Source organism: Emys orbicularis, chromosome 4 (genome assembly GCF_028017835.1).
Source record: "Emys orbicularis isolate rEmyOrb1 chromosome 4, rEmyOrb1.hap1, whole genome shotgun sequence".
NCBI classification, from domain to species: domain Eukaryota; kingdom Metazoa; phylum Chordata; order Testudines; family Emydidae; genus Emys; species Emys orbicularis.
In genome coordinates this window covers 123,318,277-123,390,161 of record NC_088686.1, presented here as the reverse complement: position 1 = coordinate 123,390,161, position 71,885 = coordinate 123,318,277, and the positions used below count along the sequence as shown (strand labels likewise).

Genomic DNA, 71,885 nt, shown 5'->3' with positions numbered 1-71,885 from the left:
TCGCCAGGGCCTGTGGAGGATCATGTCGAAATTTGGCTGTCCAGACAGATTTATACGAATGGTACGTCAATTTCATCACAGTATGATGGCTCGTGTCCTGGATGACGGTGAAACATCTGAGGCCTTCCCAGTCACCAACGGCGTCAAGCAAGGGTGTGTTTTAGCACCCACTTTGTTCAGCATGATATTCTCTGCCACTCTGACTGATGCCTTTCAACACTGCTCTGAAGGAGTAGGCATGAAGTATAGAACTGACGGGAAACTATTCAATCTGAGGCGACTGCATGCCATCACCAAGGTGAAGGAAACTGTACTTCGAGACTTTCTCTTTGCCGATGATTGTGCTCTGAATGCTAGTACAGAGCCAGAAATGCAAGCCAATACGGACAAGTTTTCAACTGCATGCAACAACTTCGGTCTCACCATTAACATCAAGAAGACTGAGGTCATGCACCAGCCAGCTCCCCACGCTCCGTACTCAGAACTGTCCATCACTGTAAATGGACAGAGACTTCAGACAGTGGACCACTTCATGTACCTGAGCAGTACCCTTTCCCGAGCAGTGTCAATCGATGATGAAGTAAACTGCAGAATTGCTAAAGCCAGCTCTGCATTTGGCCGATTGCGCTCCAACGTTTGGGAACGTCGAGGGATCAGCCTACCAACGAAGCTGAAGGTCTACCGAGCAGTGGTGCTTCCAACTCTGCTGTACGCCTGCGAGACGTGGACTGTCTATCGGAGTCATGCACGAAGGCTCAATCACTTCCACATTTCCTGTCTGCGAAAGCTTCTAAAAATCAGATGGCAGGACAAAGTGCCCGATACTGATGTTCTTACTAGAGCCAGTCTGCCGTCAGTTCACACATTGCTGATGAGAGCCCAGACCAGGTGGGCCGGACATGTCGTGAGAATGTCAGATGAACGCATTCCTAAACAGCTCTTCTACGGAGAACTCACTCAGGGAAAGCGCTCCCATGGAGGACAAAAGAAGCGGTTCAAGGACACGCTGAAGACCTCTTTGAAGTCCTTCGAGATCAACACCGCCACATGGGAAACCTTCGCACTGAACCGTCCAGCATGGCGCAGCCTCATTCACACAGGCAGTAATACCTCTGAGGTGAGGCGTATTGCTGAGGCTGAAAAAAAGCGTGAGCTGAGCAAGTCCAGAGCTGCTTGTACATCATCGACAGTGCCATTACATGTCTGCCCGAGGTGTGACAGGACGTTCCACACCCGAATCGGACTGATCAGTCATCTTCGGACGCACAGAGCCCGGTCATCGAAAGCATGAGTTGTTGAGGTCTTCATCGATAACGATGGACGAACATCACTCACATGCAATCCCCCACCCTGTACATAGCAATCCTCTGTTTCATTCTGATGTTTTTTGATGTACTTTAATGCTTTTATTCATTTTATTGATTAAATAATTGTAATTACAGTAATACATCAAGGTATAAAAGATCTACACATCTTGTCCTGTACACAGAACACAGACCGCTCCAATGGATCCCACAACCCATACAGCGAGAAAGCCGTAGCAAGCGTTAACATCTCCAAAATCATATCAGGGCAGGAAAATGCACCTGCTGTTTGCAACACTTGTACAGTATAGACACAGGGTGAGGGCTAGACAAAGTGACCACGATTAGTCCTGCTCCATCTCTATGTGACGAAGTGGGGGGGTTTCTTGTTTTCTGTGGAGTTTCAATGGTTTGCATGCGGAGGGGGTGGGACTCAGTTTCCCTGGGTGTTACTGGTTTAACGAGGTGAGGGGAGAGGGAGTGTGTTTTGCAGAGGACCGGAGAGAGGACGTGGGGACCCAGCCGATGGCCGGGAGGATGGATACCCCAGTGACCGGTGACCTGGCGACCTGGTGACCCAGAGGCCCAGCTGAGGAGACGCAGCCGGTTCTGGCCAGTGGGAGGACAATGGGCTGCAGAGTGAGGACCCAGTGACCTAACCAGCCGGTTCCAGCCAGAGGACAGAAGCAGGAGAGGAGGCCCCGGTTTACGACCCTGTTTACCTGGAGAGAAGACAATGGACAGAGGTGGGGCCTGGGGCCGGGGATCTCAGATGCCCAGCTGCGAGCAGGGGGGCTCTGGGCTGGAGAGGGGAAGCAGGCAGAGCCCACCTGGATGCAGGGAGACTGGGATGTGCTGTGGTGAGGGAGGCCAGGCCTGAGGGTCAGAGAGTTTCCTGTGCTGTGTTCAACTCTCAATAAACCCTCCTGTTTCATGCTGGCTGAGAGTCACTCCGGTCTAGGGAACAGGGTTGCATCAACCCCTTCGGGGGTGGAGGCCCCGGGGGTCCAGAGCGAGTGGACTCCCTGAGGGGGCCCACGGCAGAGACAGACGTGCTAAGGCTCAGAGAGGTGCGGATCCAGGAGGTGGAGGGGCCTGACCCCGAGAGAGAGTGGACCCCCGAGAAGGGCTGTCTCACTAAAAGGGGCACCCCCCACGGACCGCACGGGGCCAAGAGTGGGCACGATCTGTGAGTCCGTGACACTCTACTGTCTGGGTTTCCATCTACAGCTGTTCACACTGGAAATGCAGGACAGGCTAAGGTTAGCCCATCACCAAAAGAACCTTAATGTAAAGCAGTGCTCCTGCCAGTGCCTGGTGGGGATCATGCAGACAGACTACACCCCAGGCTGGGCATTGTCCCGGGGTAAAGCAGGGCTGTAGTGGAAGGTGGAGGAGCCCCTGGACGAACAGGGTGAAGCATGGGACAATTCAGCTAAGAGTTGCAGGGCTGGGCACCAGAAGAATCGCCGGGTGGAACTTTGGGGTATGGCAGGGAGGGGTGGAATGAGCCCCGCTCTGGGTCAGTCCCAGTGCCATTGGCCCACTGCCTTTGAAGAGGCCACCGATGAAGGCTATTTGTCCTACTCCCCTGGGTCCCGCAACCCAGCTCTCCCCGGAGAGAAACTTTGCCTTGGAATCTTAAAGCAAGTGACTTTGTTGTTAGGGCTGAAGGGGGTGGTGGGATGGGAGACGCTGTCAGCTCAGAGAAAAATCTGACCCTTGTGCTCTTTGGGGGATCGTACCTGAAATGGGGGTCAGCGGGAGGTGGAAGGGCTGAGTGTAAAGGACCAGGAAGGAAACAGGGTCCTGGGAGAGAGTCAGTGCTGGGACACCCCATTGCTCATAAGACTCCACCTTCCAAGTAGTGCGGCCCCAGGTCTGTAACCCTTACGCTGGGGCGCACTGCCAAGCAAAGTCTCCTGCTGCAGGCACACGGCCTGCCCAACATAAGGGCTGCAGAACAGGGCCCTCAGAAGGGGGGTTACTACTCTGTCCTGAGGAGCATGAGGGATGGGACCGCTCAGAACCACAGCCTTCCCCCAAGGCTTTGGGGGCTAAAGGAGTCGGCTTCTGAACTGGACACTGTGCCCTGTCACCAGTGATTAGTGGGAACGGGGCTAGCACTCTGGCTCTACGGTGCTAACAGCTAATTAGGGGTCTGAAAGGGGTGAGCCGTGGGGTGCTAGACTTAGTCAGCCCTGCCCCTGCAGCGCACATGGTAGCAGATGGGGCAGAGTGAGTCCCAACTCCAGGAGGATACCACAGCCAGTGCTGCGAACGGAGCTGCACGGCCCGTACGGCTGGGAAAGGACAAGGGTGGTCGTGGGGGAGAAAAGAGCCTGGCAGAGACAAAGTAGCACGAATTCCGCAGAAACAGGGCTGCAGCAACTGAGCTCAATTGTCTCCAGTGTCCGTTAGGGCCGATTTCCCTGCGCCCAGCCACACAGGAGAGCTCTGCATGAGCAGGGGCTGCACAGACAGCAGGTAAAGGAACAGGGCCCCTGAGTGCCACGCTAGGGGTATATGCAGTGCCCACAGCCATTCCAGGGAGGCAGCTCAGACTTGTAACTTACATCATCATCTCCCCACTGGTTAGTTTCACCATCGTTCTGCAGGAGGCGCCATTGCTGCAAAAGCCCTGAAGGCTACCTGCACTGAACTGTCCCTCCCAATGAAGGCCAGGGCCTGGAGCCGCTCCCTGAATTCAACCCCCTTCTTGTGCAGTGGGTAGGTGAAGGCAGCCAATGGCCTGTCAAGTCTTGGATGGTTTCAGGGCCAGAAAGGGGGATGGAGAGAGAGGAGGTCGGGGAGAGGTTACATCCACCTTGGGCTCCTCTCTGCATTTCTCCCCGAGTTACTAAGCTACAGCCTCCCCCCAGCACTGGTGCCAATGCTGAGGAGACTCTTGGGAGTGAATTGGTCTCCTGTGCCCTCGCTGTCCTGCCCTGTTACCTGCTTCCCACCATAGACAGACACAGTTAAACTCTCCCAGTGTCACAGTTACTGTCACTCACTGCCCCTGCATGGAGGCATTTGTTCCCTGTCTTCCCAACTTATATGGTAACCTCACCCAAAAGAACCTCTTGATTTGTGCTGTCCTTTCGCCTGTGTTGCCCCCTGAAAGCACAATCACATGCAATCACTAGGAGGCAGATTTTGAAGACAAGAAACCAATATGACTCCACATTTCTTCTAAGAGGCTAACGCCCCCAGCTACAAACAATAGCAGGGGTACGCCAGAGGGTGTGCTACGAGTTACTGCCCCGCAGAAGGGGTGCAGCATATATAGTTTAGGGGAATGTGCTTCCCCTTTGATTGTACATTACAAGGCTGCCCCTTATTCCCATGATTAAGCAGCATTGTGCTTTCAGCTGGGGCTGTTCCAGGATTTGCACCTTCGCATAAGGCATGTCGGTGGGGGGTGTGGTCTGGACCGGGTACCTGGAATTCCAGTCTCCAGGGCTGGTGAGCAGCCCAGCACTACGGGTACAGGCCACGAGTCCTGGGGGGCTTGTGGCATTTCTCAGACACTGGGTGGCCTATGCAGATGTGCTCAGCACTGGCCTCCTTCTGCTCCCACTCAGGTCAACAGAACGGTGCCTTCCCTCCCGCCCGCCATGGGAGCAGAGTTAGGCTGCCGCTGAGTGCTCTGGACTACCCCATCCAGAGCGTCCCCTCCTTGCCAGGCCTTTGGTGGGCAGCAAGCCCCTGTAGCTGGCACATACAGGAGAGCGGAAGTACAAAAGGCGGGCTGGAGAACTCAGCTGGGAGGCAGGCGCTGGAGGAGCCAGACGCCTCCTGTGAGCTCCGAGCTTGGAGGCTGCTGCAGACCCCGAGGGAGCCGAGGACTGGCCAGAGCCATTTACAGACCCAAGCAGGGAGGAGCTGCAAGCGCTGACAGAGGCCTTCTTCCCCAACGACAAGGACGACCCTCTCCAGAGCCAGGTACACCCTGAGGGGGACCTGGGAAGTGGCCCAGGGGTAGCCAACCCTTGTCTGGCTGCAACGCTGCCAGCGAGTGAGTCAGCACGTTGCGGTCAGGATCCCTGCTGACCCAGAGGCAGACTGCTCTGCCACTGCTAGGGCCCTGGGCCGGGACACAGTGGAGTGGGTGCGCCTGCGTCCCCCCGCCACCCCAAGCCATGGGTGGCAGCCTCCCCCTCCCTTAGGCAAGACGCCTGAGCTTGTCGGCCCCCCACCAGAGCTAGGAGGCCCGACTGTTTGCTGCCTAGCCTGAGTGCAGGCCTGAGCCAGAGACTCTTTGCTGCCCCACCCCGACCAGGGGCTGGGGCTCCGTAACTGTTTGTTGTTCAGCCCTGATCACAGGCCCGAGCTCACGTCTCCCGTCACCCCGCTTATTCCCCATGTCAGGCGGCCCTCGGAGACGTAGTGGGGCGGATTGGTCGCCCACAGACCCAGAGGGGGAGGAGCCACTCCCCCCAATGGACTGCAGCAAGATAACTCATGTAAGGTTATCACGGAGTCCCCGGGCGATGCTCTGGAACTGCTCCCCACAAAGCCAGTCAGGACTTTGGGGAGCCTCCTCTCCCTTGGAGCAGACTGTCTTCAGGGCAAGAAGCTCACACGGCTTCACCATCCTGTGTCTGACCTTGGAGCATTCAGCATATGCCCCTCCGTGTGCGTCCCACAGCGAGACCCCCCAGGTGGGGTCCTGGGGAAGCCAGAGGGTCCTGCACCCCCACTTTGCAGTCAGACGTGACTCTTAGCCAGCCAGTAAAACAGAGGTTTATTCGATGACAGGAACACGGTCTAAAACAGAGCTTGTAGGTACAGAGAACGGGACTCCTCAGCCAAGTCCATTCTGGGGCCCAGCGAGCCAGACAAACCCATCTGCACTCACTACTCGTCCCCAGCCAGACCCAAACTGAAACCCCCTCCAGCCCCTCCTTTCTGGCCTTTGTCTCTTTCCCGGGCCAGGAGGTCACCTGATCTCTTTGTTCACCTTTAGCTATTCCCTTGCAGGGGGGAAGGGCCCTGGCCATTTGTTGCCAGGATACAGAGTGTCGGCCATTTATGCACACTGGAGACTTAAGAAATGCATAGGGGAAACTGAGGCACCCACACAGTATTCAGAGGAACCATTAAGAACAGTCCCACTTTGTCACAAAGGTTTCATTGGAAAGATTATGTTTTACTGAATATGGTTATCCTATTTGTATGCATATAACAGCCTCGCACCTGAAGTTAAGAATATTAATTATTTATCTGTATTTCAAACTTTGCTACCTTGGGTGACACTCCCTGCTAACACTTCAGGTATAACAATGGAGAAGCCAGCCAGTGCTGATGGCCCATCAACAAGGACAATAGCTGGTGAAAAGGTCTAGCCTTCCTGTGGACTTGCCTGGGCTCAGGGACTCTGTGATGCTATAGGGTTAAGTGGTCTGGTCACCTGATACTGGACTCCATCTTGGAATACCAAACTTTTCCACTGGGAGGTGGGGGGAACCAAACAAAGAGTTCCCACTTTATGTCAACTCTATTTAAGGCGGGGAAGAAAAGCAATCAGGGTCTTCAGTTCTTCCTCCCCTGACTCCAGCACAAAGAGACACTGGAAAACACCTGAGAACAAAAGACTGGACTGAGGGAGGAAACAGCTGCTGATCCAGGCTGGAAAGATCTTTCTGGCCTGTGAAAGAATCTGCCTGGAACAATATTTAGGGTGAGAAATATTAGTTGTAGCCAATTTCTGTAGTGTACTAAGGATAGCAAGCCTGTTTTGTTTATTTACTGAAGTGATTCTGCTTGTTACCACTTATAACCACTTAAAATGTACCTTCTTTTAGTTAATACACTTTTCTTGTTTATGCTATAAGCCAGTTTGTGCAATTAATATCTGGGCAGGGGCAGGGAGCTGTGCACATCTCTCTCCACACTGAGGGAGGGGGCAACTTTCATAAACCCTTTGGGTCTGCACCCCTTAAAGGGGGAGTCCCTGGGTGCTGTGATAAGCCCTAAAGCTGGTCTCTGTCTGTGCAGCTGGGCGTGGCCCTGCCTATGTGCTTGGCTGGGAGAGGCTAGTGAGCCTGACCCAGGAAGATCAGGTAATAGGGAGCCTAGGCTAGCAGAAAGTGGGGGAACTCAGTGATTTCCAGGCACATCAGGTGACTCCCCAAAGGGTGCAGCTCGTCACAGTGGTGACCTTGGGCCCTGAACACAGAGCACCCTGGGGATACCATGTCCCTGGGCACCATGGGCCGCGATCCTGGCCTCAGGTTAGGGGCAGACATCTGGGCTTAGGAGCAGTGTCAGCGGGGCTCAGTGCACCAGCCAGTCACCCCAAGGGCTGCAGCGCTGGGTCCTGCTTTCACCCATCCTTGGGCCTGATCATCTACCCCGGGGACCTGCCCCAGCAGCTGCTGTAGTGCAAAGCCCTAGCGCAGACGGACTAAGCTGCTCGGGGTTTGTGCCAGGGCAGCTGCCCCCGGTGCCAGTCCTGCCTGTGGCCCTTCACCCTGTCTATGCTGGGGGCCACCCTCCTGCTCCCCCTCCACCGGGATTCTGGCTCTGGGGTCCCTCCTAAGAGCCTTGGCGCTGAGGCCAATAGTCCCAGGCCAAATCCATCCCTGCCTCAATAACACAGCTTCCAGCCAGGAGGGAGCAGGCCCCAGCCCAGCACAGAACGGCTGCTCCCTCTGCCTACGCAGCACCCGTCTCCCTCCCCACAAGAGCTGCCCTCACCTGGGGGCCCGAGCTAGCCCCGTCCGGGCCCTGGCGGTGCCGCCACGACCTGTTGAGCTCCCAGATGTAGACGGGGTGAGGGATTGTGCTCCAGTGGCCGGGCCCAGGGAAGATGTCCTGGGCTGGATGGGGTCTGGATCTCAGCTCTCTGGACTGGCGGCATGGCAGGGAAGAGCATTCCAATGCCCTGCTCCAGAGCTGTGCAGGGGCTGGGCCGTGCCAGTTGCACCAGCCGTAGGCTCTTAGAGGCTCACATCGCGTCAACGAACCTGCTGCACTAGGACTTTGGAGACACGCTCCTTCCTGGTGCTTTCAATTAACTCCTTGCGGTGGAGCCTCTCCTGACTTGACTGGGAGCTGGGTGGAGGGGAAAGGATGCAGGAGCTAAAAGCGTTTCCCGGGGAGAGGTAGGGCGCCGGAGCTCAGCCCGCATGCAGGGAAGAAGGGACTACAAGGAGCTCCTTCAGCCTCACACTCTTCCTCCATTCCTAACTAGGACGGGTGTCTTGGGGAGCAGCTTGGAGAGTGCCCCTGGACTGAGCCTTGGGAGGGTTTGTCTCTGTCCCTTTCTGCAGCTTCCCCTTGTCTCCTCTCTGCTGCTTCTGGCTTGTGTGGGGTTATTGTCATGCCTGTCTGCTGCCTAGCTGCAGGGAAGTTGTGCAGCCATGAGGTCTAGTGGTTGAAGCTCAGGAGCAGGGAGCTGAGGTTCTGTTCCTAGCTCTGGTGTTGTGTGACCTGGGGGAGTCCCTGGCCTCCTTTGTTTCCCTGCTAGTTAGTTGGTGATAATGATCCAGACCTGCTTTTGAACTCTGTGGATGAAAGACCTTTTATAGGGATCAATATCACCGGAGCTTCAGCCTCCAGGTGCCTGGGATTTCTTCTCCTTCCTCTTCCTCACACTGTGGTTCCTCAACCCCTGCCAGCTCTATGGCCAGAAAGAGCCCCTGCCCCTCCCCCCCATGCATAGCACCTGCTGCCTCTGCCAAGCTCTCTCACACCATCACTGCCAGCCAGGACTCTGGGGGAGGACAAGGCTGTGGTGCTGGCCAGGGGGATTGGCCATATGGGGTGGACCAGGGCACCCCCTGTGACGTTGCCCTCCATATATTTATGGAAATATGCTTATGAGTGTAAATATAATGTAACTGGAATATGCTTTATGCAAAAGGTCTCTTGTAAGGTATCATTACAAAGCTTATAATCTACTGAATGTGTTCATCCTGTCATTCTTGTATCTGAAGCTAGAAATATGAAGTATTATTCTGAAGTCCTATTGTAACTATGCAAAATGTGGGCTATTAATGGTGGCTTGGAATCTTGATGGCTTCCATTAACTAGGACAATTGGTTGTAAATGGCTCTGTTTACTTGTAAGCCTCCCTGTGTGCCAGCCAGTGGGTAATGAAGTCTCACAGGACATGTGAACATATCACATGATACTGGAATCCATCTTAAACCTGGTGCTTTTCCATTTAGAAGGAAAGGTGGGAACCCAGAGAGAGACAAAGGATTCCTGCCTTGTGCCAAAGCTATAAAAGGGGGTGGAACAGAATAAAGGGGGCTGCAGTCATGAGAAAAGCCCTAGTTACTACCAAAGCTGGAACTAACAAGAACTATACCAAGGGAAAGGATTGGGCCCAGACTAGGAAGGAGTCTAGTCTGTGAAAGATGCTTATTGGAACATCTCTGAGGGTGAGATTTACCTGTATTCAGTTTGTTAAATGTATCAGGCTTAGACATGCGTGTTTTCTTTTCTTTTGCTTGGTAACTTACTTTGTTCTGGCTGTTATTACTTGAAACCACTTAAATCCTGATTTTTATACTTAATAAAATCCCTTTAGTTTATTAATTAACCCAGACTAAGTGATTAATACTTGGGGGAGCAAACAGCTGTGCATATCTCTCTATCCGTGTTATAGAGGGCGGAGAATGTATGAGTTTACCCTGTATAAGCTTTATACAGAGTAAAATGGATTTATTTGGGATTTGGATCCCATTGGGAGCTAAGTGTCTAGGTGCTGGAGACAGGAGCACTTGCTGAGCAGCTTTGGGGACATGGACCAGACCTGGGTCTGTGTTGCAGCAGACTAGCATGTCTGGCTCAACAAGGCAGGGTTCTGGAGTCCCAAGCTGGCAGGGAAAACGGGCTCAGAGGTACTCTTGTATAGCTGAACTCAGGGGCAGTCCAGTGATATACATTTTATGGGAGTCAAAGCTACATTTTTTTCCATGGCTCTGTGAAAAAAGGGTATAAGATTTTAAAATTTTTAAAAGAAGCTTTTTTTTTTTTTTTAAATGGGAGGAAGGCTGCATCTCAGGAACCACTTGAACAAATAACATCAAATTTGCACCACAAAATGATGTTCAAGACCATCTTGCTGTGCACATGGAATTTAGAGCATTTTGAAAATTAAAAGCAGATCCCTCTTGACCAAATGACCCTACATATACATTTCTGTGTACCACAGTTCACACCTCTGCAAATTAGTGTTTTCTCAGAAACAACCTATTGAGTGACACATACCGAATAACATGCTCACTGGTGGCTTAAGGGAGTGGGTCCTGACCCTTGCATCCCAAGAGTGGGCATTCAAATTCTTTCCTCAGGAAATCTAAAAGGTGTGTATGTTTGTGTTCTGCCCAACATCTGGCCACAGTGTAGCCTCTTTTGGAAGTGTGAGAGAGGTGTGCAATTGTGAGGAAGCTCAGCACCTCACAAATGAACCCCCCCGATATCTACCCATCTGCCTAGCTCCTATTCTGAGACAGCCTTATGGGTTGTACTGTGTCTGGGATATGAAGCCCAGAATGGTGGTATGGGGCTGGGCTGACAAGGGAATGACTAGTTACCACATTGAAAATGACGCCAGAGTGGCAAGTTTTCCAGGACAAATCGGTTCTGTTATCGGAGAGGCTCACTAAACTTCTCTTGAGTGGCACTAGGCACAACGAACCAGCTCCATGATGGGAGCTGGGAACAAGCATGCTCAGTGTATGCCACAGGAGATGTCTGGGGAGCAGAGAATAGGCATGACTGATGCATGGCACAGACGTACAATGCTGAAATTGAAATGGGGAGCTGTAACTAATCCCTGGGTCAATACAGCTACACCTAACACAGTGAGGGTCAGAGAGGACTGAAGAGGAATGATGGTATAGAATTGTGTTGGACACAACATAACAAAACCTGCCATTTTCTGTGTTAGGGATAGGGCAGATTTGGTTTGGCCTCTGTGCCTATTGCTAGCTCCAGGGAAGCAGAGTTTAAGGTTGTGTGGAGGTGTAGTGTAGAGACATTACCTTAATTCTGTATTTCCTGGTTTTCAGAAGTTTAAGTTTGCCTTAATTCTGTATTAATGAAGTTTTCTGGCAGTAATATTCAACCTTATATATACAACCCACTGGTCAATATGTATGATATGGCCTCCTCTGTGCTTAATCCACAGAGGATGTCAGACTGTTGCCAGTTCAGTCCGTGGTGTGTTGGCCAAGGTGGCGGCTGTCACATACACACTCATATTTTAAGTATCTACCCTCACACCTCTGAGAATAGAGCCTCTCTGGAAGCAAACAACTTTAAAATTCCATAAAAGAATTCTTTAATAAACACTTATAAATAAACACTTGAGAGCTGTTACGTGAAATGCATGCAAATTGCAAGAGAATAGATAAATGCATAATTTAACCTTTACACTGAAAAAATTCTGAAATAAATACTGTTAATGTAACTTTTATGTTTTAACAAATTAATTGGGCAATAAGAATCTTTCCTAGTGAAGCCTGCTATTTCTGTACCTGACGGTGAATGCTGCTACGTGAAGGAGAATGTGATATATTCCATAACATGCATTGATTGATTTTGCAATGTAGTACATAAACTACAGAACTGCATTGTGTTTTAATATGAGTTACCTTTTGACTTCTTGCTTTTGATGGGCAACAAGAAAAGTCCAGTTTACTACCTTTCTGCACAGAGATCTCTGTGGAAGTGGGGGAAATCTATTCTCCCACAGAGGGAGTCACTGGGACAATCTGCACTTGACAGGCTGTGCCATACCTAGAGGGAATCTGTGATGTTGGAGATATCCAATGGCTGATGGGTTCTTCCTACCTGCTACCACTATGTGGGGAATCACTGTAATGGGGGGGGGGGTGAAAGTAGGGGAGCTCAGTGAGGGTCAATATTGCACCAAGGGAAAAGCATGGCTGATCAGCATTCCCGTCCATTGGCATTGTGGCTCTATGTTGCAGTGTGATGTATAATGTGTACCAGGAGTTCTGGCTGCCACTGAATGAATGAAAAATCTGGTTTTTCATTTTTTGGGAACAAACTTGACTCCCAGATCCCACCCTATATCAATCCCTTAAAGACACACATTTTTGCAGGACTCAAAGCTGGGTTGACCAGGTGCCAGCTCCCTAATCAGCAGCAAGTTCATGGACTTTCTCATCAGTGTTTTATTGATATGGAAAGCTACAAAGGCATCCTGTAAATGCACAAAGGAATAGGGTGAGAAAACAACACACCAAGCATGGGGAAACTCAAACAACATGAAACAGTAAGAAGCAATACTGTTCGGGAAGGCCCCTCTCCTCCTTCTCTATCTATTCAAGATATTGCTGGGATAAAGTTTAATACAACACTGTATGCACTCTATTTTAAGCTTAATTACATTAAAATAAACTGTGGTTGATTGGTATATGTCTGCACACGTCTATATCAAACTACAAACTGCATTTTGTTTTGTGATTGTCATTTGGATTGTAAACTGGACTTTTGCCCCTTAACCTCTATTTTGAGCTAAAACACACTGGAGAAATTCCTGCACCTAGCAAAGGGCTAAAAATAGCAATCCAAATAATCAACCTGATGCTCTTCCAATCAAATGGAAGCACCACAGAACAATGATCTGGCTGCAGTCCAGAGGAACCAGTTCCCCCTGGTGAGTGACTCATCTGGCAGAGGGGACTGAAATTTATAAAAGGGATGATCTCTCAGTGGTTATTTTAGAAGAGACTATAAAGAGATGGGAAGCGTGGATAGGAGAAGAGATCTTTTTATTTTCTAAATGAGTATAAGTAGAGATTCAATCTATTGAAACAGCATCAGCATAAAGATATGTCTGAGTCTAATAAGGTTTTTCAGAAATTATTGGCATTCTAGCGGTAAGAGCTACAAAAAGTGGGAAGGAAAAATTATTCTACTCAGTAGTTTGTGCAATATCAGATAGGTTCAAAAACATCCCACTGCATATCTTGGGCTATAAAAAGCCTTTTAATTTGAATATGCATCAAATAATAGCTTTGTCTCCTTGTGGTTTAAAAAAATTACCTGAATTTGAATATTCAAATTAGGAGGGTAAGGAATGGAAGTTGCACATCCTTTTTCAATTTTTTCTTTCTGCTACTTCATAAACATCCAAAATTAGGATTTGTGTAACTTTAGCCATGACAGAAAATATGATTCTTACTACAGCTGGTTGGGAATTTTCTGATTTTTGTTGTTGTTGTTCTTGGAAAATTCCAATTAATTGAAACTGAAATGTTTCATGGGAATGTACCAGTTTTGATGGGAAAAGTTTCTTGGGTCCAGGCTGGAATGTTGAGAGAGATTCAACCCAGAATAGCCAGGTGGTTAAGGCACTGATTTGTGAAACCAAAGTGCAGAGGATCTTGAACTGGGGTTTCCCCACATCCCAAGTGCAGGCCTTAACGACCAGGCTGTTTGCTCTCACATACAAACACACACACATATTTTTACTTTTGAAAGGTCTCAGGTTCATTTCAGCAGGTAGAAAAATAGTTTCCCACCCACCTCTATTCTTAATCCCTGAAAACTGTGACCCACATGTTCAAGCTGTGCCACAGCTGAAAACATTCATGTTATGTGTAGCGGCAGCCAAAAAGGCTAACAGAATGTTAGGAACCTTAGGAAAGGGATAGATAATAAGACAGCAAATATCATATTGCCTCTATATAAATCCATGGTACACCCATACCTGGAATACTGGGTGCAGTTCTGGTCATCCCATCTCAAAAAAGATATATTAGAGTTGGAAAAAGTAAAGAGAAGGGCAACATAAATGATGAAGGGTTGGGAACACCTTCCATATGAGGAGAGATTAAAAAGACTGGGACTATTCAGCTTGGAAAAGAGATGACTAAGTGGGGATATGATAGAGGTCTATAAAATCATGACTGGTGTGGAGAAAGTGAATAAGGAGTGTTATTTGCTCCTTCATATAACACAAGAACCAGGGTCACCCAATGAAATTAATAGGCAACAGGTTTAAAAGAAACAGAAGGAAGTACTTCTTGACACAACGCACAATCAACCTGTGCAGCTAGTTGCCAGGGGTTGTTGTGAAGGCCAAAAGTATAACTGGGTTAAAAAAAGAATTAGATAAATTCACGGAGGATAGGTTCCTCAATGGCTATTAGTCATGGTGGTTAGGGACACAACCCCATGCCCTGCGTGTCCCTAGCCTCTGATTGCCAGAAGCTGGGAGTGGATGACAGGGAAGGGACCACTCAATAATTGCCCTGTTCATTCCCTTTGAAGCACCTGGCATTGGCCACTGTTGGAAGACAGGATACTGGGCTAAATGGACCATTGGTCTAACCCAGTATGGCTGTTCTTATGTTCTTAGCTCTTTTCAGGGCAGCTTGGGCTGGGGTGGAGGACAAGGGAGCTGTAAGTCCCTGTATTCCCCTGCACACCTGCACTGTTAAGGGCCAGGCCAGTCCCAGACATAATTTAGACCTCCCTTAGGCTGCTCTACATTATGGCTGGCTGCAATAGCCTCAATGAGGTATTCCACAGTGTGACCAGAAGCAATCCTGTATTCACAAACTACCCACTTTGTAATAGTCTTTATACAAAATATGCCTTGTGAGGTATTATTTGAAAACTGCTGGTCAATAATATCATGGTGAAATATATGTAGCGATTATTTATGTAAAGTTATGAAATCCCCCTTATGATGTTATTAGCATATGTTCAAAATCACACAGTCCTGCCTGGGGAAAAGTTGTTAAACAGGTGTGTCCTAAACAAAGGAATGTGTGTGTACCTCAGTTTACATATATGTAGTACACAGAGTCCTCGTGACAGCAAAGTGGGCGGGAGGGGGGGGGGAGGGCAAAGGCAGGAGACCAGGCAAATCTGCATTTCTGCAAACAGAGAAGAGGTGAGAAGAGAGAGCCTGGAGCCACCTTCATCACCAGTGCCTTCTTCACTGTTCGAATAAACTTTGCTTTGAGGGATAATCATCAGAAGAATCCACTTCAAAGAGTGACTGGACTATAAAAGTGATGGGCAAAAACACCCCAAGGCATCTTTCTTTCCATCTCTCTCTCTTTCACAACAAGGGAACCAGCCCTTTGACTTTGGGGGAGAGGGGAGAATCCCGACCCGAGAATTTGGTCAGTCATGTTGCTGGGAACACGTGGTAAGGACTTAACAAGCTAGATTTGGTTCAAAGTAAAGTTTTAGCTATTAGAAAGTGTTTTATCTGTATTTGTCTTGTAATCATTGCTGACTTTAATACCTTATACTTGTACTCACTTAAAATCCTATCTTCTATTGTTAATAAACTTGTTTTATCTTTTAATCTAAACCAATCCAGTGTTGTCTTTAAACCAAACTGTTTGGTAACTCTGGTTAAAGTAGCAAACTGTTGAATATTGACCCACTTACATGGGCAAGGGACCTCTGTTCTCCAAACTACCCAGGAGAGGGCTGGACAGTGCAGAACACAGTTTTGGGAAAATCCAGGACTGGGAGTGTGTTATTGTCACCCTGCAAGTAGTAACCAAGGCTGGTGGGAGCCAGAGTGTGGCTGGAGTGTTGCTGACAGGCTGCTGGACCAGAACTGCTGCTATACACAGACACTTAAGTGTGAGCTGCACAATGACAGGCTATTTGTGAGCCGCCCAGGTTGGGAGCTACAACAGCAAAGCATTGTGAGGCACCCAAGGCTGCAGGACAGGCAATGACACAACCCACCACTGGTCTGGATTGTACCGTGGCATGTGACACACCATTAGGGGTCATTGAAGTCCAGTCAGTACAGCCCTGTCCTATTCCACTTGATTCACTTGCAAATAGCCTCCTATGGCTCTGGGGAAGTGGTGGGGAAGGCATAGAGTTGACCATAACATCTCTGTAGTATTTCCCTTGGATTCATTCATGACACAAGAAATCCCAGCTGGCTTTTTAAGCCAGTTTTCCAGCCCCTTTGATTGGTTGGTCACACCTTGACAAATCTCCTGGGCCTCACCATAGTATCCTGTCCCACATAGTAGCTGACAAGCAACATGATCCTTCCCTTCTTCTCAGTTCTTACCATGGTATCTTGCCCTGCACACTGGTACCTTCTGCTACATGCCTCTCACCCCCCATCCTGGCTCTTACCGGGGCATTCCTGCCCTGCATAGAGACTGATAAGCCGTGCGCCCCCCGGGTGATGCCGGTAGAACTGGCTGATGTCATAGACCTCCTGTTGATCACCAGCCACCGCTCCTGCTGCGGGTGCCCCCAGCCCATGTGGAGCCCGATCTCCTCCCAGGTGAAGAGCTGCAGGGGCCTGCCTCCTCCATTGTATCCCTCATCCGCACTTTAGGAGGACTTGACTCTGAAGCTATCCCCATCTGCCTCAGCACTGAGCAACTTCACTCTTCTCCCTGCTGCCGTTACACTCCTGAGCCGGTACTGAACTAGCTGCCCTCTCTGCATTATCCATATTGAAAGTGACCCCACCCAGTCTTGCCCACCCAAGAGCCAATTGGCTACCGCACTCCTCTCAGTTCCACCTCTCCCAGGGCCCTGAAAACCCACTGGCCCTGCCAAACTTTTCCCTGTTCCACCCCTATTAGAACTCCCTTTGCCATTTACCTCTCTCCCCCGGTAGTTTGCCATTTACCTCTCTCCCCCGGTAGTTTGCCATTTACCTCTCTCCCCTGGTAGTTTGGTAGTTAACTCCAAAAGGGATGATGCAACTGGATAAACACGGATTCTGACTCAGGTTCTGGGAACAGAACATTCTTGGCAGCATGATCCCAGCTGTCAAGTGCCATGCCAGAACAAATTAGATTAAGAAAAAGCCTGACTGCCCATGCTTTGTCAATAAAGCTTTCCACCGGGATGAAAAACAGAACAGCAATGAATTCTACAAGCTTAAGTTTTGGCAGTCCCGCACTACCTGTAAAAACAGAGACGAACAAATTATTAAGCAATAAATCTGTAAGCACCTAGAGGACAATAGGGTTATAAATAATAACTAACATGGATTTGTCAAAACAAATCATGCCAAACCAGCCTAATTTCCTTTCTTTGACAGGGTTACTGGCCTAGCAGATCGGGGGAAGGTGTAGACATGTTGTAGCTTGATTCTAGGAAGGTTTTTGACACAGTCCCATAAGCAAACTAGGGAAATGAGGCCTAGAGGGAGTTACCAAAAGATGGGTGTCCTACTGGTTGAAAGACTGTATTCCAGAGTAGTTATCAATGGCTTGCTGTAAAAGTTGGGGGATACCTGTATTGGAGTCCCCCAGGGGTCTGTCCTGGGTCTGGGTACGATTCAGTATTTTCTTTGGTGACCTGGATCATGGAGTGGAGTCTGCTTATAAAATGTGCAGAGGACACCAAGCTGGGAAGGGTTGCTAGCACTGTGGAGGATAGGATTAGAATTCAAAATGACTTTGACCAGCAACCCCACAAGAGAACCACCTGACTTCTTCGATTCCCCTCCCACACACACTTCTGGCAGTCTATTGGCTTGCACCCTCTCAGGAGCTCTTTGGATGCTGAATACACCAGGTGCTGCCCACGACATGCCCCTTCCCTTACATGTGCTCTGCTCCCTCAAGGCCACTAGTCTCACCATCAATTAGTTATCCTTGGGGGAGCAGGTCCCACGTCCCCAGTCCACTTGGCACTTTAACAGGAAGAGGTTTTTAATTATTATTTTTAAATGGCTCCCACCTCTAGTCACAGGGGAGATGGTTTATTTGTATTCCCTTTGTTTTTAAACTCCATTGATCCTTCCCTAATCTCTACAGCTACCCATTGTCTCACTGACTGTTAGAATGGCAAACAGGGCTCTCCATAACAAAGAGAAGAAATCAATATCCTAGATTACCCCCCAGTCCTAATGCAAGGAAGGGTTACAGAAGGAAAGTGTTATTAGAGCACTGTGAAATACTATTATCAGGGCTTGTCTATACCACACATGCATTGCTGAGCCTCCTGGTAGAAACGTGGCTTAAACCAGCAGGAGTTTTTCTGCAGGCATAGCTAAACCACCTCCCTGGAAGACATTAGCGTTGCCGAGTTGCACCCACACTGGGGGTAATGACAGCATAGCTACATTGGCAAAAAGTGTGACCCCCCCCCCTTTTAGCTGACATAGCTATGCCAGCAAAACTTTGTAGTGTAGACAGTGGGTATATGTACTCTAGAAATGCTGTAGCAGAGACATTTAGGCTGGGTCTACATTAGTGAGCTTACAGCGGCACAGCTGTACCACTGTAAGATTGCTTGTATAGCCGCTCTATGCTGAGCAGAGAGAGCTCTCCCGTTGACATAATAAAACCGCCTCAATGAGTGGCAGTACCTATATCAGTGGGAGAGGCTCTCCCGCCGACATAGTGCTGTGCACACCGGTGAAACTTATATCACTCAGGAGGGGTGTTTTTCTTCACACCCCTGAGTGACATAAGCTTTGCCGGCATAAGTGGTAGTGTAGACATGGCCTTACACAACAACAGAAGGAGTTCTTCCATTGCTGTAGTAAATCCACCCTCAGTTCCTTCTCTGCCATGAAGTTCTATAGCAGAGAACTCCAGAGCAGAGGGGAAGGAGGGAGGGTAGTGGAGCACCCATAAGGACACACATTTCGAAGAACCGCAGATACTGCACAGGGTGAGTAACCTCTTCTTCTTCGAGTAGTGCCACTATGGATGCTCCACTCTGGGTGACCACCAAGCAGTTCTCACTAAGGAGGAGGGAGCTTTGGAGTCGAGTCCAAAACTAAAGATAACACAGCAGAGCCAAACGTAGCATGGGAAGCTGAGATCTGGGTGTGACGGTGTACCCCATAAGGCTTTATGGGGAGGGGGTGCTTATAAATGTATGTATGACATAACTGGAATATGTTTTGTGCTGCCTGTGCCAGGTAACATATCTCCGTAAAGGTTATGGTCTACTATATCTATTCATCCTATTTGTACATATATATATCATTTTCTACTTGAGGTTAAGAATATGGGCTGTATGCCTACTTGGTTTCTAAGTAAGCTTTGGGAGGCATTTGGTCAGCTTCTGTAGGAAGAAATTCGCCAGGTTAAGTACCTGATCAGGAAACACTTGGGGAACAATGCATCTTGGAATGCTCCAATCCACATAAGAAGTCTTCCTGGAGACATGCAAGATACCATGTAGACAATGGCGTCGGCCTGTAAAGACTGAGTCATGCAGGGGCATGTGACTTGCCCAGGTGTCTCCAAAACTCCATCTTGGAGCTGGACTTTGCATAGGAGGTAGGAGGGGGGTCTCCTCCCACAAGAGAGAGCCTATTTATACCTGGGGGAGACCCCTCCATTTTGTCTTCAGCTGGCTAAAGAAGGAGCCTCTCCACCCCCCCAGGATACTTGAACAGAGACTACAGGGGTTGTGAGAGATTGCTGGACCCAGGCTAAAGGGAGAGTAGCCTGTAAAAGGGAGCATTCTGGAACTGGTGAGGAACTTATCTGTATTTAGTTTGATTAGGCATAGATTTGCGCATTTTATTTTATTTTGCTTGTGACTTACTTTGTTCTGTTACTACTTTGAACCACTTAAATCCTACTGTCTGTATTTAATAAAATCACTTTTTATTTAGTAATTTACTCAGAGTATGTATTAATACCTGGGGGAGCAAACAACTGTGCATATCTCTCTATCAGTGTTATAGAGGGCGAACAATTTATGAGTTTGCCCTGCATAAACTTTATGCAGGGTAAAACGGATTTATCTGGGTTTAGACCCCATTGGGAGTTGGGCATCTGAGTGCTAAAGACAAGCACACTCCTGTGAGCTGGTTTCGGGTAAACTTGCAGCTTTGGGACTAGTAATTCAGACCCTGAGTCTTTGTTAGAGCAGACTGGAGTGTCTGGCTCAGCAAGACAGGGTGCTGGAATCCTGAGCTGGCAGGGAAAACAGAAGCAGGGGTAGTCTTTGCACATTGGGTGGCAGCTCCCAAGGGGGTTTCTGTGATCCAACCCGTCACACTGGGTTACTGCACAATGTTCAGAAAAAGGTACGTATAGAGGTCCAAGTCCCGGACCCATACATTTCAGTAACAGGAACATTTTTCAGAAAGGCTATTCAAGTAGAAAGATCTCGTTGAGTGCGTTTGTACACCTGAAGGAAGTTGGAGACCCCAAGATTGATAGTGACAATTAATGCAGTCCTATATCTGCCTAGCATCTCTGCTTGGAGGCGGCTGACCCTTTAGATCTGTCTGCAATAGAGAAACAATTTGAAAGACTTTCTAAAAGATTTAGTCTTCTCAAGTTAAAAGGCCAAAGCCCTCCTATCACCATGCCTCAGTGAGTCACAGCTGAGGATGCCAAATTCAGGATAAACTGCTGAGAAATAGGGCAAGCTCACACCAAACTGGTGGTTATTCTCTCATTAGATTATAGGAAGCCAGTAACAAAAGTAAATTTCTGTCTCGCTACATTGGTTAACAAGAAGTCAAAAAATGTAGTCTCTGGGCATTCCAGCCCTTCCTTCACTGCCCAGACACTGGACTCTATGATGAGTGGTTACTGAAAACAAATTTAATCAAACAAACGGTCCTTCTGATCTCAAGAGATCAGCCATGTAGCCAGAACACAGAGACTGGGGGGGAAGGATTTGCCTGGATTCTTGAGAGAAAAGATGGGGGATGGTCTGGAAGGTGATCAGAGAGCAAACAGCCAGCTGGATGAGGTAAGGGAATGTCTGTCTGTCTTGGCCACATCAGGACTACTAGGATAGCCCTGGCCTTTTCTTTCCTTATCTTGATCAGAACCAGGAGTGGCAGAAGCGCCCTGAAAGTGGGGGAGGGGGGCCACAGGTGCCCAAACCGTGGCCATACCCCGTTGTGCCGCCCAGCCATAGGGTGCCCAACTTTGCTTGGATGTATTCCTGAAGGTTTCATCACATGACAATTTTTAATTACGGATTAATCTTTAATTCCTGGAGACTCCAAGGCAATCCTGGAGGGTTGGCAACCCTACCCCCCCCAAAGTCCCACTCCTGCACCGCCCCTTCTCCCCAACACCCGCCCTCGTGCCGCCCATCCCCCTCTAAGCCTCCACCCCCCCACACCACTTCTTCCCCTGAAGTCCCACTCCTGTGTCACCTCTTCCCCTCAAGATCCCACCCCCCATTCGCTCCTCTCTGCCACCTCCCCCTCGTCGCTCACCCTTATGGCCAGTAAAAAGGCGGGGCATGGTCTCCTGGCCCCCCCGTTCTGGTGCCCCGGATCAGAACTTTGGATATTAAATGCTTTAAATCTTTTAGGAAACTTGCAATTATATAAACCATTGTTTTTGTTATAGATCTAGTGTGGGAGCCGTTCTCTGCCACTTGCAAAGCTTACGTTTCCATTGACATGAATAGTCCTTTTATTTTGCTTTAATTTTGCTGTTTATATAATGTTATATAAATCAATGGTTCACCCTTCCTGGAATACTGTGTTCCATTCTGGCACCCTATCTCAAAAAAGATATAACAGAAATAGGAGTTCAGAAACAGGGGATAAAAATATTTGGAAGAGTGGAGAGATTTCCATATGAGGGGACATGAAAAGATTGGATCCATTTAGTTGAGAGAGGAGTTCAGTAAGAGGAAACATAATAGAGATATGCAAAATAATGTATAGCATATGGACAGTAAAGGGGGTGCTCCTGTTTATCCTTTTCAATAATACAAGAACAAGAGGACTGTCCCAGCTTGCCTGAGCCAGGGGTGTCTTGCAAAGTGAGCTCACCTAGTTTTCAACCGTCCAGCCAACGTCTAACTCGCAGAAAATAAATCTAAAAGGGGTCTCCATGATCTTAAACAAAGTGTGGTCAGTAATAGCCCCTGACTTGACCTGACTTCTTGGATTGTGGTAGAGGGAAGATCCATCCTCCCGCCCCTGGCTTCTATATCTGTAATCACCTCAGAGAACAAGCACTGGTGAATATTTTTTCTATTTTGTGCTGTTTCTGATTTATCCAGGCTGGTTCTGATCTAATTAATACTAATACAAGAAATAGCACGGACTATTCAGAAACAGTCACAGAGGGATGGGGCTGGATAGAGATTGACTAGAAGGCTGTTCTAACCATAAGGGGCAGAGTTAAGAAAGGCACAAAGTTAGGAGTAAGGGAATGTTAGGTGTAGGCATGAGCACTGGGGGCTGAGGGAGACTCGTTGCCTGCAACCCCTAAATTTTTACTCTCTTGTTGATTGAATCTCTTCATATGGCTTTACATCTCATGAATTCTCAAATTGGACTCCCTAAGTATTCTTAGATGGTTGAACCTAGGACCCCAATCTTCCCTTCCTTCCTTTGCCAGGAGAGTAGCTGCAGGAGGTCGGAGCAATGACTTACCAGCAGGAGGAGAGACCATTTTCTCAAACTTGCTGCCCCTGCAATTGCCTTATTACTGACATTTACATGGGACTCACTATCTAGTTAATCTCCTTTTTTGCATTATGCAGCTGGTGATGCAATGTCTTGTGGGCCAGGAAGAGAAGAAACTAAAGAGGGGGTGGGAAGATTAAGCTGGGGACATGGCAGGAAGTTACAGTTGGTCAAAATGGAAAATAAAAGGGGTGGGCTCAAAATAAGTAGGGGAAGGGATCAAATAGAAAAGGTTTCAAACTAAAAATGGAGCAAATAGGTTAAAAAAAAAAATCCCTTTCCCCTGTCCCTAGTCGTTTATCCTTCTCTATGTAGCCCTTCTGCTAGGTGCAGTTGGCAGCAAGAAGGGCTTGGTTCAGTATCTAGGGGTTCCTCTTAGCAATACAATACAGAACCAGCTCAAGCCCCCACTCTGTAATCTGGGAAAACTGACCACCACCTCTGGGCACCTCTAAGAAGGAATACTTCCCCTCTCGCAAGCACTGAGTTCCCATATAGCAAAGAAAACTTTGAATAAAAAAGAGAAAATAACCTGACTTTAATTTGGGAAAACACCACAGCCATGATTCAAAAGCATATGACCATGTGTAAAACACCTACCACAGAGTACATTGGGCAGTGTCCTTTGCCTCAGTTTCTCACCTTGTGGTGTGAAAATCTGACAAACAAATGTTCCTTTAACATGCCACTCCCTGCTCCTCCACCGCACCCCACTCACACTTGCTGTCCTTGGCCAGCGAAGACCCAGAATTCAGAAGTGCATTCATGTGTGTTCATCTGCCATTGAGGAGGTGAAGGAGGGGGAAAGGGGAGCAAGGCATCAAGCAATGCCTCAGATGCCGCAGCCACGCCATTTACTCTGCGTCGCTGCCCGCTGCCGTGCAATCGTTCACTCCGCCGCTGGCCACTGTGCTGTCGTTCACTCCGCTGCCATTGGCTGCTTGTGCCGTCACTTTTTCTGCTGCCACCAGCCTCTCTACTGCAACCTCTGCAATGTCTTGAGGTCCCACCACTTAATGTAGCTCTCAGGGATTTCAGCAATTATTGGGGGAATCTCACTGTTTGTGCAGGCTGAGTAGGCTCTTTCACTGAAAATGCTGTCCCAAAGCAGATCCAAGGGTTAGTACTTAGACCTCGTTATCAGCAATTTCAGTTCTAGGGATCACTGAAAAGGGCAGGACTGTGGAGCCCTTATTTCACTGAGGGACAAATTCAGACTACACTTCCCCATCTGTATAAATTCTCTGTTTCACCCTAATCGCGCTTTCAGCCCTGAGGCTTTGGAGGCTATTTTTTGTAGTTTTTGTTGCACAATGATTTTATGGCTAAAGTACAGATTTATTTCATTGCTAAACTTATTCACCATGAGGCTGGTTACACAACTGTAACCTCTCACTGCCCAGTGAAGTTGAGCTTTTGCCAACAACTCCACCCACTCATACTGCACCGGCCATGCAGGTTTTCATTATTGGTGGCTGGGTAACAGTTTCTGTTTGTCTGGCATTTATTTCATTGCCTCGAGTTTGAGGTTGTATCAGAAGTGAAAGAATTAAGTTTAAAGTACCATGCATACCTTAATCTGGAATTTAGCCATTTAGGTGAGCGGTCAAGGCTTGAATGGTGGCTTGGTCTGAATTAAGAACAGGAATAAAAACTTCTAGTGGTCCATCATTGTTTTCCATGGAGAGGTGTTTTAATAAAGGATCACTGATGCAGAACTGTGCAAAACAACCCTTGTTATGTACTTTAAAGTCACTGGAAGCTGTTAAAATTTCAGCATGGAAGGCATGGCTAGCTAGTTTGCTATTATTTATTTGTAGTTTCAATGCCTGCAACTGGTGTGATCCAAGAACTACTCGGCTGGGACTAGTAATGCCATGAAAGGAAATGCAAGTCACTGCCTGTAGTGAGTGTGTGTGTGAATGTGAGTCAGTGAGAGAGAGTGGGGGAACCTGAATGAATGAACCAGAATGGTTTTTCATATTGTTGGCCAGCAGACACTTCATGTATATGGAAGTAAATCTGAAACAAACAAGCCTGGCCCTGTGGCAAAGGAATGTTTTAAAGACACTGTCCCTTTAAATGTAATTATTTTCTGTCTCTGGGAAGGGAAGATTGTTAAAAGACTGATTGTACAATTATGCAGTCCAAAGAGGGCTGCACAAAACTTGGCAGCTGTGGTAGGTGTGTGGGTGCTCAAAAACATCTGGGGAAGCTAATTTTGTGGGGTTGTCTGGACATAAACTAGGAGGCTGGGTAGGTGGAAGTGGCAGGGGGAAGCTGGGGGTCAGCTACGAGAAGTTGGGTTTGTGAGGTTGACAAGGGGCAGCTTGGTGGAGGAGGCTTGGAAAAACTGAGGGTGTACTTAGATTTGCGGGGGAGAATTTGAGGGAGGGATGTGTGTGTGTGTGTGTGTGTGTAGCGGAACACTGGGTGACTGGAGAGGGAATTTTGAGGAAGCTGGAGAGGGTCTGGGGTGGCTGGGTCCCCTGGACCTCCCCTCACTTGCTGCTGCTGCTTGCTTAGTTCTCCCCACTGCTCTACCCCTGCACAGATCCAGCAGAGGGAGCAGTGAGACAGATGCTGCAGGACTGCAGGCATCACAGTGGCCTCTAGTGACTGTGAGCTGACATTGCGGACTATTCCATGTGAATGTGGGACATTGAATTTGATCTATGCCAGAGGTGGGCAAACTACGGCCCACGGGACCCTCCTGCCTAGCCCCTGAACTCCTGCCCCGGGAGGCTAACCCCTGGCCCCTCCCCTGCTGTTCCCCCTCCCCTGCAGTCTCAGCTCACTGCACCACCAGCACAATGCTCTGGTCGGCGGGGCTGCGAGCTCCTGGGGCAGCGCAGCTGCAGAGCTGGGGCCTGACCCAGTGCTATGGGCTGCGCGGTGGCGTGGCTGGCTCCCACTGGGCGGCACGGCTGCCTGTCCTGGTGCTCTGGGCAGCACAGCTGTAGCGCCGCCAGCCACCGGTGCTCCAGGCAGTGCAGTAAGGGGGCAGGAAGCAGGGGGGTTGGATAGAGGGCAGGGGAGTTCGGGGTGGTGGTCAGGGGGCGGGGGTGTGGATAGGGGTCAGGGCAGTCAGAGGGTGGGGAACAGGGGGGTTGAATGGGGCAGGAGTCCCCAGGGGGCAGTCAGGAAGGAGCGAAGGGGGTTGGATGGGGCGGCAGGGGGTAGTCAGGGGCAGGGGTTCTGGGGGCAGTCAGGGAGAAGGGGTGGTTGGATGGGGCAGTGGTCATGGGGGGGCAGTCAGGAATGAGAGGAGGGGTTAGATGGGGTGGTGGGGGTTCCGGGGGCTGTCAAGGGACAAGGAACAGGGGGGGTTGGATGGGGCAGGTGTCCCGGGGGAGCAGTCAGGAGGTGAGATGCAGAAGGGATTGGATAGGGGGCAGGGCCAGGTCACACCTGGCTGTTTGGGGAGGCACAGCCTCCGCTAACCGGCCCTCCATACAATTTTGGAAACCCGACGTGGCCCTCAGGCCAAAAAGTTTGCCCGCCCCGGTCTATGCAAATGAAGAGGCTGGCTTGGAGTGGCACTGCTAGGCATAAGACAGACTAAGCAATTGTTTTAAGGCCCCCACGCAGCTCAAGAGGGCCCCAATTTGTGGAGATAATGCAGTTAGAATTCTCAGGGGGGTGGGCAGGGACCACCCATACCCCATTATTCCTGCTTAGGGCTCCCAATGGGCTAGTATCGGCTCTGGTGGCTTGCATGCATCAGTGGCATACAAGGTGCATGAAATTTAGCAGATCTGCTCTTCGGGTAGGTTTCAGTTTCTGCTAGAGTTAATAGGGGTGCAATATAAAAGCCTGCTTGTAGTAGGCCAGAAATATTAACGCTTGTTTTATGTTGTAGCTTAACAGACTAGGGTAGCTCTTTAAAGTAGGGGTAGATGATGGCTTATAATATTTTGCTATTTTTTTCTCATTATAAATTCTGAAATAAAAAGCTACAAGCCCATTTTCCTCACTTCATGGCATCCTTAACTAGTTCAGTTGTTTTCAGTATATAATTACCCTGCAATCATTATAGATTCAAACAGTATCAAACTTACACACAGCAAAGAATGGTTATTTATTGCTACTAAAAATTACATACAGTAAGAATCAAAATTTTATGCTATATATTGTATGCTTGTCCTCCACAAACATGTCAATTTAGATCCATCCTATGTCTTCGTTGTGGGTGGTAGTGGTGGTATATTTCCTTGTATATCACAATAAAATATTTAAAAAGTGTGTGTGTGGAGGGGTAGAATTCTCATTTTCTGCCTGAAGAAAAGGTTGCTCACTCTGTGCAGTAACTGAGGTTCTTTGAGATGTGTCCCTCTGTGGGTGCTCCACTTCAGGTGTTGATGTGTCCTAGTGCCCCTGATTGGAGTTTTTTGGTAGCAGTGCCTGGTTGGGGTGTGCATGCACAATAGCCATCTCGTGGTGCCGTTGGCACTTCATCTAGCGCTCGCGTGTCCTGACCCCCTCAGTTCCTTCTCTACCGTAGAGTCCTTAAAGCGAACTCCGAAGTAGAGGGGAGGAGGGTGGGTAGTGGAGCACCCACAGGGACATACATCTCGAAGAACCTCTGTTACTGCACAGGGTGAGTAACCTTCTCCTCTTCTTCTTCTTCTTCTTCTTCAAGTGCTGTCCCTATGGGTGCTCCACTTCAGGTGAATGTAGAGCAGTGCCCTCATAAGGATGGAAGGGACTTTGGATTGTGGTTTATTGCTGAGGCTAGTACCATGAGGCCTCATCTTGTGTCTGAGCTTGAACTGAGATTAATGCATAGTGGTTTGTGAATGTGTGTTTGGAGGCCCAGGTGGCTGCCCTGCATATGTCTAGAATGCAAATGTTGTGTAGGAATGCTATGGAGGTAGATAAAGCTCTTGTTGACTGGGTTCTGATGCCTGATGGGGCTTCAGTGTTGTGTAGTGGATACACATAGCACATGTGGATACAGCTGGATATCCATTTAGATAATCTTTGCATGGATATGGTAGAGCCCTTAGAACGTTCTGTTGTGGACACAAAGAGTTGGGGTGATTTTCAGAAGGGTTTCATTCTGTCCAGATGAAAAGCTAAGGCACGGCACACATCCAATATGTGCAGGGTCACCTCTTGTGTGTTAGTATGTGGTTTTGGATGAAACGCAGGTACATGGATCGGTAGGTTGAGGTGGAACACATGAAATTTTTGGCGTGTTCTAATGCTTGAAGAATATTGTTTATGGGGAGTGAGCTATGAGAACCCTTATCTTGCTGACTGTCCACGCTGATGTAATGGCAACCAGAAATGCCACTTTCATAGATAAATGAAGTAATGAGCATGTGGCTAAAGGTTCGAATGGGGCTCTGGTTAGCCTTTGGAGCACAAGGTTTAAGTCCCATACTTGTGTGGGTTCTCGGATGTCTGGGTACATGTTCTGTATACCCGTTAGAAATAGTTTAGTAATGAGCAAATATTGAGGTCCCGTCTACCTCTTGATGGAAGGCCGTGATGGCAGCAAGATGAACTTTAAATGAGCTCACAGCAAGTCTTGAGTTCTTTAGGGATAATAAGTATTCCAGGATTAGTGGAAGTGGGGCCTGTCTTGCAGATATTTGTTTGGTCTGGCACCATAAGAAGAATCTGTTCCATTTTTGGAAGTAAGTAATGTGTTAATAAACAGCAGGAACACACATTTGTTTTACTTGTTCTGAGCAGGTTAGTTCATCGCATTGGAGCCATGCCTTCAGGTGAAGTCTCTCCAGGTCTGGATGGAGGACTTGACTGTCATCCTGAAAGAGAAGATTCTGTAGGCGAGGGAGAACGAATGGTGTGCAGATCGCCATCTGTGACAGGTAAGGGAACCAAGTCTGTCTGGGCCATGTCGGTACTATGAGGATTATTTTGGCCCTGTTGGTTCATATTTTGTGGATTACCCTGGAGATCAGAGGTATCATTGGGAATGCATATAGGAGGGGAGCATTCCATTTGATGAGAAAGGCATCTCCTAGGGATCATGCTCCCAGTCCTGCTTGTGAGCAAAACTTTGGGCACTTTGTGTTTACTGTCGCAAACAGATCTCTGTGCGAAGATCCCACACATGAAATATGTGTTGTAATATTTCGTCGTTCATTTCCCATTTGTGTTCTTGGGGAAACAGTCTGTTAATGTGTCCGCCCTTATGTTCAGTTGACCCGGGAGGTATGCTGCGGTAATAGTGATGTTTTGTTTTATGCACCAGTTCCATACTTTTAAGGCCTCTGTGCGTAAGGAAAGGGATGTGCTCCACCCTGGCAGTTTATATAGAACATACACGCAATGTTGTCCATCAGGACGCTTATCGTTTTGCCACATATAATAGGGAGAAAATGTAGGCACACGTTGCGGACCGTGTGTGATTTGACCAGATTGAGGTGTAAGTGTGTTTCTGTGGGGGGAAATTTGCCTTGGATTGTGTGTTGGTTCAGGTGAGCTCCTCATCAGATCAGTGAAGCATCTGTTTTGATTTGTATGGATAAAGGATCTTATTGAAACGGGATGCCCGAGCAAAGGTTTATTGGGTTTGTCCACCATCGTGGTGACCTCTGGGGTCGGTGTGAGCCTTTTGTTTAGAACGTGCTTCCGTGCGATGTATACCAAGCTCAGCAGTCCTTGGAGACAGCACATGTGTAGTCTGACATGTGTTACAGTGAAAGTGGTGGCCGCCATACATCCCAAGAGTTGTAGGCAGGTGCATGTAGACACCCATGGGCTGTCTGAGACCACCGATATGAAGGAGGTCATTGCTGTGAATCGAAGCATTGGCAGTTATGCTTTGGCCTCCACTGAGTCCAGGTGTGCTCCTATGAAGTCAATTGTTGTACTGGAGTTAGAGTAGATGGATGGTAATGTGAAAATACGCATTTTATAGGTCCAGAGCTGAGAACCAGCCCCCTTGTGCAGCGCAGGGATGATAGTGTACAGGGTGACCATTCTGAATCTTTGGGTACGGATACATTTGTTGAGTTTCCTGAGATCAAGAATGGGTCTCCATCCTCCATTTTTCTTTTGGGTCACAAAGTAATGGGAGTAGAACCCTTTCCCCCCGTGCTGTCCTGGAGTGAGTTCCATGGCACCTAGCTGTACAAGATGGATTACCTCTTGCCACAAAAGAGGCTAGTGAGAAGGGTCCCTGAAGAGGGATGGGTAGGCAGGATGGAGATAAAAGAGATGGTGTAACCAGATCGTACTATCTCCAGTACCCAGTGATCTATGGGGATGGATGCCCACGCTTGGTAAAATGGCTGTAGTCGTTGCCAAACATCTGGATACGTTGTGTAACAATGTGCTGGTTGTCGGGGGAGGTCAATCAGACCCTCAACCAAATCTTCAAAATTGCTTCTTGGCCGGTGGTACCTGTGACGCAGTCAACTGGGAGTGAGGTGGTCAGCATCTCTGTGAACGATGTCTTTTGTGTGAATTGCTGAATGGTCTCTGTTGTCAGTGAACTGATGTGTCCCTGTTTTGGTTATAAGATTGGTATCTCCTAGGTCTATTAGGGGGTGTATATATGCCCAAGGTTCGGAGCGTTGTTTGAGAGTCCTTCATTGAGCGTAGGACTTCGTCAGTCTTCATGGAAAATAATTTTTCTCTGTCAAAGGGAAGGTCTTTAATCTGGAGGTACTTTGGGATTCTGGAAGGATGCCAGTCTCATGATTATAGCTGTAGCCGTCGCGAGCAGCCATGTCCGCGACATCAAGGGACGCTGGTAGCACTGTCCTCAGAGATAGGTATAGCATCCTTACATGAAGTGCAGTGTTTAAAACCAGGGGAGCGTGGCATTTTCGTTGTCCAACTTTGTCATGGTCCAAGGAGACAGAAACTGAGAGGAGAGCTCTCTGAGATTTTTTTTTTTTTAAAAAACACACAGGAAAGTTTAAATGGTTAACCAGAAACCTAAGATTAACTATAAACTAACTGCTGGGAACTAAACTTAGCAATAACTATTTCTAAATCTTTTCTAGGTAAATTTCTGACACTGCCATTGGAGCTCAGTCTGCAGCTGAGGACAGTTGAGAAGGAATGAGTGGGTCAGGACACAAGATGGCTACTGCGCACATACACCCACGACCAGGCACTGCTACTGAAAATCTCCAATCAGTGGCACCGGGGCGTACCGACACCTGAAGTGGAGCACCAACAGGAACAGCACTCGAAGAACTGTATTTATGAGGACCCCTTCAGAAGCACGTAACACAAGAAACAACCAAGTGTAATATACTGCCTACAGTGTATGTGCATCATTGGCTCAACTTGATGGAAAGTCAGGTATGTATCATAAGCCTTAATACTGCTACAGTTAATGAAGATTCTTTAAATGGTAGGGGCTTGTGATTGTGGAGTAGAATGATGCAAGTTCCATCTCTACTGACAGCTGTTAAGTCTGGGGAAACTTGGATCTGTTATATTGTCCATGACAGACAGAAATGATTCAGCCCTATTAATTGGCCAAACACCCATGTTCAAATTAGCAACCATTTTTTACTTTCTAAGAGAAGCCAGGGAGACAGCACCACTTAGTTGCAACTTTGGGAGTCCCTTAAAGCTTCAGGCAGCACCATATAGGTAAGCACTAAAAGCCATAATATTGACGTGTCTGTGACAGCTTTTACAACTTATGATACAACAAAAATGAAATCACTCTACCATAGATCTGCCTCTTAGTCTTGCAAGACTCCTTCTCCTAAGCTAAACCTCTAGAGGTATTTTAACACCTAAACCAATAGACTGGGGATTCTCCTGGACTAATGTATATCCTTATCACGCATGCAATATCAGTATTTGCTCAATTAACCCTTTTATTCACCTGAATTTGCCTTAGGCAGGGGGGAAACTGCTCATACTGTTTTCACTGAAAATTGCAAATGGACAACTAACCTGAGATCGAGGTTCTCTACGTGTTTTACACATATATATAGTCAAAAAGGCACTCACATAAGTGGGTCCACTGAACATGCCATATCAGCTCTAGTCTCATGTCTATGCTCTTGTGTACTGCCTCTGGTTTCATGGCTAATCCTGCTTGGTGTTTTCACCTCTATGGTCTTGTATCCATCCCCACCCTGAGTTTTGGCCCCTCTAATCTCATGTCCACACTATTCAGTCTTGCATCCACTTTGTGGCTTACATACTTAGTTTATAGATTTGAAATGTATATTGTAGCCTTTAAAGGCTCTTCTTTGTCTTTCTCAGCACTGGCTTTTCTCCTTTTTTCTCCACATTCTCCCTCTCCCCAGAATTTACACTGTCCCCATTTTCACTTTGATTCTTTCACACTAGGAAGAAGTTGGATAGGATTCACTGCCACGTACACAGCAAGGGAAATGTCAGCAGAGAGAAGGGCTGCTGTTCCCATTGCTAAAGCCACCTTCCCCATAGTAAGGTTAACCTCTAGTGGTCCCCATATACCCATACCACACCTTACAGAGGTAGAATAACAGAAAAAGTGTATCATAAAACCCCACACTCAAACTAAGCCCAACAGCTCTCCCACCGCAGCAACTAGGCCCACTCATCTCCCTGAACCTGCTTGCCCTCCACTGCTGTGTACTACATCTTCATGGCAGTCAATCCCAGGTAACTCCTCCATAGGAGCTGTTGCTGCTTATCCATGCAGATAGGCATCAAGCCAGAGTTCCCCCGAATCCTTCAGAGAGCTGCAGAGGGGAGAGAGTTGGAGCCCAATTAGTCAGCAAAGGAGACTGAACATAAAATCAAGAGAAAAAAAAATACAGGGGTGAGACAGAAAGCAAGAATCTAGTGTGAAGCCCCATCTCCCCTGTTTAACTCTGGAAGGACAAGAGGTGATGGGCTCAGAGCATGCGTGACGGCATTCAGCCTCTGGATTACCTGAGAATGCTGCCTCACAATATGAAGCTCCTTTTGAGGTCTCTACAGAGTTTTCTAGGCCATTTTGCCACTGTGCTGACTGAGAGGTACTGATTAGGGAAGCACATATACCAAAGTGACCAGAGGAAACAAAGCATCAGAGCTCTGACACTCTCCTGAGAGAGAGATGGGGCAGGAAGAAGAAATACATTTTCACTACTGCCTAGAAACAAACCCAAACATGTAAAATAAAGTTGAAATCAATACAGGCAAAAAGAGGCCTGAACCTCAGCTTTTTCCATGGGGAGACAGAACTCTACTGAGCTGTTTTGAATACCCACACAGACCAAAGTACAGCCCAACAGTGATAGGGGCTGATATCATGATCCAGAGAAATCACACTCCTCCTCTGAGGGATTAGGTGAATTCTAATAGATAACCCATATACAAACCAAACCAAAGTAAATTTAAAAGACCAGTGATAAATCGAGTACAAACTTACTCAATAGTAGCACATTATTGTACATCTAAATGGTTTGCCTAAGACCAAGTCCTTGTGTACTAATCATGAAACCAAAACTATGCGGCAGGACCCCTTAATTCTGCTCCTTTGTTTCTCCATCTTAGGCACTGAAGGAGGCAAGGGGGGGAGGGGGACCGTATGTGATCATGCAATGAAAGACTTTATCATAATGCATATGGAAAAGATTACAGAACTATCGTTGTACATTCACCTGCACATCTGGTATTTCCTAACTTTCAAGTTCTTGACTTTGCAAACTAAAGTGTGTGTGTGTGTGTGAGAGAGAGAGAGATTTCCTAGGGTTTTCCTTAAAAAGAAAGGTAAAAACCAAATTCCATTATGTGCAACTCTGATAATCTACATCCCTCCCCCAAAACCCATCATGAATGATCAACAGGATTTGAGCCCTAAACCTTCACAGGGCAACACAGCATATTATTACTCAAGTTACCGGACTAACAACATTAACTGGCAGCAGGAGAATGTAGTTTTCCCAGAAGAGGGAATAGGGGGACAACCCTGTCTCTCTCCCCCTTCCCCAAAGCAGGAGTAGTTCCTGACCCATGTATTCCCCCACAGGAGGGACTGGCCACTGGTCCCCTGTGCTGGGTACAGGATAATGCTTGGAGAGAGCCCAGCCTCTCCCTTCCTGCCCGTAGAGGGAGTTGGGGGAGCTTCTGGCCCATGTGGGGCCTCAGTAAGTGTAAATGGGCCACTGGGGCCTTACACTGGTCCAAGGGACAACACAGGGGAAGCCAGGCTATCTTCATCTGCACACCACTACCACCACTTCAAAAGCTCCAGCTGTTCCCAATGCACAGCAGGTGAGAACCCAATCTTGGAATGTTCAGTGATTTTGGCAGGCTGCCAACATTTCATGAGGAAGACCAGTGAGAAAAGGGAACTTTATATCTGAATGGAATTTAGGAGACAAAGAAACGGCATTTCTGTAGCTCAAGAAGATTCCCCCTGCTGAAAATTAAAAGCCTGATGCAAAAATATCAAGGTGTGAAAGCTTCTTAATGAAAAAGTTGAAAGAATCCTTTATAACAGAGGTTCTCAAACTGGGGGGGCACACCCCTGGGGGGCACAGAAGTATTCTAGGGGGAGGGGTGAGAAGCTTAAGGAGAGCGGCAGCTGCTGGCTGGCCATACCATGCCACCCTTACTTCTGTGCTGCTGCTGGCAGCAGCGCTGCCTTCAGAGCTGGGCACCCAGCCAGCAGCCACCACTCTCTCTGCTCTGCCTTCAGAGCTGGGCAGCAGTATATGTACTTGTGTGTTGGGAGCCGTGGGGGAGGGAAGGCGGAGCGTAAATGACTACTGACACAAAGAAGGGGAGCACTATAAAATAAGTTTGAGAACCACTGGAACAGGCTGGACAATGTAAGAACAGGGATCACTACCAGCTCCCTCATATAATTATTCACATGCAATACACACACACCTTTTATACAGAATGCTTGTAACAAGAGGTGTTTGTCCTCACTATTTAGTGATCTCCCTCTCTGTCTCTTAATGTTCTTTTAAGGGCAGCAGCATGGAACCAGGCAGAGGAAATCCAATAAATTCCCCTTATGGAGAAACACAGAAGAAACAGACAAACATAGAGAAGAAAGATGCAAAGACAGGCGGAAAGAGCTGGAGGAGGGTAAAACAGTGGACATTCTGTAGATTTATGCAACGTGCACACACAAAGGGACTTGCATAATGTCATTTGCTGCTATTTGCACAGCTGCCTAGTTGTATCATCCAGACCTAGGTCTAGACTGGAAGCTATGATCTAGAAGTGAAAGACTCAGTATCCCATTCTAAGGCAGTGGTTCCCAAACTTTTTGTCGCCATGACCCTATTTTAATTATTTATTTCCTTCCAGGACCCCAGACAACATGGAGGATGCTATTTTGAAAAGCAAAATGGTGTCTTCTGCACAGCATGACCTTGCATGCATGGTACATGTGAGGTCATGCCACATGGGGGATGCCATTTCGCTCTACAAAATTGCATTTTCTGCACTGCATGACCCTGTATGTATGGTGCATGCACGGTCACACTGTGCGGACAAAAATGGTGTCCTCCACACACTAGGATCGCTGCAATCCCATCTGCTGATGGTGTGATTGACACAATCTTTAATGTATTTGTTCTTAATATACCCCTGAGAGGTAGGGCAGTGCTATTATCCTATATTACAAATGGGGAACTGAGGCATAGAAAGGCAAAGTGACTTGCCCAAGGTCACTCAGGAAATCTGGCAAGATAAAAATTGAATCTGGGTCTCCCAAGTCTTAGGCTAGTGCCCTAAACACTGGACCATCTTTACTGTGAGTCATTCACAATCTTGAGTCATCCAGTCCCAACTCACCTACATCCTGCATCCCTCTGTCTCAACACCTGACCCCATCTTGCCAGCAACTATTGCACCAACCCTTTCTGTTCATACTTACCGCAAAATATCTCCAAAGCCAGTGAGCAGGGGCTTGCTCTGGTACTCGATGCCATGTTTGGCACATAGTGACTTCACCAGGGGGGTCACCTTCCAGTAGTTGTGTCGTGGCATCCTAGGAAAAAGACTGTGGAGAAATAATGAGGCAGTTTCAGTAGGATCTAAACTCTTCAGAGCTCTGTAGAAATCCCATCCCTCCCCCAGGGGCCGGTACTCACTGGTGCTCCATTGAGAATTCCTGCCCTTTCTGCTGGATGCATTACCCAGTGGTGCCCCTGGGAGTTCCTTCCCCCTCCTGCTGAGACCTATTGCCACCAGTGCCCCCTGGGAATTTCCTCTCCTCCTGAGATGCCTATACTCACTGATGCTCAATTTGGAAGTTCAGGTGCCCAGTTAACCAGTCATTGAACAGGGACTGATCCACGTTGCATGTCGCCTGGAGCTAGGGGAGAAAAATAGAGAGAAATGAGTGTGGATCTATGGAAGTGGATTAATTGGTACCAACCCCTGACCTCCACTTTCTTCTAATTTGAGCAGGGTTGCCTGGGGGTGGTGTGGGGATTACAGTTCCTTGTTCATTAGAACAGGGAGACTAGGCCTGGGTGAGAATGGCATGCTAGGATATGGAATAGTTACTGCATTAATCAGGTCCTCACTCAGTTGGAGTGACATGGCCTCGTCAGTTGGACCGGCACAGACCTGTCCTCCCACTCCTTATCTCATATCTTCTATTGGGGAAAAATGGCCACAGGGTCAAGGAAGCAGAAAGGAGAAGAATATCAGAGCCTCTTATGCAGGGAGAACTGTATGTGAGTGCCCTGGATCAGGCAGCTTTTACCTACCATTCTCTTTGCTTCCATATCTATATGTTCTCATTCTGGTTTTTACATCAATGCAGTCTCCATGTAACCCCCAATCAGTCCAGGCTTCATTCCCCACCACCCCACACAGATGATCACAAGTCTCCTCTCCCAATATCTCGTCAACCAGGAGCTCCTGGTTGACCTTTATCCCCACTGCAAAATTTCATGTATGCTCCCAGTGTCCCTGCCCTGGGATTCATACCCACAGACCCTGGTAAAAGAGTGTCTCTTACCTGTGTAGAGAACCAGTCCATATTGTTATCATAATCAATGTGCATAGGGATGTGGTTCAATTGTGATATCCAGGTAAACAAGATACTCTCTAGGACGCTGTGCAGATATAGACAAAGCAGTCATTGCCACATATAGTCACAGCAGATGGAGACCCACACATCAAGCCAGCCCAAAAACTGCCCAGTAACTTGCACCCAAGCCAAAGGTTGCCAGATAAGACCCCAGTCCAAACTGGCAACAGATAAGTAACTGGCCACCTCACCCAAAGCACTGACTGCTCAGTAAAATGCCCATGCAAACTGGCAATGGCCAGTAACAGGCCTGCAATCCCAACCCAATGTCTGCCTGGTAAAGTGCTTTCTGGCTAGTAAAAGGCCCCCTCAGACCCACCAGAATGAGTGGCTACCAAGTATAACTTCTCTCTTATGTTCCACCCAGTGAGTCGTCAGTAAAAGGCCCCGACAAAAGTGAGGGCAATGTATGGAAAACATAATTTGTACTCTTATAAGAGAGAAATCAATGATGGAAAAGGGAGAAAAGCAGAGTGGCTAGAAGCAATCACAGATGGGAAGGAATGAGCGATGAGGGCAGAGAAGAGGGGTCAATCAGTCAGGTGTGAGTACCAGTAGGCAGAGGGAGTCATGCCTAGAGTGAGGATTACTTGAGTAGCAGGAGGAATCCCAGGACACCCGTTACTCCCAGTAAGGGCTCGAAGAAAAGAAAGAATCGGATGAAGTAGGTCAGAGTCCAAGCTAGTTCCTGTGAGACAGAAGGAGAGAAACCTTCATCAGGACAGCAGTTTACAGCAGAACAGTACCCCTCCACCATCCCGCAATGGGAGGAATAGAAGCCCCAAATCCCCCCATGTAAGGATCACTCCATGTCTATCCTTTGCAGCTCCCCTCAATTCTCCCACATCAGTGAGGACATAACTTGGGAAGTTTCCTTGTAACCTGCACTAATGGTCCGTGTATTGTGGATTTCCCCCATTACCTCAAACCAGAGAGTGCCCAGCCCAAAAAAACCTCACCCAGAAAGGCCCACTCACTGTTCCTGCACTGTAGCTTCCCTCAACTACCTTGGAGTAGCAGGAATCCAGCTCAAGAAATCAATCCTCTAAGCCCCACTGGCTGGCCCTGCATTCTAGTTCCCTTTCACCCCCTCACAGCAACATGAATCCAGCCCCAGCAGATGCCTTGGATCCATATGCTGTAATTCTCCTTCACCATTCTAGACAAACAAGGGCCCGGTCCTAAAACTTCCTCAGAAGAGCAGCTGCACATTTGCAAAGGTTTGTGGGAAATACTGAGTGCACTTACCCTCCATAGTTTGCGCTGGAATATGAAGTACAAGGAGTACAACTGGAACACTGGAACCACAAGCAGGGGCATAGCTGGAGAAGAAAACAAGAAGAGCAGAGACATTAACAGCCTCACCTAGTTAATGAACACCCTGGAAACCAGAATGAAAGGAGAGCTCTGTGCAGCTCCGGGGCTTTCCAGTGCTCATCACTGAACTATGCTTCCCAAGAGATTTCACTCCTCATCTTCCTTCCTTACTCTCCTCTTTACTCCCCTTCCTTTCTCTCTCCATTTTATAGATTCAGAGGCCAGCAAAGCGTAGACGACTCTCAAATCTGCACCTGCCTCCAACTAAATGCAATTCATACCATCTCCCTGCACCTGAGAGTCAATAGGTGAACCTGATGCTACACACCATCTTTCTGAACTCATCAATGCTTCTGAATACCCAAATAGCTACAGCAGTGAAATTGCTCTCTTCTATCCACTGGTAGCCTGGAGAGTGCACTCCTTTCTGTCAGATTTGGACTTGATCATGATGATCCACATTTTCATGACCTCCAGGCTTGACTCCTGTAATGCAATATATCAGAATGAGAGCAATATCCTGTAAAGTGTTCCAGCTGGCTCAAAATGCAGCAACCCCCACACATATCAACACAGACCATGGACAGTGCATGACTCTGGCACTACACTGTATGCCGACTCCCTGTCAAATACTGAATGAAGTTCAAGGTTTTGATCCTGATCTTTAAAGCCCTCCATTGTATTGTTCCCATCTCCCTGACAGACCACCTCACTCTCCATAATCGCCACCTTGCATTAGAGCTACATTTGTCTGTAATAATGGAATTGTCAATCACCTCGGCAGCGCCTCTTCACCTCTGGACAGAGACAAAGACTCTTCTGATTTATAACATTTGCATTGATAAGGTGCTCAGATAGCATAGTGATGGTAGGGAATAGATGGATTCTCCCTCCATCCCCCTCATCTCCTCTCCTCCATGACTACTCCTCAGTTTCCTTTCATCTGTCCCTCTCATCTTATCTCCTTCTCCTCAATTATCCTCATCTCTCCTCTTTCCTTTCACCTTTTTGCCATTGTTTTGTGTCAGCTGCTTTAGCAAATGAGGTGACAATTTCAGCCATAGATTGTGTACCCCAAACACTGTAATCTCCTATAAGACTGTCATGGGAGAGAAGTCCTCTCAGCCCCTGGGATTATTTAATATAGGAGTCAGTGGTGAGTGTTAGACAGGACCGATTGGGCAAAGCAGGTATACTCACTGACGACGAAATACTTGTGCTGATGATTGTAAGGCATAAACTTCTTCTTCTTCATGCCGAGCTGTAAAAAAGAGGGGGTCATGGCAGGTCAGCTGAGCTAGAGAAACACTCACTCAAATAAATTTCATTGCCTCCTCCTCCTCGAGATACACCTGCTCAGACATCTAAATCCACTGAATTACAACAGCGTAAGGGAGATCAGAAGAGGCCTCATTACATCATTATATACTATTTCACAAACAATGCAATATAATAAACATTTTCCCTACAATCTCAAATACATACGTGTAGCATCTTGTAATTTCCCCCCCACACACACTCTTGCATACTTAATGTCAGTGACATACCGGTCCAGAAACTTTACACCCAAAATTGTCTTCTGTCTAAGGAGCATATTCTAGTAGAAGACCTTCCAGATACAAGTCCAGATGGCTCCTCCTATGGAAAAACCTGAAGGAGGGCCTCCAATTGGGAGGAATACTCCACAAGATTCCAGTTGAGGAGCTTTCTCCAAATTCTTCCCTTGTGATACAGGGTTCACCATCCCTCCAGAAGAAACTGGAGGTTCAGAAATTGTGGATATTGGAGATCTGCTGGCAGCTATCACCATTTGTGCTAAGGCCTTGTGCCTCCACGCTAGCTGTGGGGCACCTGCCCCAACTCCACCCAAGTTTTCTAGAAGAAAGACCACCATTTCTGCACCATTCATGGAGCCCCCTCCATGAATAAGTTAATGCAGTATCTGGCCATCACTTTCCCTGCAAAGTTGCTAGCACAGTGCTGTACCTGACCTCACCTACTGATCTCAGGACCCATGTGGAGGGACACGTAGCTGCAGAGGTGGCCGATTTCCCCACTCTTCCATGTGAAGTAAGTGAGAATCAAATGTGAAGTGACCCTCCATGTGCAAATCTCAGATGGCTCATCATGATTAATGGCAATAGTGGGTATTGGCAGATCTTTCCTCCTGCTGCTAAGAATAGACTCTTGATCTTCTTTTGGGTTAATATGGGTACTGCGGCTGGGAGCGAGCGTCTCAGTGCAGGCAGACAGACCTGCACTAGCTGTGCTCAAGCAGCAAGGTAAAAATAGCAGTGTTGCTGTGCGCAGCTTGGGTGGTGGCTCGGTCAAGCTGCCCAAGTACCTAGGGGGTTCAGGTGGGTTTGTACTCAGGCAGCTGCTGCCTGTGCTACACTGACTACACTGCTATTTTTCATGCACTAGTTCAAGCAGAGTTAGCGCATGTCTGTCAGCCCATGCTGGGAAGCATGCAGATGTACCCTTTGTCTCTAAAAATGTCAGTAATATACACACGTGTTATAGGAAATTTATAAAGCATAGTTCTGTCATAGTTAAGTGATAATGTTGCTCCAGCAGTTAATGAAGTTAGGTTGGAATTGTTAGATTGGTTTATTAGGGGGAGAGGTAGCAATAAGTAGCATTGTGCAAAGCTCTAATACAGTGGGTGTTAGATTGTGGCACATGGAACACAGCCAGGTGATCCACAGAGCTGCTTTTGTCACAGTGGTGAAGCACCAGGAGGCGTCACTGCTTGAATACTATCTGTCTTGATTTTTATACTAAGCCCATATTTTTATGAACTTCTTTTTATTGTGGGAAGGCTAAGCCATATAACTGAGTGCTGCACTTTGTCCTGAAGATAGTGAGATTTGTCATCCTCACATGTTCCAGGGGTGAGAGTTCTGTCTCCAATGGTCAATAATCTCATCCTTGAAGCGGACAGTTCCATTGTACCACAGGAACATAGCAGTAGTGAGTAGTCGTAGTCTCACAGAAGGAAAAGATTCTCAGGTAACTGGGCTAATCCCTGGAGAGCTTTGAATATTGGGACCAAAACTCTGCAAATCATTCTGTATTACCTGGAGAGCCAACGCAGAGAGAGGAGCACAGGGGCAATGTGCTCTCAGAGGCCTTGGCTGATGAGTAGGCAGCTTCTGCATCCTGAACCAAGTGGAGCTTTTTGCGGGGTCTGTGGTTTATTCATAGATACGATGAATTGCAATAATCAAGCGTGAAGTTCATAAATGTATGGATCACTATGGACAAACCAGTGTATGATAGGTCTGGGTACACATTCTGACCAGTCATATAGATAGAAGAGGGCATTTTTAGCAGTCAGTTATTTGAGTATCTCAAAGTAGTGGGTGGATCATCGCTTGCTAGGTGGCTGTTCATTGGCAGGAAGGGAACATGGGCAAGGGTCTGCATCTTAGCAAAGAAACAACAAAGTTCCTGTCCAGGGAGAGTGCCTGATGCCCTGCTCCCAGCTGGAGAAGCTTCTCAAAGGAAGGAGAGGACTATAAAAAGAAAAGCGGGATGCCCCAAATGATCTTTCCCCTTGCTCTGCCCACGGCATTCACACCATCTGAAGAACAAAGGAAGCAGCATTGGACTATGGGAAGGATCCTAACTGAAAGAAGTTCAGCCAATAGAACTGCTGAAGCATGTGGTGAGAGAGACTTTGCTTTGAATTTACTTGTTTGTTAAGTTAGGCATCAGTTGCATTTTACCTTTATTTTACTTGTAACCAACTCTGACTTTTATGCCTCGTTACTTGTGTTCACTTAAAATCTCTTTGTATTTAATAAACTTGTTTTATTGTTTTATCTAAACTGGTGTGTTTGGGAAACTCCATTTGAGATAACAGGATTTGTGTACATCATTTTCTAGTAATAAAATGACAGACTTTCTATGAACTTGTATTGTCCAGGAGAAAGCTGGGCAGTACTAGACGTACATTTCTGGGAAAAGCCTGGGATTGGGAGTGTGCTAGTGTCACCCTGCGGTGTGGTTCAAGAGTGCCTGCTGCAGCACTCACACTATATAGCTGGGATTGACTTACATTCTGAAGGTGTGTGAGAGCACATCGGGAGTGGTAACTACTGCAGCAAAACAGTCTAAAGGGCACCCTAGGAGAGAGGGCTGAAGTGACACATCTGTTCATCAGTCTAGATTGTACCCTGGGCATGTCACAGCAAGGAAGTGGGAAAGGAAAATTAATCTGGTCTCTTAAGGGGACAGGGGTGAGAATCAGCCCATTCTGATGTGTGGTACACCTATTTGATATAGGCAAATGTAGGCCACAACAAAAGCTCTCCCTCATTTGCTTGTTGCCTTTTGCTCTCACTGTTTTCCTTTCATCTTCTATTCTCTGTTTCGCTCTTCCTTTTTCTGTTTCTGATAGAACCCAAAGAGATTTCAGGCAGCAGATCTGTATCCCATCCTTGCCCCTTGCAAGATCCAGGGATTAGCTTGTTCCCAAACATACAGCCTCCTGATTTCTTTTAGCATCATATCTTTTCAGTGGTCTAAATAATTCCTAGCCCACCCCCACACTCACCTCCACAGAGAGTATCTTTCCCAAAGCAAACAAGAAGGGATGCATTGCAATATCAGGGTCCTTATGGAAGCAGTTGGGCTTGGCATGGTGCTGGGAATGGTGGAGAGTCCACCACTGTGCTGAAAGCCCCTGCAGGAAATGAGGAGACCACAGGAATCAGACTACAACACTACCAAATATTAAATCACCTCATCGGTCACATATTGACCGTCTTCCCAGTGCTGCACTACATTCTTCTAATTACATGTAGAGTGCAGAATGTCAGCGTAATGCTATCTGAACTGAAAGGGGACCCCCCCCATGCTTGATCAGTTCTGCCAAAGCGGGGTGAACACCCTCAGTATCAGGCACTTACCTTCAGATGGCTCATCACAAACTCGTGAACCAAGTGGTTCCATTTGGTACTGCTGAAAACTGAAAGGTGCCCCAAATCGTGCTGCAGAAAACCAGCCTGGGACTGAAAAAGAATAGAGATCATTCAACAAACAGGGCCAGGTTTTAGTACACAGCTGCATCAGGGCCAGGGCGGTGGTATGCTCAGTCCTACCAATTCCATGAAAACTGGGAGGTCAGTGCTCCCCAACTCAATGAAACCTTCTCTTCCTAGTACCAGGGAGATGTCTGTCCATTCTCTAGAGGGATGTTCTCTCCCTGTACAGTCAGTGCAAGCCAACCTGATGAGAATGCCCTCTGCTGGTATGAAGGAAACTTTTTGTATTGTCAATATACTCTGTCCTAAGGTACCCCTCTGTGTGCAGTGTCCCCTGCCTGCAATCTGTTGAGACTCCATTCAATGAACTCTAGGGCACTCGCTCCATTTTCACTATCAGAGCAATCGACCCCAGATTGGTAAAAACATGTGTTCCTGGTATCAGTAAAGCATTTTTTTCACACTACCAGCTACTTTGGTGGGAAGAGAGTAGTGGGTCAAGGGAGGGTTGTGAACTAAGACTGGAGCTAAATCTATAGAAGTAGTTTGAACTCTGTAGACGAGTACCCTTCCTTTGAGAAGAATCCTCCTCTGGTCTGCTGCCATCTCCTCTGAGCATTAGTAATGCCAAAGGACCAACCAGGCAACTGTGTCTTTCAGTGCTTCTGTGTCCTCAGCTCTAGGGCATCTCATGCTCCCATTTGGGACACAAGAAAAAGCTTGGTTCATACACAGACTGTGTTTCAAAGTTCAGACTCAAAAGATCAAAGATCAGAAGCGCCTTTTTTTTTTAATAAGACGGCGACTGCGTGGAGTGAGGTTGTCTAGCAGATTATGGGAAGGAGATGTACTGACTGTTCTGACTTCATTCACTCAGTCAGAATAAAACAAACAAAACAAACATTCCACAGGGTTGAGTTCACTAGATGCAGCATCTCTACTTTAGCCTAACTTCTTTACACAGACTTCTGGGAGAAGCTGTGACTAGAACTGCTGTGAGCCCCTTAGAAACTGCGTTTCTGCATTATTGCCTACTGTACCCAGGGCCGGCTCTAGGTACCAGCAAACCAAGCACGTGCTTGGGGCGGCACATTTTCAAGGGTGGCATTCTGGCCGTCTTTTCCCCGCCCCCTCCTTTTTTTGCTTCAGGCGGCAAAAGCCTAGAGCCGGCCCTGGCAGCAGCAGCGCGTCGCCCTGGGGCCGCTGCGGTTGGTGCCGCCGGGAAGCAGCGCCCGCACCTTGTAGCTGGGCTGGGCAGGCTCCTAGCGGGGGACACTTGGGCTGGGGGCCGCCCCTCGGGGCACACGGAGCCACCTGCAGATGCCGCAGGGCAGCCGCCCCCCAGCACCGCAGCCGGGGCTGGGCGAAGTGGCCCGAGCCGCCCAAGGACTGCGGCAGGGCGGCCAGAAGCAGCAGCAGCGGGACCATAGAGGGCGGGGCGCTGCCGTGCGGGGCCCGCGTCCTGCTCTCCGGGGCTCCGCTCCCTCTGGGGCTACCCTGCCTGGGCTCCTCAGCCCCCTGCTGGGGCAGTCCCCCGGCTCTGCCCTTCCGGGTCCCGGACGGTCCTGGAGGCAGGAGCGACCCTGGGCTGAGGCGCGGCCCGGGAGCCCCGCTGCTTACCCCAACCCTGCCAGCGCCGGACCAGCTGGAGGCGAGGGTGGAGTCAGCACTGGTGGGGGGGAGCCCAGGGCTGAGGTGGCAGGGGGTGCGGGTGGGGTGGAGAGCCCAGGCTGGGGCAGCAGGAGGTGCGGGTGGGGTGGGGGTGAGAGCCCAGGGGTGGGGTGGGGAGGTGGCCAAAAATGCTTTTGCTTGGGGCAGCAAAAAAACCTAGAACCGGCCCTGACTGTACCTCCACCAGCTGGATGAGGCTGAGGACTTGAGAAATTGTGAGCTCCCCACATCCATCACTCCTACGACATTTTCTAAGGTGCCTCTGGCTGGGCAAGACAAGAACTCCAGTAACTGAACTCCCCCAAATCAGTATTCCAACAGTCCTCTGAGTACCTCTACCTGAACCTTTTATCTTTGGTACTGATACAACCTCAGGTGAAGAAAGAGCATCCTGCTAGTCAGGTGACTAGTCACAGCAAAGATAAGGGGGATGGCCATGTAATAGGAATATGTAACTGGCCCTGAGTGTGAGGAAGGGTAAGCTGGTCCCAAACTACATTCTGTGGGTTGAGGAATTTACCTGAGAAATGGTCAGCAGCACTGTAGAGATGAGGAAAGGCACTAAAGATGTCCCAAAATACCAAAGAACAAACCATCCAGCAACATCCAGCATCAGAATGTGCAGGAGAAGCAGGAAGAAGAAGAGGTGGTTGGGGTTGAGGAGTCCCATCCTTTCAACAGTGGTGTGCAGCTCCCGGAAGTCCTCTACCAGCAATTTCTGTGGGGAGACCCAATGTTATAGCATTCTTCACTCTGGGTTGGCAAAACAACAGCCTAAGGAGCCGGCAGGTTTACTCTGCTCCTGCTCTGCAGAGAAGCCATCATGGCAGTGAAGGAAACATTTTACCAACAGGTTCTATTCCCTCTGAAAAGAGACATTGCAACACTAGGGAACAGCTGACAGGCTCTGTCAACCCCATTGACAGTCTTTGTACCACTGGGGAGATCCTGTGCCTGACACATTCTTCCCTACTGTCGCTGCTATGTGGGATTCACTGTGGGAATTGTGTATTGGGCAGAAGTCTGTGAGAGACTGGACCTGCCATTCCCAGTGTGGGTCACTATGACACCAGGGGAAGCTCACAGCCAATGTTTCTTCAGCCCTCCTCCACCAGACACACTGGTTTCCATATGCAATGTGAAGTATATTGGGGGTTCTGACAGACTGTACATGAATGAAATGTGGATTTGCATTTTCCCAGAGCATCCTCCCAATTCCAGATCCAGTTGTGTTTCTGGCCTTTTGTACAAACTCACATTTTTGGTGGGCTCAAAGCTTGGTTGATCCAGGGCCAGCTCCCCAATCTGCAATGAGCTCATGTACTTTCTCACCAGCCCCTTATCAATGTGAAATGCTTCAAAGGGATCCTGAAAAAACATGTAAGTGAATGGAGTGAGAAAAATCCCAGAAGATATTAAGCTAACATCTTATTAAAACGATATTAAGCTAGCTGAAGAAAATTAGGTCCCATCTCAGCAGGAAGCAACTCTGGATTAAAATTCAATACAATACTGTATGTTTCCTGTTCTATTCTGGCATCTGAAATCAATGCATTAAAATACTCATTAAAAAAATGTTTAACTTGTATAATACACTAAACAGAATATGCCTGCAACATTTAATTACAAATGTATACTTTCATATAAAACTCAATTTATTTCAACATATTAAATCATGTTAGATCTGTTTCAAACATGAAAAAAAAAATCACAAAAAATATCAAAAGTGTTCCCCTTTCACTGGGTTCAAAACAGACCCCTTTTCCTTCCTTCCTTCTTTCAATTATTTGTGAATTTTTAAATCAAAACATTTATCCAAAACATTTTAAAAATGGTTATCAGTGTTTCCGAAATTTTGTAAATAAAAATTACATCATTTACAATAATGATTTGTATGAAATAAAAGTTTTGATAACCATTTCCATCATGTTTTTGGTAACCCTTTTAATAAAAAAAAAATACTGAAAAAAACCCATAAAACATTCTGCAAAAAATGAAAAGTTTCAAAAAAGTGAAGTTTTTTGGGACAAATTTCATTTTCAAAACAAGGTAATATTTTCCGTGAAAGTTTTTTTTGTTCAAAAAAATTTCAGTCAGGACTATGTGCTGTATTTAAAAATAGCAGCAAGAAAAAAATCCATATGATAAATCTGTGCTCATACATTTACTCTTGAGATTACTGGAGATGTAGCAATAAAGGGGTATAAAATCGGTAAGAAAGAGTCATTCTTGGTAGTTTGTACAGTATTAGATGGATTCAAAACATCTTGCTTCATATCTGGGTCATCTGAAAGAGATGCTCCCATTACAGAAAAAATAATCCTTGAAAATTTGAAAGACCTTGAAAGACCTCCTGAGGTCTCTTTCAACCCTAATACAATATAATAAAATATTTTGAGAGAAATGATAATTTTGTCTCATTTAAAAAGTATCTTTTAGTATCTAGAGCTTTACCAAATATATACCTATTGCATAATCTATTTGAAAATATTGGTAAAACGTTTCCGTTAATTTATTCAACGGACGTTGTAAGTGCCTTAAGGCGGGAACTGTCTGTCTGTACAGTACATAGCACAATGAGGTCCCGGTCTATAACTGGGACTCTTAGGCACTACTGCAATATAAATTAATTGTTAATGTTATCAGTAATAACACTATTTGACAAGCTCTAATGGGACTTGATCCTGCTCCCATTTAAGTCAATGGAAAAACTCCCATTCATTTGAATGGTGAAGGATTAAGCCCTTGGTATGCATCAACTGTCTTAATAATAAAACTTTAGACGACTCATTAACTGAGACAGAGAGAAGATGGATGAGGTAATATCTTTTATTAGACCAACTTCTTAGAAAATCTCTGTGCTGTTCAAATGTTTGTCTCTTCTGCCAACAGAAGTTGGCCCAATAAAAAGTATTACCTCATGCACCTTGTCTCTCTCATATCCTGGGACCAAAACCACTACAACACTGCAAACAACTTGTTAATTGCCAGTTTTACAATATTTCAGTTGGCAAAATGTTGTTAGAGCCAACAGGCCCCACATGCCCTCCAGATCCAGACACAAATCATTGGAACAAACCCAGTAGTGAGCTCCCATGCTCTTTGACCTTAGCGACATTTTGCTTTGGGATCCATTACAAAATACAGAGGAACAAAGAAGTAGGATAGCAGAATATTATTTTTTTTTTAAAATGAACCTGCTCCTTTTTTTTTTTTTTGTATTTTAATGATACATTTTCTTCTCCAAAGAGAAACTAATGCTCTTTCTCCTGTCCTGAGCCTCACAAATATCCATCGATTAGATAGATGGATATTAATGAATGAATGAAAGAAAGAAACAAACCAACCAAAAAATAACAGGAGTACTTGTGGCACCTTAGAGACTAACAAATTTATTAGAGCATAAGCTTTCGTGGGCTACAACCCACTTCAACCCACGAAAGCTTATGCTCTAATAAATTTGTTAGTCTCTAAGGTGCCACAAGTACTCCTGTTATTTTTGCGGATACAGACTAACACGGCTGCTACTCTGAAACCAACCAAAGTTCGGGAACAATATCTAGCTAGGCTGTGCCCTTCTGGCCCTGATCTGTGAGTCAATACTCACAGACATTGAAATTCTGTCCAGCTTCAGGTAGCCACTGACAAAGAGGCACCCGCTGATCCTCAAGAAACCCCAAGGAGGAGTCAAATTCCTAGCATCACTTGAGTGGAAGCCACCAAGTAGCACAACCTCCAGAAGATGCTGTGATAGTTGGAACCTGCAGGTGGTGTTTTGAACCAAAGATGCCATTAGCACCACAGTGTATAGGCACATTTATCAACTATAAATCTATGCTAGTGTTGCTGGAGTCAGGACTTGTGGTTGCACATTAACAAGCTGAGTGCTTTGAGAGAGACGGCATGCTCAGAGCCAGAAATATGTAACCTCACTTTGCCATCATCATCCAAGCCAAAGTCAATACCATCTGGCAGGACCTCTCCATTTCTTCATTCTCCTCTCCCTCCCCTCCTGAATTTCTGTCTTGAATTGCTTTTATTCTGTCCCTCTCCAGTCTCCAATTCCATAACGTGTGTCCTCAGCCTTGTCCACTCCCAGTCATTTTCTTATCCTAAAATCTCTCCTCTGGTTTTCTCCCCTCTACCTCCAAACATGCAATTATATCTTCAATCCCAAAATATCCTTTTGACACCACCTGTCTCTTTAATACCCATATCCCTCCTTTCCTTCACCTCTAACCTCATGTGAGCAGTTTACTTCTCTGCCCTCCATTTCCCTTCCTCCAGTTCTCTCTTTGACCCTCTACAGTATGAGCTTCACTCACTTCAGAGTAATCTCTGTCACCTATATCCCTAACTACTCTCTCCTTTAGCCATTTCTAATGGGTCTCTTCTCCATCATCATTATCCTTGGCCCCTGCCATTTCAGACACAGTAGAACAAAGATATAAAAAGTTCCAATGGCGAAAGATGAAGCTAGACAAACTTGGATTAGAAGTAAGGCACATGTTTTTAACAGTGAGGGTAATTTACCATTGGAACAACTCTGGCTCTGGTGGATTTTCCATCAATGGAAATGTTTAAATCAAGATTGGATGTTTTTCAAAAAGATATGGTCTAGTTCAAATAGGAATTAATTCAAGGAAGTCTTATTGCCTGTGATGTACAGGAGATCGGACTAGTTGTTCACAGTGGTCCCTTCTGCCTTTAGACATTACAAATCTATGAAACAGGGCTTCCATTGCTCTCCACTTTCTTGGTATCCTCTTACATTTTTGACTTCTCCATCTAGGGCCTTCACATACTCCTTTCTCTGTCAGAGTCCTCTAGGTCTCTCTTATTTTCCCTTTACATTCTCTCCTTTGGATAACTATATTCAATGACTCTCCCAGGTTCGGTATCACCTCCACGCTGTTGTTTCCCAAATTTACCTCTCATCCCCAAACTATTACCGTCAGTCCAGTTCCACTTCTCCACCTATTGCCTATATTTTCCCCTTGGAAATCTCATAGCCACTGGAAAGTCAATGGGCCAAATGCATTTCTGATCCAAGATCACTGACTTGGTGGGGTTTCACCAGGACTAATTTGGTCCGAACACTGAGTTTATTTTGCCTTTCAAAACCATTAATATGTTTCCTATCTTCCAAGTTCACATCACTGGCATCATCTTTGACTCTTCTTCTTGCCTTTCCTCACATACAGATTCTGCAAATCCAGCCACTTATTTCTCTACAACAAACTAAGATTTCTGAGTAAAGGAAAGATTGGGAAAAAAGTATTTCCCCTCCTTGTGACCTTTTCTTGAACCACTTTACAGCCAAAATGGCAGAGGATTGAAAGCTGAAATTAGCAGGGAAACAACCCATATCGAAGGGCCTTTGAGACTATATCTACACTGCAGCAGGGTGGTGTAATTCTCAGCTCAGGCAGAGAGACACACGTGAGCGCCGCTCAAGATAGTGCACTAAATATTGCAGTGTGGCCATGGTAGCACAGGCAGCCGCTTGGGCTAGCCACTCAAGTACAACCCCATCCTGACCCCATTTGAGTGGTCCAGAGAAAATTGGTTTTGATTTGACTGAGTCATGGGGCTTCAAAAAACATTTGCTGCACATGCCCAATCTAGTTTGTATGAGTCTTCCTGCTAGACTCACAGGAGGCACAGCTAAGGAAGACAACACCATGCATGAAGATACAGCTAATGAAACTGCACAGTGAAAAGTGTAGACTGGGGTGTAAGGGCTGGGACAGGGACTCCTCTCCTCCCTTTCTGTACACCAATTTCCTCCAACCCAAGACCTCTTATAACTGGGTATATAACTCTTATTATATAGGTCACTCTGTGCTCTAGACCCACAGTTCATAAAAATCAACAGAAGGGAGAAGGCGAGGAACTGCTATACTGGACACCTAGTCAGGTAGGAAGTGGTTGTTAAACACAAACTGGTCAGGGGGCATTCAAACCCCTGGCCCAACGAGTCAAAGGATCACAGACCCTAGGACTCGTCCACATCAAGCAGTCACTCAAATATCCTCCACCCCCACTGGTGAGGCAATCATTCAAAACACCCTCCCTTTTCCCTTCTCAGTGCAGGGAGAAGGAATAATTCCGTCACTTCTCCCCCAAGTGGGTTTCTCCATCAGTTTCTCTTTCTCACTGTGATGGAATGCATCCCTGTATTCACACCCTACTGTAATAATCTTTGTACAAAATATGCCTTGTAACATATCATTTGAAAACTAATAACTTACTGGTAGATAATATCATGATAGAATGTACATAGCAATGTTATATGTAAAGTTATGTATTCCCCCTCCCTCCCCCCAAATAATGTTGATGGAACCAAGGAAAATCTGCATTTCAGCAAACAGACGTGAGAACAAACAGCATGGAACTTCTTTCACCACCAGACACCATGTTACCTTCTTTGCTGTTTGAATGAACTTTAACTAGGGGTAACCTCCATGAAAATGCATTTCAAAGGGTAACTGAACTATAGACGTGAGGGGAAAAAGACACCCCAAGTTCTCCCTCCCTGTCCATCTCTCTCTTTTTACTTAAGACGACAAAAGAAACAGCTGTTGGACTCTGGGAGCAGATCCCAGCTTGAAAGTTTGGTCACCAATGTACTGAAAACATGTGGTAAGAGACTTCACCTTGAACCAACTCTAGTTTAAGTTTAGAAAGCGTTTTATCTTTATTTTTGTAACCATTTCTGACTTTAATGCCTTATTATTTGTACTCACTTAAAATCTCTCTCTTTGTAGTTAAAGAAACTTGTTTTATTCTTTAATTAAAACTAATACAGTGTTGTGAATTGTTTGGGTAACCTCCATTTATGGTAGCAGACTGTTGTATGTTGATCCCCTTAGAGGGGCAATGGACTATCCAGGAGAGGTCTGGACTGCGAACACATTTTTTGGGGTGTGGAAATCTGGGAATGGAAGTCTGTTGGGGTCACCCTGCAAGTAGTAACCAAAGCTGGTGGGAACCAGAGTGTGGCTGGTGTTTGTTGGCAGGCTGCTGGGGTCAGAGCTGCTGGACCAGGGCTGTGACTATACACAGAGACTCAGGGTGTGACCTGCAGGCTGACTGTGAAGAGCTTAGGTTTAGAGGCACCCCAGGTTGCAAGGCAAGTGGTGACACAGCCCCTCATTGGTCTGGATTGCAACCCATAATGTCCTACTTGCCCCTTTCCACCTGGGACAGGTGGTGTCTCTCATTCTCTCACCTCTCATGTTCATGACCCTGCTCCCCAGGAGCCCACTCCCCCATCCCTCTGCTTGTTCTGATCTCTCCAGGTAGCTCCTAGCTCCTCCAACTGCCCATCCCAAGTGCTATAGAACCTGCTGGCCCCAAGATTCTGCCCCATCCCCTGCTAATGGAGCATCACCCAGAAGATTCTGGTGCCTGTTTGAGCAGCTGGAGGGAGGGGGCATCCCTGGTTTACCCGGGCGACATGGACTGACCGGTGCCCAGTGTTGGTACCTGTCCCGGTGTTTGTGGGACACAGCCAGAGTTCAGAGGACTGCCCCACGTCCCTCGGTGCTGTAAAGTGGTTCTGTTAACAACCCAGTGTTTTCCTACTGGGCCCATGTACGGGGCTGGTCTTGAGGCAGAGTTGATGCTGCTGCATACTTCCGGAGGCAGTCAGGTGGCCATACCTTCCCCCCAGAGGACTGGAGCCTCCGCCATTGCACTGCAGAGCTGACAGCAGGGGCAGCACTTTGTGGGTCACCTACAAGCAGCTGTGACTGGAGACCTGGAGAAGGGGTCTGGTGTCTGCACTGGCCTGGACCTGCCACCACATTCCTTCCAAGCCCCTGTATAGCAGATGACAGTGCCAACTTGGCCCACTCATCCCTGCCCAAGCCATTACTCAGGGTTAACACCAGCCCAGGGCCAAGAAGTTGAATGTGCAAGTGACCATTGATGCTGGTGTTTGGACAGGGTGGGGGATCCTCTATATATGTATATTTGGGATTATTTTTTCCAACATGTATTACTTTGAACATTGAATTTCATCTACCGTTTTGTTGCCCAATCAGCCAGTTTTGTAAGAGCCCTCTGCAACTCTTTTGTAAGAGTCCTCTTGCAATCAGCTTTGGATTTATCTATCTTGTAAAGTTTGCAAATAATACAACTTCACTGTTCACCCCCTTTTCCTGATCATTAATGAATATGTTAAACAGTATAGATCCTTGGGTTCTGTTCACCCCTCTCCATTGTGAAAACTGACCATTTATTCCTATCCTTTGTTTCTTATCTTTCAACCAGTTACTGATCCATGAAAGGACCTTCCCTCTTATCTCATTTCTACTTATTTCCTTCAGAGCCGTTGGTGCCAAATATCACAAGACTCATGATAAAATCACTAGAGTTGGCAACACTATTGCAGGCCTGGGACATGTCTTAATTTAGGCAACATATTTAGTCGGTACAATACAGGCCTGGGAGTCAGGAGAACCCAGACTCTAGTTCCTGTGTTTGTCACAGACTTGCTATGTGTCCTTGCACGTGTCACTTAAGTTGTCTGTACTCCGCTTCTTTGCCTAAAAATATGGATAATAATCCTTACCCGCACTTGTAAAATGCTGCGAGATCTTCAGATGAAAGGTAACGTGTTAACCTCAAGTATAATTATCATTATCTCAGGGCTAGATTTTTACTTTAGGCACTGCCCTGACCAAGCTGCACCACCCCAGCTGTAGTGTTGGGATGCATTGTGACCCTGAGCCACACTTTTGAGCCACAATTCTTTCCTCCGTGCTCATGAGACCTATACCAACAGTACACTTCCTCCTCCTGCTGGCTCAGCTACTCTGGCCCATTCACTTGCTTGGGGTGGTAGTAAGCAGGTGAGTAGCCCCACTTACTCCTTTATAAATGAGCCAAATGTCCAGGTAGCTCACTCATGGATGTATGGGAATTTCTTACTCCCTTTTAGAAGTATGCAGTGCAGGTAACAATCTAACCCTATGTTTATAAAGCAAGATATATAGGCAAACTGTATTTCTTAATAATTGTTTTGGTGTATAAATACTATGGTAATAGACATGTTACAAACAGCTATAGTAGGATACACTTTAATGCCACCCACACCTCATCTGGTTACAAGGAACACAACAATAAAGCAGGGATGGAAAGTGAAAGCAGGTGATGACTAGCTTTGGGTAATGGGCTGATCAGGGAAGGAAGAGAGAAGTGAAGCTAGGGCCATAGAGCAGAAAGAGCCTGCAGAACATCAGCAGTTCTGTTACTGGAACTGACAGCTGTTTGGCATCATGGCACGAGGTAGTAAGACATCTTATGTAACTGAGTAGGTTTGATACGCCTAAGGCTACTAGTTTCTCCATTTGCGTGTACCTGTTGGAGGGCCTGGATACATAATCAAAGCAGGAACGATGCCATAGTTTAGACTAGTCATTGCATCTTTCCAGGTGCTTCTATAGCCATGACCATAGTATCAGAGTGCCTCAATCTTTTATTATATAGATCTGTACAACACCCCAATAAGTTAAGGAAGTGCTATTATCCCCATTTAACAGATGGGAAACTTCAGCACAGAGAGATTAAGTGACTTGCCCCACGTCTCACAGAGAGTCTGATACAGCAGGTACTTGAACTAGTGTTCCCAAGTCCAGTCTACTGCCCTAGCCACTGAGATATCTCCTTTCATTCACCTGGTGGCTGTAGAGTGGCAGTAACCTCTAATGGAGGCAAAGTCTCTAACGCACATTTTGGAAATGATAGTACTAACAAAGAAGAATCATGAGCCACATTCTTAAAAGGACCATGCACTTTTTTGTGACATAATTTTATTTACCATTTCCTTATTACCTCTGGCCAACAATACTTGTGTTACTGTAGAGAAAGTAATTGTGCTATTAAGCAAGTACATTCAGATCAGTCTCCTTTTGTAAAAACAAAACAAACCAAAAAAACCACCACCTTGAGTACACAATCTGATCACAATGAGAAAAAACAGCCCCCTCATGAATGCCTAGCTCCACTACATCCCTTGGAGAAAACCCACCCTCTGACAATAAGGCAGTCAGCATATCACAGAGCCACCAAACTTCCTCACAAGCTGATTAGCTGACTGCTGGTTACCTCTTGCCTCTTGATTCCACTTCCCCTATCTGATTCCACTTCCCTCCATGTTGAGAGCTTCAAGACCTTGTATGAGAAGGACAAGGGAAGGAAACACACGTGATCCCTTCCGTCCCCTCACCCTTCTTCAGTGAGCCCCAGTCCCTTTTATTTCCTGCTTCTATTCCCACAGGCAAAAAACAAACAGGATTGGTGCTGAAGAGGTGACATCCAGTTCTGAAGTAAGGCTGATATTTACCAGTATGTCCTGACTTGTATTTCATCACCTTTTCTAAGGAATATTTCTTTAAATCAATAGTGCTCCTCTTCCGTCTTATATTTCTCATGCTGCCCTCAATGCAACTGCAGGGATGCTGGAGCAATTTTTAATAGTGGGGTGCTGAGAGCCATTTCACCAAACTGTAAACCCTATATATAATGGAAACCACTTCAAGCCAAGGGGTGCTGCCACACCCCCAGCACCTCTCGTTCCAGCACCTATGTGCGATTCCCACCTGTCAGCTTTTTGGTGTGAAACCAGCTAGGAGTAGTGCACAGCTGATAAGATCAAGGTGTATGGATCAGCTTTCAGAGTAGGCAGGTACAAACGGTGTTTTAAAATGCTTCAAAATTGGAGGTTTACATTCTGAAATTTATCTATCAAAAATGATATCCCAGACCTATGGATTGGCTAACATATCCTAAACACCAGATGTGACTTATATGAGGGAACTCAATGTGCAAGTGCAGTGATTTTTTATTATTATTATTTTTTAGGAAGGTTGGAAAGGGAAGCAGGAAGAACACCATTTTTACCTGTTGATTTTGTTTCCCAAAACACAATTAAGAGGCAGGAGAACCAGTGAAATTGTAGACATCTTTAGCACCTTTCTAAACACCACATTTTATTTCACAAGTCCCCCAGCATCTGGTATGGTACTGTATCACTTAGCAACAAAAATGAATGATTAACCATTTAAGGAAAGGGTGAGAGAGGAGTTCTCAGTATTCAAGAGCCAGAAGGAGAAAGCAAATAAAAGAAATGATAGCCACTCCAAAGGTGAACAAGAAATTAACTTTTATATAAAGAAAACTGAGCAGTAATACAAAGAAGAATTTAAATGCGACCCAGCCATAATGTAGCCCAATGATTTCAGTGGGACTGTAGGTTGTAAGATGCAGCTGCATTTTCAGTCACAGGCCAACCCTCATAAAAACTCCTAGGTGAAGAAGGTGGATAAGTCAGAAACAATTTAGAAAAATACCTTTTGCTAGTAAAAAATGCCTCTCAGATTGTTTCAGGTTGGGCACTAGCCAGCTGCCCAAGTCACAGAGGGTGGCATAAGACTGGAGGCCCCTGAAACAGGGGGTTACAAGGGTATGTTTGTGGTCTGCCAGCAGACACGGATAACAAGATGTCAGATAATTGAATGTCTGACACGGACTTAAAGAGGCTTATAAAGGGACAGCTACAGCTGGGCATTAGGGACTGAGAGCAGGAAGCACAGCCTATGGAATATTGGGTTTTGGCTTTGTTTGTCTGCTCAGTGATATCTTTTCACATCTACATAATGTGCCAAGAGTTAACAGATTCTTTTCCACCCACAGAAACAGAAAACTCATCTCTTAGCAACCTGTGACTCCTAGTTCCCTAAAACAGCAGAGTGTTTTACCCCTCAATTATTTCTCCCACAAGAATCAGTGTCACGGAGGAGAGAGGGATCTGAGTGAAAAGAACATTTGTTTCTATCTATGGGCATTAGGGGAGGCAGTTTTCCCTGCCACTCAACTCCCAGCATAAACCACCTCAAGTGACATCTGTCTGTAGGAACCACACTCCAACGCCTGTTGAATCGGGAAGTTCCGTTGGCTAGAAGTCACCGGCCTAGTGATATCAGTAACAAAGGATTAGATAAACGCTGTGCAGTTTAGTGCGATTGCACGCACAAATCTCTCTCATATGACAAATACCTTTCTCCTCAGCCTACAACTGAGACCTTCTGTAGTCTTGATAAATCAGTCATGTCTATAGCTCTCCAACGCAGCTGTCCTGACCGTACAGAGGCCAATTACTTGGGCCCTCCCCTCTGCTGCCACCAGCGTGGCATCCTGCCCCGCACAATGACTGATAACCCAACTACCCCATCCCCTGCCCGCTTGGGTCCCAGTTCTGTTCCCTGCCCTGCCCACGCTGATAAACCGGACGCCTCTGCCCCTCACCGTGGCGTCCTGCCCCGCGTAGCTGCTGATGACTCGGGCGCCCCCCGGGTGCCGCCGGTAGAACTGGCTGATGTCATAGACCTTCCTGTCGATCACCAGCCACCGCTCCTGCTGCGGGTGCCCCCGGCCCGTGCGGAGCCCGATCTCCTCCCAGGTGAAGCGCCGCGGGGAGGAGCCCGCACCCGGCTCCGGCTCCTCCATCCCCGCCTTAGGACCCCGCAGAGGAGCCATTCCCCGCTGTCTCAGCGCTGAGACCCGCTAAGCCAGCCAGCTACTGAGCCGCGTCCGCTCCGCTCGATCATAACCAAACTGCGTACTGTGAGCTAACCGACCCGCCTCTGCCGCGCCCTTCCCCTAAGCTATCCGCCTAGACGTGCCCTGGGGAACCAATTGGCTCACGAAAGCCCACCCACAACTTCACTTCCCTAAACTACATCTCATCCCGTCCCTCAAGAGCCCATTGGCTGCCCCGCTCTCTTCAGTCCTAAACCAACTCACTGGCTATCCCAGCAGTCAATCAAATCCCAGCCGGGCAATTTACTACTTTATTTCTTAAAGGGGCCCACGTTGCTAAAATCACTCCCATTCGCCTTTTTCCGGAGTCTGTGGGAGCAGAGGAGAAGAGCTGGAATCCCTAGCCTGAAGCTGCTTGTGGAGGGACAGGCTCAGGCTGTCAAGTGAGACTATCCTGCAGCCACCAGCTGTGGCACCTGATAGATTCCCCTCTGAGCTTCACTAGCTAGGACAATACATAATGAAGGAGAGACAAGGTGGGCGAGGTAATCATTGACTAGATCAACTTCTGTTGGGGAAAGAGGCAAGCGTTCCAGTGACACAGAGCTCTTCTTCAGGTCTGTGTAAGCTCCAAAGCTTGTCTCGTTCACAGGAGTTTGTCCAATAAAAGATACAGTATTATCTCCCCAGCCTTATCTCTATTTCTACTCAGATATGTTAATATAAACCACTAAAGATAATGGGGTTTATGCATCAGTCACTGAGAGCATTAGCTAATAACAAGTAGGCTGCAGCGGTCATCGAATGATTTGACTAGCCTGCAGAACTTTTATTTCTAGTGATGATGCCAGGGGCGGCTCCAGGCACCAGCACAGCAAGCACGTGCCTGGGACGGCAAGCCGCGGGGGGCGCCCTGCCAGTCGCCGTGAGGGCTGCAGTCAGGCTGCCTTCGGTGGCATGCCTGCAGGAGATCCGCCAGTCCCGCGGCTTCGGTGGCAATTCGATGGTGGGTACGCCGAAGGCGCGGGAGCGGCAGGGCCGGTGCTTCCATTAAGGCAAACTAGGCGGTTGCCTAGGGCGCCAAGATTTGGGGACGCCAAAAAGCTGTGTCCCCAATTTTTTTTTACAGCGTTCCTGGGCTGGGCTGCCGGCGGCATGCTGACACGTGCGTCTCAGACTCCCTCTCCCAGTGCAGCGGCCACTCCATGCAATTATTGTCATTGCCAGCGGGGGCGGCGTGCTTGGGAAGGGGGCGTAGCAGAGGTGAGCTGGGGTGGGGAGCCCTGCGGCAGCTCCCCCCCCCACGCTGAGGCACCCCCCCACCCCGCGGCAGCTCCCCACCCTCCCGGCCCTGGGAGCCGTGCGGCAGCTCCCCACCCCAGCTCATCTCTGGGCGGCGTGCTCGGGGAGGAGGCGGAGCAGAGGTGAGCTAGGGTGGGGAGCTGCCGCACGGCTCCCCGCGGGGGGGGCACCTCAGGGCAGAGGGGAGGGGAGCTGCCGTGGGGGGGGGGGCGCCTCAGGGCAGAGAGGGGGCAGGGAGCTGCCGCAGGGCTGGGGGGGGGGCGCAAGGTGGAAGTTTCGCCTAGGGCGCTAAACTTCCTTGCACCAGCCCTGTGGACCGGTGGATCTCCCACAGGCATGCCACCAAATCCGCCTTACCGGCGGACCTCCCGCAGGTGCGCCGCCGAAACTGCTGTGCTTAGAGCGGCAAAATACATAGAGCCGCCCCTGGATGATGCACAAAATAGAAAGAGCCCCAACATGGCTGTCGCAGCCTAGACTGAGTTTTCAGGGCTGGCAATTAAAAATGTAGTGTAACTCATGTTACATTTGATACAAAGGTCATTGAAAGACAATAAACATGAAACCCCATGATGCCATCTTTACAGACCCTTTTCAGAGTAGAACTACACTTTACATTACTTTGACCCAGACCATGATGAGTTTTAAAGATTGTTATTACCACCTTGAATTGTACCTGAAGTGAACGATGACCAGTAGAGTGCATGGAGCATGGTGTACCATATCGTATAGACCAGAGGTGGGCAAACTGCGGCCCGCGGGCCACATCCGGCCCTCAGGACCCTCCTGCCCGGCCCCTGAGCTCCTGCCCCTGGAGGCTAGCCCCCGGCCCCTCCCCTGCTGTTCCCCTTCCCCCGCAGCCTCAGCTCAATGCTCTGGGTGGCGGGGCTGCGAGCTCCTGGGGCAGCGCAGGTGCACAGCCGGGGCCTGACCCAGTGCTATGGGCTGCACGGTGGCGTGGCTGGCTCCCGCCGGGTGGCGCAGCTGCCTGTCCTGGTGCTCTGGGCAGCACAGCTGTAGCGCTGCCAGCCACCAGTGCTCCAGGCAGTGCGGTAAGGGGGCAGGGAGTGGGGAGGGGGGGTTGGATAGAGGGCAGGGGAGTTTGGGGTGGTGGTCAGGGGGCGGGGGTGTGGATAGGGGTTGAGGCGGTCAGAGGGCGGGGAACAGGAGGGTTGAATGGGGCAGAGTCCCCAGGGGGGCAGTCAGGAAGGAGAGGGGGGGTTGGATGGGGTGGTGGTCAAGGGACAGGGAACAGAGGGGGGTTGGATGGGGCAGGAGTCCTGGGGGGGCTGGCAGGAGGCGAGAAGCAGGAGGGGTCAGATAGGGGGCAGGGCCGGGCCACGCCTGGCTGTTTAGGGAGGCACAGCCTCCGCTAACCGGCCCACCATACAATTTTGGAAACCCGATGTGGCCCTCAGGCCAAAAAGTTTGCCTGCCCCGGTATAGAAATATAGTCTAATATACAATAATGTAGTATGTAGGTCCTAGTCCCAAGATTTAGGCAGGGATGGGTGTTTTGAAATATTGAATAGACATTTTGAAATGGCAATTGGCGAGTTAATACTGAAAAGCCACACTGAAAAAATACATGTTTTAAAGGAGCATCTGAATGAGAACAGGGCACTTGGCTGGCACACAAGAAGAGGAAGGGTGCTCTAAACTTAAGCATGGAAGAAGGGGCAAATACAAGAATGGGTGGAGAATGTAAAAAGGAGGACACTAGTGAAGGTAGTATTGATTAAATGTCAGCAATGAGAAAGGAGCTCAGCAAACAAAATGTATGACAAATGCTATGTTATAGGACAGTGGCTTTCAACCTGTGGTCCATGGACCCCTGGGGGTTCACAAACTATGTTGAAGGGGTCAGTGAAAGGTGACTATGAAAATAGAGTTTCAGATCCCAGAAAAGGCATTCAATTTTTCTGACCAATCAAAAATATGTGAATACTCCCACCTTCAGGTCAAAACCCAGAAATGTTGTTACCATAGAAGCCCACAGTTTAGCACCCTCTCTCACACTGCATTAAATGCCATGCCAAGCATATGCAACATTTCTAGTTTAATTCTGTTCAGTCAGTTTTCAGTCTAAGACTTTTATGGTAGGGGTTCATGGACCACAGGCAGAATTTCCAAAGTTGTCCACACCTCCCTCTGAAAAATTTTAGGGGTCCGCAAATGAAAAAGGTTGAAAACCACTGTTATAGGACATAGACATCTATAGAGTTGGTGGTTGTGAGCAGTCAGACAAAGTAGGATTACCTTATTTTAAGTGTCCAAAAAGAGGACACTCCATGGGGCCCCGGCCCCGCCCTAACTCCGCCCCCAGCCCCACCCCTTCCCCACCCCCGCCCCTTCCCGGCCCCGCCCCAACTCTGCTGCTTCCCGCGAACATTTGATTCGCGGGAAGCCTGAAGCAGGCAGGCAGCAGGTAAGCTGGGGCTGGGGGGCGCAAGGAGGCGCGGCCCAGTCTGGCCCCCCCGGCCGAGCGGCTCCCTCTGGCAGCCGGCCGGCCGGCCCAGGCTAAGAGGCTCTGGCCCCGGCGTCTCCCGCCTGGCTCGGGCCCCGGGGCGCCGGCCCCCGGCCCCGCACCGCCGGCCCTGCACCGCTGGGCCCCCGGCCGGGCCCCAGCGGCTCCGGCCCCCGGCCGAACACCGCCGGCCCCAGCGGCTCCGGCCCCCGGCCGAACACCGCCGGCCCCTCCCTCCCTATTTTCCCGGACATGTCCGGCTTTTTGGGATTTCCTCCCGGATGGGGATTTGAGGCCCAAAAAGCCGGACATGTCCAGGAAAATCCGGACGTATGGTAACCCTAGACAAAGGAACAATCACAGAGTGGTGGGAGAATCCATCACATAGAGTAGTGATTCCAGGGTTTCTGATTCCAGGGTTTGCTGCCTTCCTAAACTGTCATGGACTGTTTGAGAGAGCAGGAAAAAAAAACACCAAAACAACCAAAAACCAAACAGTGTTTCACTGGTATTTCTTGCTGTTTTTTCAGTATTGCCAGGAGTTTCCTTTTTGTACTATCTGCATGTAAGACACTTCTTACTTGCTTACCAACACAGGGCCACTACTCCAATTCTGTTTATTTGTTAAAATAAAGTCCAGTTCAACCAGTCATGTGATATGAAAAATGTTACCCTCCATTTGAAACAATGTTTAAAAATCAGGTTACCAATAATTTTGTCTACAACTGTATACCTCATTTTGTACATTAGAGATAATTCAATTGATTTAGTTTTAAAAATAATAAAAAACAATCAGATGGATTCACTCACCATTCTGATAATGAGATGTTTGTGCCTGTCTTGTAGACACAAATCTTTCAATCCGGGGATGAATGTTTGACAAGGACACTTGGAGCATCTTTCGCGTGCTCAGCCAGTTGCAGTATTTTGTTTTCGTTGCAGTCATCACTGAAAATCCAATTTCGCAGAGATATGTGGAATGGAACATGAGCAAAGTTTTGACATCTGGTTCACTGAGTTGTGAGTATTCACTTCTGATTTTGATCCAGAAAACAGATAGAGTCACTTAATGAAAGTGTAACTTCAGACCCTCATGACTTGAGACTTCCAGCAACTTGTCCTCCAATGATAGTGACAAAGAGGTCTCAGTTTCTAGAGAGGAGAATGGATCATGAACCCATTGTTTTCCTTTTCATGGATCAGAGTCTGATGGGAAATAGTCCTTGAACTTTTGAAGAGTTGATTTTAGATGGGATGCAATTATTTCGCATAGGTGAGGCAGATCCACATCTTTACTGTCATCAATATCTGGAAATGCAAAAGATGGGAACATGTCATAACAATCACGCCCGACTCTCTTTTTCCAGACTTGGAGAGTTTTTTTTTTTTAAAGGCCACGATCTTGTCATCCAATACAAAGACACTCAACATAGAGAGATTGAACTGATTGAAGTGATCAAATATATCTGCCAAATATGCAAGTTTGGCGAGCATTGTAAATCCTGAAAGTATGCTGCCAGACGAGACTTCTTTTGAGACAGAAAAGCTTCAAGTTCACGTCGCAGTTCATATACTCGGTTTAATACTTTGCCATGGGATAACCACTGCACTTCAGCATATAAGAATAAATTCTGACCCCATTTCTTAACACATTGTAGCAAATATGCGACAATTGAGTCCATTTGCTTTCACAAAATTCACAATTTTAACAACTATATTGAGGACATCATTAAGCTCTGGAGACAATTTCTTGGCTGCCAAGACCTCTCGATGAATAAAGCGGTGTTGCTTGAGCAGTTGGTGCAACTTCCATCACTCTTGCCACTACACCAGAATGTCTGCCTGTCACTGCAGCCACTCTGTCAGTGCAAATTCCAACATAGCGGTCCCACCAAAGTCCATGTCCTGTCACATACTCATTTAGGACCCAGAAGATTTCTGTACCTGTTGTGTTTTGTGGCAATTCTTTACAGCAGAGATCTTCATGAAATGCGCATTCATAGGCATAGGCGCTGCCTTTTGTTTTTGCTGGTGGGTGCTTTTGAAGAGGTGTGTGTGTTGGGGTGGAGGGAGAAAGAGGCGCTCTGCCAGTTGGGGGGGGAAGGCTTTTTTCAGCATATTTATACACTTCTTTTATATTCTAGTTATTGAATGTGTGTATCATTGGTATCTTTACTATTTTAATGCTTAAATTGTTATGAACTACATAATTACATTATCATGAATTACAGCATATTAAAATCATTGCAGTCACCTACAAGCTGTCTTTGCTAATGTCCTAGTTAAAGACATTATGTGTCACTGTAGCTTTCTGGATGAAACAGTCAGCAATCTTATTTACATCTAGTTCCGTGGTATGGTCTTGATGCACGTTAAGGAAAGCTACATTATTCAGTTGCATCTGTCCCACTGATAACTGGAGATAATTTTTAAGTCTTCTGAAGCTGTAGAATAAGCATTCTGCAGTTCAGGATGATACAGGCACAGTGAGAAGGATTCTTATAAATTTGTAGTGCTCTGGAAGGGTTAGGGTTAGGGTCCCAATGCCGGTTACAAAAGTACCATGCAAATGCCTGTTCTCACGCTCTATGACATTGTAAATAAGAAGAGGGCAGCATTATCTCCTGTAAATGTAAACAAATTTGTTTGTCTTAGCGATTGGCTGAACAAGAAGTAGGACTGAGTGGACTCTTCTAGGCTCTAAAGTTTTACATTGTTTTGGGTGCAGTTATGTAACCAAAATAATCTACATTTGTAAGTTGCACTTTCATGACAAAGATTGCACTACAGTACTTGTACGAGGTGAATTGAAAATACTATTTCTTTTGTTTATCATTTTTACAGTGCAAATATTTATAATCAAAAATATACACTTTGATTTCAATTACAACACAGAATACAAAATATATGAAAATGTAGAAAAACAACCAAAATATTTAATACATTCAATTGGTATTCTATTGTTTAACAGTGCAATTAATTACAATTAATTTTTTTGAGTTAATTGCGTGAGTTAACTGCGATTAATCAATAGCCCTACTTGCAACAAACCCATACTTAATGTAAGACTAATCGTATTTTTGATTGAAGACCAAACGTTTCCTTTTCATGTTCAGAGACACTCACATCTCTATTCTGTTTTTCTGAACTTTTGTTAGTTCTGAAAAATAGATTCAGAGGTAACTGCTTTGACAATGACATTGTCTGATTTAGCTAAGTAAACGCTTTACTAGAACTTAAATTTTGCTTGCCGCTTTGTTAACTACTTCCTTTCAACAAATGTGAACTAATGTACTTTGCATATCAGCACCATGGCAACCGGTCAGCTCAGTCAGTTTATTTTTTAATGTTCAGAAATAATTGAATGAATACAGTCATGTAAAATGCAATACAAAAAACCTTTACATTTTAAATATTAATATTCTGTGTCAGGGAACTCTCAAGCACTGGCAAGGAGGCTGCACAGACCAGTCATTGAGAAACTGACAGAGTATAGTGTGCCATTGATCACCCACTATATCAAAATAACATGTTTCTGTTACTCTCTCACTCACAGGTCACTATGATATACAGTCTAAGAGCCATAAACACAACCCATCCCAAGAGGTAAAAAAAAATAGATCGCAACCTGACTGGGAACCAGAAGAGAACACAAGCTGAGGCAATCCACATTTGTTTATACAAAATGACTGCATATGTAACTGTCTACAATGGAAAACTTGCCCACATACAAATACATCCATGGGGTTGCCAGAACAGAGTGTTCGGACTCTGGGCGTGTCTACACTTAACTTGGCACACATTTTGTTTTTCTGTATTAAGTGATCTGCAACAACCATTGCACAATCAGCTCCTACACGCCACATTGTTATCTTGTGACCAAGTTAATGTTGCGTTATATCTATGTGGCCATGCAGCACAGCTGTGTTTCACAATGAGTGCTCAGCATTCTGGTCAGGTTTCCCATGGTATATTGTTCCGCAGCTCTGCTGCGTGCCTTCTGAGATGTTTTGAGCTCTGCATTCTGATATTTTTACTAGAAAGTAATGGAATTATGGAGTTTGTAGTCAAACAAAATAATTTCCGTGACTCCTTGTTTCACCATGTGGTAAGGCAGATCCCCACTCCACCCCAGTCAGGAAGGCATTAGAGCACCTCTGGGCACAATCTGCCTCAACCCAATGCACTTGTAAGCCTGGAGATGGGTGGATACTTAAAAGGGAGCCTGCTCAGGGCAGGGGGGGCACTCTGAAGAAGCAAGAGTGTAACTCTGAGCTCCCTGGTTCCTGGAAAAAGGGATTGCTGACTGGGAAAATGGCTGGAGAGCCTTGACTGTCCAGGCCTTCTCAGAAAGGAGAAGAGCTGATACTTTTACCTTTGGCTTCCTGAAGCTGTAGGACTCTGTTTTTTTTTTGCGGGCTGCAGAAGCATATTGACTTTTTTTTATTTGTTTTACTCTGAATGCAAGGGGCCAGACACCCCGAACAGTGGATGACCCCTGAGTAAGTCTCTGCACCTCAGGCTCCTACCCATTGTTAAGGCTTTCTCCCTTACTCATGAATATTGTGCGAAGTACAACATGCAGCTATAATCCCAGGAAAGTTTTGTTCTTCAGCTTCTAACCAAGTGCTAAAACATCACCCTCTTGCTTTCAGACAGCCAAATGAACACCGCACTGTCATTCTGCGACTACGGAGGTGATAGTTAAACAATTCCTATCTTTTGTCCAAGCGGCCTGTAAATTGTTTCATTGTCCAGGGAACAGAAGATAAGACAGGTCTCCAGGATAACTGGAGCAATGTTCACACCATTAATGATGAGTGGTCCTGGGGGCTGTTGTAATAATTGGGCCTACAAATTTACCCTACCTGTAAGCTTAACTGTAAGAAAGAACGGTTACTCACTTTCTCATAACTGTTGTTCTTTGAGATGTGTTGTTCACGTCCATTCCAATCAGGTGTGTGCGCGCTGCATGCAAGATGGCCGGAAAGTTTTCCCTTAGCAGCTCCTGTCGGGTCAGCTGTGGAGCCCCCTGGAGTGGCACCTCCATGGTGCTCAATATATGACCTGACCCCCCTTCAGTTTCTTCTTGCCAGCTACACCGACAGAGGGGAAGGAGGGTGGGTATTGGAATGGACGTGAACACCACATTTTGAAGAACAACAGTTACGAGAAGGTGAGTAACCATTTTTTCCTCTTTGAGTGATTGTTCATGTCGACTGCAATCAGGTGACTCCCGAGCTCTACCCAGGAGGTGGGGTAGGAGTTAAGGAATTGCTGATTGGAGTACCGCCCTGCTGAATGCTGCATCATCTTTGGCGTGTTGGGTGATAACATAGTGAGAGGTAACGTATGCACCGATGACCAAGTTGCTCCATGGAGTTTAACCACGAAGTTTCCAGGCTGTGAGGTGGAGGAACTGGAGATCTGGGTGGTGGAGGCGTCCGTGGTCCTCAGTGATCAAATCGGGGCAAAGTGGTATCACAATCAGGATGTCCACTGACAGCTCCAGAAGTGTGGTGTACCAATGTTGACGGGCCACGCTGGGGCCAGCAGAGTCACCTCCGCTTTGTCCCTGCGGATCTTGAGTACGAGTGGGACCAGTGGGAAGGTATACATGAGGCGGTCTCCCCAAGGTAGCAGAAACGCTTCCATCATTGAACCTGGGCTGTGTTTCTGGAAGGAGCAGAACATTAGGCACTTCTTGTTGTTCTGGGTGGCAAATAGGTCAACCTGGGGAAATCCCCACCTTTGGAAGATGGGATGAAAAACATCTGAGTGGACGGACCATTTGTGGTTGCAGAATGATTTACTGAGGTCATCTGCTAGCTCGTTCTGCACTCCTGGGAGACAGGATGCCTTCAGGTGAATGGAGCATGCTATGCAGAACTCCCATAGTTGGAGGGCTTCTCGACATAGAACATAGCAGTGGTGTTGCCAGTCATCACTGCCACGCTTTGGCCTTGTAGCTGGGACTGGAAAGTTTGGCATGCCAGTCACATTGCTCTGAGCTCCCTGATATTGATATGAAGAGAGAGCTCGTCCCGCGACCACAGGCCCTGTGTTCGGAGATCTCCCAGGTGTGCCCCCCAACACAGATCTGACGCATCCATTACTAGGGACAAGGAAGGCAGTGGGCTGTTGAAGAGGACACCTTCGCATACCATCCGAGGGTTGAGCCACCACTCTAGGGACTCGAGTATGTGTCCTGGCACCGTAACTACCGAGTCCAGCCTGTCGTGCCCCGGTCAGTATATCTGGGCGAGCCATGCTTGAAGGGGTCTGAGCCTCATTCTGGCATGCCTGACTATGTATGTGCAGGCTGCCATGTGTCCCAGGAGACTCAGGCATCCCCTTGTGGTAGTGGTCAGGTACCGCCTGAGGCTTTGAATAATGTCTGTCATGGCCTGGAAATGGGTCTCTGGCAGGAAATCCCTTGCCTGTACCGAGTCCAGCACCACTCCGATGAATTCTATTCTTTGGATCAGTGATAAGGTTGACTTGTTCACGTTGAGGAGGAGTCCCAATCTCTGGAAAGTGGATCTGACCAATCATACATGAGACTCTACCTGCTCCCTGGTACGGCCCCTGAGCAGCCAGTCATCTAGGTGTGGGTATACCTGCATCTGCCTCCTCTGGAAGAAGGCTGCTATGACCGACATGCACTTGGTGAATACTCAGGGGGCTGTCGACCGACCAAATGGGAGGACCGTGAACTGATAGTGTTGTGGTTGAGTGCAAACCGGAGAAAACGTCTGTGCCCAGGTCAAATGACTATGTGAAAGTACTCATCTTTCATGTCGAGGGTGGCGTACCAGTCTCCCAGATCCAGGGACGGGATAATCATGCTCAGGGAGACCATGCATAACTTCAACTTTACCATGAACTTGTGGAGTCCTCACAGGTCTAAAATGGACCCTCCCTTTGCCTTGGGGATTAGGAAATAATAAGAAACCCTTGCCCCTTAGCTCTTGAGGAACCTCCTCCACTGCCCCTATGGCGAGGAGTGATTGCACCTCCTGGATAAGGAGTTGCTCATGAGAAGCGTCCCTGAAGAGGGACGGGCGAGGGAGTTGGGAGGGAGGGGAGGAGCAGAATTGGAGAGAATATCCCACTTCTACCATGAGAAGAACCCAGCAGTCTGCTGTTATTTTGGACCAAGCATGGTAGAAGTGGGATAGACGATTCAGAAAACATGGGTAAGGATCCGGTGGTGTGGTGGGTGCACTGTCCTCAGGCACATCTTCAAAAAGGCCTGTTTAGAGCCTGATGAAGGCTTAGACTGGCCATGACCTTGCCCCGAAGGGGGGTTGGAAGGTTTCTGCCTGCCGTTCCTGCCCCTTCGTCTATAAAAATCCTGCCTTGGCCAAGGAGAATATGAACGTTGTTGTTGTGGTTGGGGCTTGCATTGGGTTGCTGGCGTATGCATTCCCAGTGACTTCTTGGTTGCCCTGGAGTCTTTCAATCTGTGCAGCTTGGAGTCTGTCTGCTCCGAGAAGAGCCCCATGCCCTCAAAGGGAAGGTCCTGAAGGGTTTTCTTCACTTCCTGGGGTAGCCCAGATGCTTGAAGCCATGATGTTCTCCCCATGGCTATGCCTGACGAGAGGGTACGGCTGGTTGAATCCACTGAGTTTAGGGATGCCTGCAGAGAGGTCCGTGCTACCGCCTTCCCTTCCTCTATGAAGACAGAGAATTCAGCCCTAGAATTTGCAGGGATCAGCTCTTTGAACTTCAACATGGAGGACTATGAATTGAAGTTATACCTAGTGAGGATAGCTTGCTGGTTAGCTATACTCAGTTGGAGGCCCCCAGTGGCATAGATCTTTCTACTGAATAGGTCCATCCTTTTTGCCTCCTTAGATTTGGGGGCTGGTCCTTGCTGTCCCTGACGCTCTCTGGTTAACCGCTGACATGGCCAGAGAGCATCGCTGCGGGTGTGAGAATAAGTATTCATAGCCCTAGGAAAGGACAAAGTATTTGCACTCCACACCCCTGGCGGTCAGCAGAACTGAACCTGGGGTCTGCCATAGGGTCTTTATATTGTTTTGAGCAGTTTTGATCAAAGGCAGAGCTACCCGTGATGGACCTTTGGGAGTGAGAATATCCACCATGGGGTCCTCAGCCTCGACCACCTCCTCTGCTTGCAACCTCATGTTGCGGGCAATCTCCCTAAGGAGGTCCTGATGTGCCCTATGGTCAATCGGAGGAGGCCCGAAGCTGATGCCCCTGCCACAGCTTCATCAGGGGAAGAGGACAAGGTGCCAGAGGGGGTACTGGGTCCTCCTGCCCCTCTGGCTCCCTGACCTCCTCTTGGTCAGTGCACACCCCTGTGGCGGTTACAGCCTGGGATGCTGTAGCCTGACTCTGTGGCTGGTCCCGTGTTGGGGTCACCTCTGCCGCGACTGGAGCCTGAAGGAGGCGGTTGGGACAGAGTGGCCTCAGATCCCTGAGGCATAGGCCTGTTCCTAGGAGAGTGGGGTGGCCGGTGTTCTGATGCTACCGATCTCTTGAAAAGGTACCCTGGGCCTGATGGTAAGCCCAGGGGGTCCAAAAGGGCCACTGCACTGGGGGCTGCCACTACGGCTGCCAGGCCGGCGGTGCCCTCCTTCGTCGCCACTTGGTCCTATGTCGACTGCGCCTCCAGTAGTAAGAATTGGCAGCAGACTCCAAGGGAGCGGATCCCCAACATGAGGACCATGGCGGTGCTGAGGGCCCATGCACCGATGACCAGTGCCACAATGAGGCGGGGGACCAGTCCCGGGACGATGTCGCTGGGGACTGGTGCCTGGGATCTGGCAGTGGGGACCGGTAGCCGGTATCCGGTGCCAGCAATCGAGGATGAAGGCCTGGTGCCACAGGTCGGTGCCAGTCCTCTGACCTCTCCGTGGGTCGATGCAAGTCCTCTGCTTGTGCTGGGGATTGGTGCCAGTCTGGCCTCAGTGCTGGGGAGGGGAGCGTCGCGTCGCCAGTGCCGGAGGTGCTCTCGTGGGGCTTGGTATTAGGGAGTGGTGCCACAGCGAAGGCAACAGAGAGCGGTGCTGGGTATGGTGCCGAGCCAGGGACTGTGAGCATCGCATCATAGCGGGCTTGCCTCTAGACCAGTGGTGGGCAACCTGCGGCCCGTGTCACTTCCCGCAGCTCCCATTGGCCGGGAATGGTGAACCGCGGCCACTGGGAGCTGCGGGTGGTCGTGCCTGCAGATGGTCAGTGTAAACAAACTGTCTCGTGGCCTGCCAGTGGATTACCCTGACGGGCCACGTGCTTGGCCCTGAGAGCCGGGGGCTATGCAGCCATCATCTCGATGAGGTCTCTGGCAGTTTCAAAAGTGTCCAGGGTGGAGGGTGGCTCTAATACCTCCACCTGGCATTGCCCTGTTGGAGAGTCACTATGTGACGGACTCAACGGTCCCTTGTGGGGCACCGAAGTCAACGGCACTGACTCGTGCTGACTTGGCGCCGGGTCCTTTCTGGTGTGCACCCAGGCATCCCCTGACGGTCCTATAGATATTGGGGCTGGCAAGTGCCCTCTTTCGGCCTTCTTGTGTCTCTTGTGTGGCACCGGGAAAGTCGAGTGGTGCCGGGCTGCTATCCCTGGTGCAGTGCCGGGGAGCGCCAGTGCCGAGGGTCTCTTGAGGTAGAGTCCTTCCTCAGCTCCGTTTCATGTACGGATGCTGGAGCACTCCATACGGATGTGCTCAGTACCAGGTCCTGGCGGTCCGCAGCCGGCTGTGGGCAGAAAGCAGATTCCATTAACAGTTGTTTTAGTCAGAAATTACACTGCTTTTTGGTTCTTGGCTGAAAAGCCCTGTATATTTTGCACCTTTCCATTTGGTGCGCTTCCCCCAGACACTTTAGACAAGAGTCGTGGGGGTCACTGATGGGCATAGGTTTATTACAAGCACTGCAGGCCTTAAAGCCTTGGGCTCACAGCATGCCCTGGATCCTGAGGAGGGTTAGGGATTGGGGAGACACCCCACTCCCAACCTATTATCTAAACTAACTTTCTATATTAACTATAACACTAACTATAAACTGTAATGACTAACAGAAGAATGTTAAGGGAGCACTTGCTGAGCAAGTGAGCACCGTTCCAACAGCTGTCATGGACGGTAAGAAGGAACTGAAGGGGGGGTCAGGTCGGCAGGGTCATATATTGAGCACCATGAAGGCACCACTCCAGGGGGCTCCACAGCTGACCCAACAGGCACTGCTAAGGGAAATCTTTCCCACGACCGTGTATGCGGCACATGCACACCTGATTGGAATCGATGTGAACAAGCACTCGAAGAAGAAGTAAAAGTTCATAAAATATCACAATATCCTATAACAATAAATGTTTATGGGAAAAGATGCAAAATAGAAACAGACAATTGGTACAAACAAAAGGCCTACTGATATAATACTGTATTAAGATGGTAAACATGAAAAGTGTGGGAGAGAAAAATCAATGGATCAAAACTGATCTGTCAGAAATTAGGCCTAATTGGTGAACAAAATAATGAGGGGACAGGCTATTCCAACCAACACTCCCTTTTGGGGTTCTCATAAAGAAAATACTTTCGAGGGAAAAGCAGTGGAAGAAGCTGCTATCTGCCAACAACTGCTGTAGTGAGCTTTATCATCATGGCAGTCACCCCACCACCACCCTCACCATCTTCTGGAACCCCAGGATCTAGCATAAAACCATTGGGCCTTTGTCATCCTGTGCCTGAGAGCTATCCTGGCCAGATCAGGTCACAGAGAGGGACCTCGCTGTAATTGTCACCTCCATCAACTCTAGCTAAATCTCAACCACTACCTGGTGGTGAGACTTTGTCTTCCCCTCCATGTGTCGTTTTCCTTTCCCAACTTATTTAATCTCTTTCCTATATCTCTTTTTCCTTCTGTCTAATAGGAGTCTGGTTTACCCAGCCAAAAACTATTTTGCCATA

The 71,885-nt window shown here is 47.7% G+C and overlaps 1 protein-coding gene across 1 annotated transcript; it reads right to left on the bottom strand.

Annotated features, from left to right (window-relative positions):
• Nucleotides 1–26,728: 26,728 nt before the first annotated feature.
• On the bottom strand, nucleotides 26,729–57,275 carry LOC135878316 (acyl-CoA (8-3)-desaturase-like). The gene is made up of 12 exons (XM_065403946.1): nucleotides 56,953–57,275; nucleotides 45,895–46,005; nucleotides 45,158–45,355; nucleotides 42,892–42,993; nucleotides 42,537–42,665; nucleotides 39,176–39,236; nucleotides 37,907–37,980; nucleotides 37,249–37,346; nucleotides 36,587–36,683; nucleotides 35,853–35,932; nucleotides 35,492–35,617; nucleotides 26,729–32,351 (listed from the first exon to the last, which is right to left on the bottom strand). The coding sequence occupies exons 1-12, from the start codon at nucleotides 57,181–57,183 to the stop codon at nucleotides 32,300–32,302; spliced, it is 1,359 nt and encodes a 452-aa protein (XP_065260018.1). The 5' UTR covers nucleotides 57,184–57,275; the 3' UTR covers nucleotides 26,729–32,299.
• Nucleotides 57,276–71,885: the final 14,610 nt, after the last annotated feature.

Bases quoted from the DNA above. Each gene is read 5' to 3' on its own strand.
- LOC135878316 (XM_065403946.1), bottom strand. From the start codon at position 57,183: ATGGCTCCTCTGCGGGGTCCTAAGGCGGGGATGGAGGAGCCGGAGCCG. The intron at 37,981-39,175 runs GTGAGTATACCT...TTTCTTCTCCAG, and splicing joins GCACAAGTATTTCGTCGTCA to CTATGCCCCTGCTTGTGGTT. The intron at 37,347-37,906 runs GTAAGTGCACTC...TCTGTCTCACAG, and splicing joins TCCAGCGCAAACTATGGAGG to GAACTAGCTTGGACTCTGAC.